This window comes from Hyalella azteca, unplaced genomic scaffold (genome assembly GCF_000764305.2).
Source record: "Hyalella azteca isolate HAZT.00-mixed unplaced genomic scaffold, Hazt_2.0.2 contig400, whole genome shotgun sequence".
In the NCBI taxonomy this organism is placed as follows: Eukaryota; Metazoa; Arthropoda; class Malacostraca; order Amphipoda; family Hyalellidae; genus Hyalella; species Hyalella azteca.
In genome coordinates this window covers 1-72,089 of record NW_025930752.1, presented here as the reverse complement: position 1 = coordinate 72,089, position 72,089 = coordinate 1, and the positions used below count along the sequence as shown (strand labels likewise).

Sequence of the window (72,089 nt, the reverse complement as noted above, 5' to 3'; positions counted from 1 at the left end):
CTTTGCAAGAGCTGCCCAAACCACAGGAATAAGCAGTTGTTTGAAAACAAAATAAGTATGAAGTATTTTTTTGTGCCGTTATGAAGCCCTTCATAAAATATATGTTGCGTTGTCAAAAACAAGGTTAATTGTTTCGAGACCAACGCCCTCAGGCAAAACTGTCAAGAAAACGGAAAACCACGTCCCTCTTCCGCGATACATAAATTCTTACTTGTACCCTATTTCATTGAGAATGAAATAAAAAAATTGCATTATTCAGCCGCCTAATCTAGAAAGAGTTTCATTTCGAGGTAATCTGGTAAACTGCCCGAGCTGATCATTTATGTGTGATGATTTAGTTTAATTAACAGAAAAACATAGGCGAGCCTGCGCCTGGAAATCAAACCCAGTTTTTATACAGAACTGCTACCGATTTGAGGTCAATGTCACTATTGCCCTGAACTTGATCAACTCTCCATGATCTCTCAGAACGGGTTTTTATGCCAGAAGGGAAGTTAGCGGAACTTTGAAAAATATTACCGGATAATAGCAGACAAATCCGTGACGATCGACAATAATCGTATGGTGATTTGGCCACTGATATTTCGACCATCTTGTTGTTTGAGATTTCCGGAATTGTAATAGCAAGTTAGTAAAAATAAAAAAAAATGCAGTCTGGTCGACGATATTCAATTAAATAAGTTTTTTATTTACTGCCCATTTTCATGGCTACCAGAGATGAACTACTGGTGTAATTTAATTGCACCAAATTGATATGTCGACAAAAAATTACGTTTGAAATGGAAAAAAAATTTGCCACATACATGTCACTTTCTTTAGTTAATATCTGGCTTGTTTTGGTGTAAATGAAAATATACAGATGAAATGTTCGAGGATGCACTTATCGAAGCAACAGCTTCCGTTGATTGATAAAATTTTTTCAATATTTTTAACCCTGCTCTTACCTTCAGCTGCGGCCTTTGAGTATCAATGGAAAAAAAAAGTGGCCAAAAGTGCTTTATATGAGAGCACTAGATTGGTTCCCGCACATGTCAATTAGAGAATAGAAGATATCTTATTCGAATTAAAATTAGTTCAGTTATTTATTGAGGTCGAGGTGTTTTTATGGCAAGGGCCATATAAATTAGCGATAACCTACTATTAGCGTCTCCGATAAATCCGATATAAATTAGCGATAACCTACTTGACAGGTAAAACTTTTCGCCATTTTCAATCACGATTTCAGTATTCAAACCACGTAGCTGGAATTGATCAAGCATGAGAAAGCTGGCTGCTTACTCTCATTAATAACCCATGCACAAATACCGCAAATTTCCTCTTAAATCTTAATCGAGTTTATCATTTAAACGCGGTAATATTAACCCACCGGGAAAATTATCAATGTAAAGTAAATTTTTAATTAAGTTCATAACTCTAATATCGTTAAATGCATCATAATTAAAGTTCAATTTTTTGCTGTTTCCTCTTCATTTTTAACTATTTTCCATGCCTTTTTAAACGAATTTGTGAGAGCAAGATCAAGATATGCATTCATGAGTTACTAACAGAAAATCATTGTATAAAGTGTAATAAAATGTTAAAATTATTCGTTTTTCACATCTTTTTATTTTGCATGATTAATTTTTAATGCCTACGAAGAAACAATGCTCGAATTCCATTAGTAATGTATTAGCGGTTCTTCCTACAACCTTTGTTTTTTCTTGAACGATTTTTCATTAAAAAAATTGTATTTAGATATATTACTATTATATGCATGATAAATGGAGCTTGATGGAAACTCAATATATTACTCTAACAATGAATATTACTGTAGAAATAAAGTTATGGAGAAAGAAGTCATTCATTCTCAAGCGAAAGGGTTAGAGAAGGAAAGAAATTCCTTTGACCAGCAATTTTCTGACTAGAGCTTTACGAAGAACGCTTTTTAGTCATTCCTGGGGTTCGGTAATTGGCAGATCAGATAAAATAAGAAATATTGTAATTGTTGAGCAAGGTTCGTGGAATTTATAATTTAACTTAAAATATAAAGAGTGAACTGTGAAATGTTAAAGCCATTCAAGTGAGACTAAAATGCTATCGATGATTCCTATAACTTAAAAGCGTTTACTTGGATTGTAAAAAAAACTCGCTTAAACTTGGGTTTTTATTATTTGATGCTGTGAAATTTTTAAGGACGGAATCTTAATATATATGAGTTTAAGTTCTTCTGATTTTGAGATTATATGTTCATAATCGAAAATATTCTGCAGATAGATACTGGAAAGCATTTTCACAACGCCAAATGTTCTAGAATTTGTATTATACCCATTTATCGGACATCATTCTTATTCCGAAATTCTTACTTCTCCCGTTTTAAGAATATAATTAGTAGGTTTAAGAATTGTAAACCTCACATTCGCAATGCTACCGTGCATTTTAAGTAAAGCAACCATTTGTACTGGCGTTACCGATGATATTTCTACCTCGGGAATGCATCAGTTGATCATTTCATTCCAGATAAGCTAGATGGAATGCATAAGTTTGCTTATACAGTCGAGCCAGCTCAACTGTAGACCCAACATTCAAGTTTGAATAACACTCATCGATCATGCATTGCATGTCACATGGATTATTTACTTTAATTTTATGCATAATCTGCGGACTTTTACTTGAGTAAATAAATAATTTGCATCGCATAGATCTTCATATACCCTCGTGGTTTGATGAGTTTTGTGAACAGTAATAAACTTTGTTATATTTGAGGACAAGCAGCTACTTGCTCCCACTGAATAGCGGGTAGTCTAAATATTTGAAATTTTATCTCGATATAAAAAAATAAATGAAAAAATCTAAAATTGATAGTAGGAAAGGAATTGCAATAAAAGGCATAGTATAGTGACAAAGGCTTGTATTTGTAAGAGGCCTACATGAACATGCAACAAAGCCTCTTAAATAATTTAAATTATGATCCTTAGTCATCATGACTAGGTAATTCGTTCGGTTCGACAAGTTATAGAGAAATAGTTTCAGGGTTTACTTCTCATCAGAGTCGCCATCGAAGTCTCCCCCGAATCCACCGCCGATTTCACCGCTGCTTCCGCTGAATCCACCACCGACTCCGCCAACTCCACCACCGATTCGACTGACTCCACCACCAACTCCACCGAATCCTCCTCCGACTCCACCAAGTCCACCTCCGATTCCACCAAGTCCGCCTCCGACTCCACCGAATCCACCTCCGACTCCACCAAGTCCACCTCCGACTCCACCGAATCCTCCTCCGACTCCACCAAGTCCACCTCCGACTCCACCAAGTCCACCTCCGACTCCACCAAGTCCACCTCCGACTCCACCGAATCCTCCTCCGACTCCACCAAGTCCACCTCCGATTCCACCGAATCCTCCTCCGACTCCACCAAGTCCACCTCCGACTCCACCGAATCCACCTCCAACTCCTCCGAATCCACCTCCAACTCTAACAGGGATTTGTACTGGGACCTGAATGGTCCTAACGACTGGCACGGGGACTGTCCTGACCACCTGGAAGGGAACCTTGACGGTCTTGACAGTCTTGATGGTCTTGGGAACGGGGATGTGCTTCACGATGGGGACTTTGACGGGGACTTGGACTGGGAAAGGCTTGGACACGAGCTGCACCCCGGTGGTGATGCTGGGATGCACCACGCGGCCAGAGACCGACTCGGAGGTCACGCCGACTCCAGCGAGACCGCCGCCGAAACCTGAGCCGATGGCACCACCGCCAAAACCGACATTGCTGAAACCACCGCGGAAGGAACCAAGGCCGCCGCCGAGGCCGCCGCCGATTCCGCTTTCCCAGCGGTGGGGACGAGCGGCACTGAGGGCGATGAGCCCGGCGAAAATGGTGAGGGTGATCTAGGGGACAACAATTTTCAATTTACTACGAAATCGTTCAAAAATACCCAAAATATCTTTTTACATCCAATGCCTCGTGCATAGGACATATGAGAGCTCACTAAAATTCCAGCTCGAAAAATATTCTGAAAAATATGAAACATTTTCAAATAACATCAGACTAAAATTTGTAAATTGCTGAAAATTTTCTTTGAGAAATGCACTGCTGTTCAAAAATACCCACTGAATATTATTTCAATTAATTGTTTTCCCAGGTACTCATCAGCAGGAGTTTCAGTATTTTTTCATTGTATTGTAACTAGTAAGAAGGAACAATTAATATGATTCGAAGAATTTTCGAAAATTCTGATATTTTAGGAAATCCCAAACTCCTGAATGATTGCTTTGTGTTTGCAGTTTATAACAAATCGAAAAAAGTACGACCGCATCGTACATGGGGCTTAATTTATTTGTCCCTATCATGAGGCTTTGAATGCAAGCTTACAGAGTTCATTTTGAAGAAGTTGCTACAGCAGAAGCAACAGATCAGATGATGCTTGTGTTCGCTTACGGGAATCTTTTATACGAAAGCGCCCAAGGTCAACGAGCTCTCTGCAGTTAGGAACTCACCCCGTTCGCCCTGCCCTCTATGAGCTAGGGTTCCATTATCGCCCTCAAACTTCTTAGGGTCCCGAGAAACTATGTCAGGCGTAGAAAGCGCGTTTACCTCCGTGATGACTTAGCAACTCAGGTTTCGCTCCCCACCCTAGCTTGTACCCTCAGACCTTTTACAGTATACGCACTTCGATCATTAAATGATATGAAAAAAAGGGGCTGGGCGTACTAAGATACTGATAATATTTTAATACAGTGGCGTGTTTGCCATCTCGTCCAGAATAGAGATCAGCGTGAAATTGCTTTTACTGACGTGAAGTTTTTCTACGTCTGGGTGCTAAATAAGGAACTCACCTCTGGTGAATATCTATTATGTTCATGTTTTATTCCGTGCTTACCTATCAGCTTAACACATTTTGGCTCTGGAACAAGTGCATTCTGTTAGTCATACTTAACTATGTAAAGAATGATAATCGTTGAAAGAAAATCACCCTGCAATATTTTTTAACATAATTATGTTTTGTTCGTACATCTGGATTCGGATTCAAGTGAAAATGATTTAAATTAAATAAAAGACTTCTTCAAACATTTTTCGCTGGAAAATAACTTTATCCACATTTTTCGGAAATCTCCTCTACGAGCTTTCAACCAAGCATTACAAAATAAATAGAAATGTCTTATACTCGATTTCTAATGTGTTTCAAGGTACTGTATCTCTGAGCCAAGTAATTAAAATTTGTGTTACCAGGTTGTTTAGAATTCATATGCCAATGTTAATTAGCTTGTATATAGGATACACACAAACACTTCCTAATGAAACTTGCAAAAAATTATCTTTTGTAAACAACTGCTATTTCATCAACACTTCCCCCACCATTTAAAACATATTTAACCTGTGAAAAACTTGAAAACTTTGCAGGTATATCGGAAGCGTTATATTTAACTGATTCATCTCTGAACTATATAAATAATTATTGCGTTAATTCGTCTCTAGATGTTTTTTTTAAAATTCATGGTTTTTAATCTGTTTTCATATCTATGCGCATCCATGAAAATATTAATTTGCATAAGATCAGTTAAATTAAGTTATTTATTTAAGTTATTTCCACTCGAACCACCTTCATTCGGTTTCTAATAACGCATTAAGAAAATGTGGTATAGGTTCTGATCAGAATATATTGGTCTCCTTATGTCTCTTTGTTCCACATCACGTCGTGGATGACAATTATAATTTACATGTCGGGGGCCATACTTTCAAAACTCGCTAAGTGAACGTAAGTACTTACGCTCTATTTTCTTGTCTATGATTGGTGGATTTTGCTTGAAAGGCCGTCAACGATTGGCTGAAGAACTTACGATCTCTTAACTTTTTTTTAAAGTATAGGCCCAGGAAGTTTAGCATCCGCTACAATTATACGATACTTTTATACGATACGATTTCACGGAAGTTACAATGCCTACACGATACTCGATGATGATCAGTGAGAAATTCTATATTCCTCACCATTAATTTTTACATAAGTTCAAGGTTGTCTTCATTTATTCCATGTTTCTGATTTCACTTGTAGAATAAGTGTATTTTGTAAGTCCGGGGACTAGAATCAGTGAGAGTAGGGGTTAAAAAGTGTGCCTCTAGGCACGTTATTAGGTCAAGTCTCAGCGATTTCTTATTTAGTGTTTGCGATTTGGTGAAAGTTAATGAAATGATTCACCATTTGAGTAACATTAAGCATCTGCTTAGATTTCGATGGAACATCTACAACGCGGCAACTGTTCAGTGCACTGAAGTCAATTAAGTATCTCTAAAGACTCTAACTTGCTATTATCTTTTTCCCGTATATTTTTTTAGAATGACTGGCGTTTACACTTCCTTTTACTAAGTTTTTTACGCATTTTCTAAGAAATTTCTATATCTGTGGGAAGTTGGAGATGGTTTTAGGATTAAAATTTCAACGTAGTTTAAAATGCCAATTCAAATCTTAACTTGCCAATTTAATGTCTTGTCATTTGTCAAGATTTATTATTTAAATCGATTACAGTTTTCACACATCTAGCGCGGCAACCCCTTACCGTGCTCGCGAATGTCACTTGTTCAAATTTAATATCAATTCTATTTCTTCATTTCCAAATAAATAAAACCTCAAATTATTTAGCGCATTTTATCATTTATGTAAAGAAAAGGCGCTATTGTGCTCGTCATGTCCGTCCGTCCGTCTGTCCGTCCGTCCGTGACTTCACGTTTTCGCCGACGAGAAAACACGCTCTCTGTCACTCACTTCATGCAGTGAGTACTGAGTTATATTTTTTCTATCTTTCCATCGAACTTCCAACCCCTCCTACTAAATATCCGCTAATTTCTTGAATTATTCTTTTCGCGAATAGTGTTTATCACACTGGGCTATAGAAACTCAGGTCGGTGGTTTTGCGTAAAATCATTTAATAATTGCTGAATACCATTGATTTCCTGCCCTGGTCATTAGAACCGTCAGTAATGTTAACTGATTTCCTTTCCATTATACAGTAATCCTGTGCAACATCACACAGCATTTTTCTACGGTAAGATTGCGTCACTATTTCTATCAACCATCAAATTACCAGACCTGAACTCAAGCTACAAGATAAATTAATGCCTTTCATATCTGGAACCCCTTCTTTATCCAATTTATTATTTATTTTGATTCAGCAGTCTAACACTGATCAACTTTGTCTAATGAAAATCCAAGTTTCGCGCTGGGATTAATAGTTGAGTGTGAATTTTCACGTAGAACCTGTTTCTTGTACCTGCAAACGGATTGAATTGAACGTTAAACATTCTATGATTATTTTGATTGTAACTTGCTGATTGTGTGAAAACCTCCCAAATAGTGGCTTGATGACAATGAAACTGAAACGAACAGATTACTAAAATTTAAATACTGATTTAAACATGTTGAGCGGCAGCCCTCATTTTTACAAAAATATTATGAGCTTTGTAACAATTGAAAACAATTGTGATTGTTCCCTGACATTATTTGAGTGCCACTGATTTAGGAAAAATTGTGAGCTCTAGGTTTGAGCAAAATATGAATTCAAAAGTAGATTCTTTGAGTTTGTTGTACTAATAAGGATTCTTATACATACAGGGAAGCTAATTATTTATCTTCCGATAATTATTGATGGAATTATTCGCAATTTGCATTCAGTATAATGTAATCAATTTGAAGCAATTACAAAGTATAATGGATCGCCGAAAAATATAGGGCACATTGATAATGACGTTATAGACCACTAATTTATCCTGCATCCTCGTTTCGAGGATCAATATCGTGAGTCGTAATTAAGTAGCTTCCAGCACTGATTTTAACTGAAGGATTTGAATTCCATCACAATCTGGAGGGAGTTTAACTAAAAGCCTTCAATATTACAATTTTTACTGAAATGCGGAAAGTTTGAGGTTTTCCTCCAAATGCGTATACCTCCATCGAGGGAAACCATTACTCAGAGACGAGCTGTCCATTAAACGTGTGCACCGAATGGTTATCCTTGGATTAGGTTCAGTGCCAAATTCGAGTGCCAAAACATGAGATCAGTGGTAGGGGTTGTTAAAAGCAATAAAATTACGATTGCATAGTTAGAAATGGAAAATTTTGTAATTTTTACGAGAATTTAACAGCCAAATTCGAGCAATGAAAAACTGCTCTGATGATCATCATGGAAAAATGAAAAAAGGATATACGTATTTGAACAAATACAAGTACCCCATATAGAGATCCCAGTAATGATATAAATTGAATTGTGTAAATGCTATTTATCAACAGTTTACATGGCGTTTGCAGTGTAGTTTTCTTTCTCCAAATTTTTAACTAATTCAGATTTATTATGATTGACCCAGTGCATCAAAGCCCTCTGTTTTTTAAAGATTTTCATCATCGTTATCACAGCAATAATAGGAATCTGACAACTAACTGCCCATAACCTTTCCGCAATATTGCTATCATGACAGTCGTATTTTGGCAGATGAGTTGCACGACGCGATTTTTTGCCAGTTCGAACAAGCTGGTCATCGATCGTGAACTAGACGCTTCCATGCACGGCCCTGGTGAAACTAACAGCCTAATGTCAAGGCTCGATGTGACAGGAATGAATTCACAGCGCTTCAATTTGCGGATTTTTTTCAGACTGACTTATCAATCGGTACTAGAAGCTCGGTTTTCCCAAACATTATCTCAAATTACGAAAGATTTTAGTTGGTAGGTGATTTAATAGAAGGATTAATAATTTTAACTTCCAAAGAAATGCCATGAAAATAATATTCTGCTCATTTAGCAACAAAAGGTATACATTTGTTGCGCAATAGCGGCTCATCCAATTTCTCAGATAACTGATTCCAAATTCAGCTGATTCTACAGTGACTTGTAATTAGGCTGGAAAACAGTTCACGGCTGCCTGGTACTTTATTTGACATTGACAGTGAGAAATATTTTATTACTCTCATTCTTGTCATTAGAACAGTGATATCATATTAATGTCGGTAAAGCCATTGTAAGCACGTAATTTTGAAATTCTTAATGGACACATTCCACCATATATTTCTCGAGATGTATTAAACCGCTTTTTCGACGTTTTCCGCTAAGCAAGGCCGTGAAGGAATAAATTCTTCGTTGTTCGAGGTGCAGGGGCTGTTTTTCGGCAGTCACTGCCGAAGTCATTGTGATACTCTTGTGAGGAAGCAGTTGACATGGCTTGTTCCCGCCATTTGCGCAGGAACAAGCCAAAGGACATGAGCCAAAGGACACAGGAACAAGCCAAAGGACATGAGCCAAAGGACACAGGAACAAGCCAAAAGACATGAGCCAAAGGACACAGGAACAAGCCAAAGGACATGAGCCAAAGGACACAGGAACAAGCCAAAGGACACAGGAACAAGCCAAAGGACATGAGCCAAAGGACACAGGAACAAGCCAAAGGACATGAGCCAAAGGACACAGGAACAAACCAAAGGACATGAGCCAAAGGACACAGGAACAAGCCAAAGGACACAGCTGATTCGTACAATTTCAGTCTTCTACACAGCCTCCCTGAGAATATCGACTGATTTATTGTCCCTTAATGGCGAGCCGTTTAGTGATGGTTTCATCGAGGATCTTGCGTCGATGCATGGCGCCAAAATTAGAGTAAACAATTATCAGGACCTTTTTGTCTGCAAGTGAGCAATAACTCAGGTGTGTTTATTGTAGGGAATACAAGTGGACTTTGAGATCTCCCCTACTGGTATTGCCTTATGTGAAAAATTGTTCGTTATCACAATATTCCAATATCCGGATACCTGTTAAACGTTTGTAAGAGAGATAACACTGACCGTGTTTATTATAACTAATATCTATTCTGCAAAGAAACTGAATACGATAATATCAAATGACCAATGCAGCCTGATAACCATTTTAGCCGAAAATTTCACAGTCTAGTGTACCAAATTTTAATATAACAATAAAAACAATCATGGCCTCTGGTCATGGTTGTCTTCTATCCTCGCCATCGTGTCCGCCATCTTAGAAATCCTGGGCCTCCTGCTTCAATGACTTGCAAAATTCTGTGTAGGCAGTAATGTTGAAGGCTATGGTTTTTGTCTGCATTTAAACAGTTGATGGGTACCCAGATATTATTTAAATTTAAATTTTGGTCTTAGACTAAATAAGAAGGATTTTTACATTAATATATTAAGGTATGTTTTTTATATATGAAGTAAAATTAGTGAAAATATTCGAATATAGTTTTTGTATCTTAATAATGATACTGAATGGTCGAGAGAGACGTGAACAGCAAGGGTAGATAGATTCTTTAGGATCCCAGTTTGTATGGAACATAGTTTGAGGGTGAACTGTAACCTAAGTTATGAATCTCATTAAAATTTAGGTTGTAGGTATTGCGAATACTGAGAATGAAGATTCACGCGATGATCGTGAGTGTGTGACGCGATTGTTTCGAGACCATAGACCGAGTATTTTTACCACATTCGCAGGCTTACCTCAAGAATGTTTTAACACTCGAGGAATTCGACGTCTACTCCGAGGGTTGGGGATAAATGGTTGGTTCTTGAGAGATAACAGTCGCGTCGGTTAGCTTATCGCGACGGCCGTAGCTGTCAGGCCGGCGGCCTATATAAAAAGCCGTGAAAAATTTAACTCCTAGCTACAGCTAAAATTCTTGTAAAAAAATTCTGACATCTGCAAGTGTCGACTAAGATTTTTCTAACCTTTTTCACGACCACAACCATTCCGAAAAACGGTCAATAAAAATTCTATGGCCATGCAGAACTTGAGAAATAATTCAAAGAGACAACATTAAAGCTACAGAAGGACAACCGTTGTACGACTATTCGAAACTGTACGACCGTCATAACGACAGAGGACGTGAGCGAGCGATAAGGTCGCGACATAGCTCCTGTGTAACTCTATATAAGAGATGGCTTTACGTTTAAAATTTTCCTTTAAGGAAGAAATTTTTGAATAGGAATTAAGAAGATGTATTAGTTGTGAAACGATCGGTTAAGCTCACTGTTTAAAGATTAAGTATTAAAATTACTAGATTGCTTAAACCGCAAGTTTATCAGGAATTTAAAAACAGAGAAAACTGCTGCTGCTTTTCTTATAGGTTTTGAACTTTTGAACTGACGATGGAGCTGGACTCCAAAACGTTTTCATTCTTAAGAAATGGTTAATATTCTGCCTGTTTTCTTTGCTTTCAAATTCCTTTTAAAAATTAAGGGTTAGGTTTCGAAAGGAATAAACATCAAATTATGAATTTATTCATATGTAGTATTTTAGTAACAGTGATTTTCTTAACTTACGATGTGCACTTTATTTACCCAGTATAATTAAAAATGTCGAAGTTTTTTATTTTACCCTAATGTACTCCATATGCCAACATAAATTTCGAGAGGGTTTTTAACAAAACTATTTCATATTTACCGACTAGGCTAGCCGCACGATACCGAAATTTAACTATATATTTAACATACTAGGATAAGGTAGAATACTGAATGTGAAGATAAGTATAATAATATTCAATAAAAACGACAAACTAGTCTAATTTCTTGTGATAATCAGATGCAACATCAAAAAATTATTCAATCAATATCATTTCCACATCACAAAAATAAATACTGGGTTGCAAATAATAGCATTTCAACACGAACATTCAACCAAGTTTTGCCTTCGATAAGAAATTGAAATTTGTACTTCCGTCTCATATATTATTATTATTTCTCTCGGTGCCGGCCGCAAAATTAGGCTCGAAACAAGCAATATTGCGTGTCATTGTGGTACGATTCCCCTTTAACCACCAGTTAACAAACCCCACTCATCGCCTAACAAGTTTTTGCACCTTAGCCGTCAAATGCATCTCCTAATTCTGCACTCCGCACCAACCTAGATAACTGCACCACCTGTATTAATTTCACACCTATCTAGAATATGTGCTAAATTACCTCGTGCATTTGAGCAAATCTATTTTATTAGGGTGATGGAACTAATTGAAAAAGTGGTTCACACTCTGCATGAGCACAAATCAAGCACGCCAATGAGATTCATTTTTCCTTTCGCGGAGCCAGCTGAGCCCACCAGCTGTGGTGAATTCAGGATTAATCATTAATTTTAATTTACATTAATTAATTTTACGACGAAAACATGGCAATCAATACCAGGTTTGACTCATCAATACTCTTTGTATGAAAGACTGAATAAACCCAAAAAGATTTAATCGTTTTTTCTCATAATTTAACTGTCATCAGAAGTCTCGTCCCTCGTTGAAAATAATAAAATTATGTTGATCACAGTATTTTGTTTAACGCTAACAATCAACTTGAATGTTGATGATTTGTTCAACTTGATGTTGACGACTTGCTCAACTTGATGTTGACGACTTGCTCAAATTGATGTTGATGATTTGTTCAACTTGATGTTGACGACTTGCTCAACTTGATGTTGACGACTTGCTCAAATTGATGTTGATGACTTGTTCAACTTGATGTTGATGACTTGCTCAACTTGATGTTGACGATTTGCTCAACTTTATGTTGACGACTTGTTCAACGTGTATGATGTCGACTTGCTCAACTTGATGTTGACGACTTGAATAACCTGTACTTGGGTGGCAAAATATTCGTTTCCCACGCATCGAATCAAAGGTTTGCAGAACCGAAGGATTTTTTGAGATCAGAATCGCGTTCATCGGCGCGCTATTGAAGGCCAAAGCCGGCTGCTGGTCGCCCGCTTATGAACGAGCCTGATCTGATAATCTTGCAATTTTCTGCTTGTAAATACATGGCAACTATACCAATAGTTCTGATATTCATAATTTTATTACATTTGGTTTTCTTTTATACATTGTATTTTATTACGTGGCAACTATATCAGTACGTTCTATTATTGATAATATCGTTGCTATGGTTACATTCTGTTATTCATAATTTTGTAACCCCGGACTGTTTCCAACAATGGATGTGTTTTATAAGAATGATTACAGCTTGATTTAAAATTTTATTGAAATGCTTGCTATGAGTTTTTCACTATGCCTTAACGTATCCTTTTACGAAACGCATATAATCTTACTTCTCACTTATTATTATACGATCTATTCAACTTTCCATACTTTTTCGGGTTATGCAATAAAACCGATAATGAATACTCAAAGCTGTTCCCTTGTTCCATTTAGTTCTCGGAAACAATTCTAGTGTTAAAACCTTGCATCTTGGCTTTGGAAATTAATACCATGGAACAATTTCTCAATTTAAATAAGTTTTTCAAGCTCCGAAAGGTACAAAGATCATATAAGTGCATAGAGATGATAATCTTTATTCTGTTAATATATTGAGTCTCACTCGTCACACGTTTGTTCAAAATTAACTCGAAAAGTCGTCGAACGTTAGCTGTAACTAATTAGCGCATTGAAATATTTTTGTGTTGAATCGCAAAAGCATGATTTTGTTTCATTTTGCATTATTTTCAGCACTTTCGTTTGAAAAAGTTTTTTGGCTTGAAATAAATTTTTGCTTGAACTTGATTTAAAAAAAATTAGCGATCATGATCAAATCAACATCACGTAACCATCACAATAATATGTTTTTGTCTTAGTTGCTACTTATTGCATATTTTTATGAAGAGTGCGTGATAATTAAATTACGGAATACTTATATGTGAATCATACTGTGTTGAACTATTCAAAAGTTAGTATGCTTCTCAAGATGCACGTAACTATTATAACACACGTTTTTTTGCGAAACATGTTGCAAGCGAACATTTAAAACAAAAAAAAAAGGTTCCTTAGTATACTGTTATATTTCATTTATTTATGCATCGTACTTAATTTTTCCCTGATTTTTATAGAGCTATTTAATAATGGAGGCTAAGCGGTTTCATGAAGAGAGAATAATACGTATTATTCCGAATTAATATTTTGACCTCGCTCATCTTTCTTGACCGATTGATTACGTTGCAATGAATAAACTAGCATATGGAGGATTAACAAAAAGCAAGTAGACGATGAAGATAACTTTATTCTTCATCAAAGTAAGATGTTATAAATAATGACTTGCATTGCCCAGCTTTCCTTAAGAAAGCTGTGAGATACAGCGGTAGATGTGGACCCGGTGAGGTACCGAAAACACTCTGAGGCATTGGAAAATTTCAGTCGATCAAACATGGCCAACATTTTCGGCGCAAATTGCAGCTTTTTGTGTTATTTTCACCATTTGTGCTCGAAGATGGGGACCTTCACTGGAACCTGGACCTTCTTGACGACTTCGATGGGGACTTTCTTGACGACCTCAACGGGCACGCTAACCTTCCTGAGGATGGTCACGAAATGGGGCACGACGAAGGGCTTGGTCACGACGAAAGGCTCTGGCACGTAATTAGCAACCGGGGAGGGGATCACAATGGGCACGTTGGTCTGGACATTTCCTCCCACGACGGCGTCGATACCACCGCCTCCGAAACCGCCACCAAGACCGCCACCGAGGCCAACACCACCTAAACCACCACCGAAGCCGCCACCTAGGCCAACACCACCGAGACCGCCACCTAGGCCAACACCACCGAGACCGCCACCGAGGCCGACACCACCATGACCATGCCCGTCAGCGGCGACCGTGGCGATGACGACGGCGAATATGATGCTGGAGATCTGAAGAAGTCAAAAGCTTACATTAAATCTCCATCGAATTACAAAATTTCCTGAAATGCACTGTAAAATCTTAACGGTTAATCACACCCAAAATGCTTGCAAGCGGCGAATTTTTAACATTTTCCTTACCCAAAAATATAATGCATAGATATTTTACCTCCCGTTTCAATTAAAAATGTAAAGACATTTCTTTCATCCATGACTAAACATTAAATTTGATTAAATTTACACATTAAATTTAGATTCCAACCAAATGAACCTCAGCAGCAATCTTTACTCACCGCGTTCATTTTGGTTGTTTTGTATAGGAGCGTAAGCGACAGAATGCTCTTCCTGGGCAGACCCGCAACTTATATACAAAATAGCGCGCGCCTGAAAAACGCTCAGCGTGCCAGGGTCTCCTAACCTTGCTGAGTCGCGCTGTTCCTTTGACCTTCCAAGGGTGGAAAAAAACTCAACTCTCCCCGACTCGGCACGCGGACAAGCACTAGGCGAACCCAGTCTGCACTGAATACCCCATACCTGCGGGCGCTAGTTCCTTCACATCATGGTGCTGCCAAAGTCACTGGTGTTGATAACGTATTAAAACATTTTCATAACGTATTAAAACATTAAAAACATTTTCTTTGTATTTTTTATATATTCTTGCTTTTGAAGTGCAAGAAATGTGTTCATAAATTGTATCATTTGGTCGATTTTATTTTACAGCATTTTTGAAAACATATAAGGGGCTTGTTTGACCATATGGGTTCGTTGAGGGTCATTAAAAAATTCTTTTCAGGGCACTTACTGCATTCGGGCGAGATTACATTTATTATTATTATTATTATTCTGTTAACTGTTTAAAAATTATTACAGTAGAACTGGAACAAACCAAATGGGAATATTGGATATGAGAGTTGAATATTAAATTTCAAAACATTAAATTCATTACGGTCACTTTCGATGAAAAGTACCTAGCATGGAGTTTGACAATACACGCTAATAAACTGAAGATAAGAGCTGAAGTGAAAACTAATGCATTTAAATTATTTTATTTTGCATTTTTCAGCGAACTCTCAATGCACTCGATACATACTTCAATTCACTCAGTGTACCAAGCTAATCTTGGTCCCGTCTTAGGCAACCTTTTAAAGTTGCTGCGCAATATGCTACTCGCCTGATTATTCCTGGCTATCCTGGCAGTTATCCCGAATAATCCAAGAACTTGACTAAATTATCCATAGAATTTTAGAAAATTTATTTGAATTTCCTGGGGCACTCAAGTGCAAGTTTAAGAGGTCTCCTTCATTCGAAGAAAATAACGCACCCAGGTAGAAAACCTGACTCAAATTCTGAATTGTCTCCCTCTACATTTCATCCAATTGGATGACAAAAAAAATTGATGCAAGCTAGATATTTAGAAATTTAGCTTTGATATCCTACCAGTAATAATTATATACAATCTACCCATTGCAAAACTATGCAGCTTGTGGGCATTGAGGCAGAAGTGACTAACTTGAATTGGCAGTTAAACACAAGAATTGTGTAGGACAACTAGTGGGGTTTCTCGTTAAAGATCAGTTCAAAAAATGTGTTAACAGACGCTATATTACATCGTATTCGAATTTACTATAATAAACCAATGGGGAATTAATGGGATGTTTCAAATACGTTGCACCATCACAGCAGAAACCGAGGCAAAACCGTTCCGCTTTTTTATACCTAAAATATAACAGACATGCAGCTGCGCAAGTAGTACTGAATTTCACCCAGAAATTAAAAAAAAAAATTAGTTTTGTGGTTCACGTTCCAATACGGTTAACTCTTAACCATACCGTCCATACGTTATATTAAGTCTGATTTTTGAGTAGAGATAAGTTTTCCATGGTGAGAACTACTCTGTCTCTTTAAATTCATTGAAGAAGAAAGCATCTGCGCTAAAAACTCATCCAGTTTTGTTTCATGACGAGCAAGCCGTCATGCCTCAGCTGGCCAAGCTGTGGTTCAAGGTCGCGTATAATTGGCAAAGTTTCGGATGCCTGATACAAAATTCCGGTCATAGAGTTCAATAGATAGCTCAGTCTCCCCGCCTGCATGATAGCTTAGTTAAATTTGAAAGAATTCGATTTACATGCAGGCCCTTGTATTATGTATTTAGGTCATCAAACGGTCGTTTACGTTGAACAATGGGCAGTTCGATCAGAGGCTGTCGTTTGTCCGTTGCCGAACGGGCTGTTTGAAAGCTGCTAAATTTGTTAGGCTCTCAGTTAATAAACTGCAATGGCAGGAGTGGAGTCTGTTTATAAAAAAAATTCTAGAAAACAGCGGTTTTTTCAGTGATCGAGATTTAAACTGAAGTCAATCGGTTTCTGTACAAGGTATTATGAAAGAAATTCCGTCGACCAGACCAAATAATATTCAGCTTAGTTGAACATTAGACAATTAAATGAAACCAAAATTTGAATAGAACCAAGGTTTTCGTCATATTTAACTTGCCTAAATCTTTTAAATGTTTTAATAATTCGTCAAAATTAAATTCAAAATCTAATCAAAGTTTTTTAGTTACGTGATTGTGCAAAGTGCACGACCGTAAGACCTTATATATTCTCCATGAAAAAAAACTCTTCTATAGGTCCGTGAAAACATTGCTAAGATTGTTTCAAACTTACGATAGCGACCGGAACGCTCTAGCCATGAAGCGTTCTAACAGGTCAGCGCATATCTAGTGAGTGCAGCAAAAAGACTATCGAATTCTATCAGAATTATTAATCGGGTGGAGAAACGGTCTTTGAACCACCCTAGTAAATACTACTCTCGAAAGCACTTGCTAAATTATTCTTCGTAATTCTGAAGATGCTTGAATCTGCGTTAGGGATGAGAAATGAATGAAAATTTCGATATTTTTTTTTTTGTCGAACCCAGATAAAGAAAACAGCGGCAATCATTATATAAGAAACTTTCTGATATGAATTTTTATGTATCCGAATGTCATTTCGATAAAATTTGAGTACTGTAACAAATTAAAGAAACTCCATTAAATTGATTTCACTAATTCTTGACGTGACGCAAATACCAAACATAACTTTTAGCGAATTTTTTTCTGCATAATACGTGGGTTAAAAAAATTAAATCGTAGAGTATTTATTAAACTCAGGATATCAATAATCAGTTTGTGATGTGAAGTAATACAGTAACAATATCAATTGCCTTATTCACCATACAAATAATACTCTCCATGAAACCGAAGTTTTGTCGTCTCTCTTTTCAAATCAAAATTTGGACTAAAACTCGCCCTATATAAATACTGTTGAAATCATCCAGTCACTAATTATTGATAAATTTATCTTAAATTAAATGGTAAATTTCTTGGATATATGTAATACGCTTCTCAGAGGCAAATTCATGAAAATATCTAAATTTTATATAATTGTTAGCAATTGTTGCCAGTGACGAACGTGGAACTTGAAGTTGCAGTGCAGACACCAATCGGAAGACAATTTTTTCTGCATTCGAATTAATATAATGGCTCTATATAAAATTGCAGCCTCTGAACAGGGTTGAGTAATGTAGACTTCTGTAAAAATATAAATACTATATATTAATCAATTGGTGGTTAATAAATAATTACTTAATAATAATTACTTAATAATTAATAATGAACTATTATATCCATTAAAACTCAATCAAAATAATATTTGTGTCAGACTTACAAATTTGTAACATTTTTGTCGGGCTCGAGTACAAATTTAAAATTAATCCGAATATCTAATCAGTCTTTCATAATTTTACGAAACGACAATAATTTATATATAATCAATATTCCCAATTGGCAACCCTCGTCAACTTTCTATGTTGACATATTTTGCCACCTGCAACCTTAGGAGTGAACACCACGATGACTCGGCTGAAAACTGTCGAGTTATTGGCCATGTGTTCTGGCAATTTACAGGTCAAGTTCAATGAGAGCCGTTGAACTTTTTGCGGGTCCGTCAAGTTCAATGAGAATCGAGGAGCTTTTTTGGCATGACATGCGAATGTGCCTTAGAAAAGAACAGTCTGCTACTTGGTCGTGTTGTAAAATTTTTGGGTATAAAATTATTCTATAATAACCATGGCATGTCAGAAGTAGCCCATTGCCTCAAAAATGGAAGAAATGCACTAGTTAAAACTGATTCAGTATAAAATTACCATATAAGGGATATCTTCTCTTTTTGAGGACTATTCAAACAAAATTTATCAATCCGGTCAACGTGCATATAGGAATCTAATGAATTGCTGAATTTGTAAAATTGTGTAGATTGAATTTAATATCTCTATACGTGTTGAACATTCAATTCAAATTTTCTTTCGTGAGCGAACAAAGATTTTAACAATTTATCAAAAATAATTAATTACAATTTATTTATCAATCTCAACTAGCTGAAATTTAAATTAATATATAAAATTTTATCGAATGCTAATTATCTCTACGTCGCCACTAAAACCAACAGCAGATAATTCAATGTCAGGTCATTCAATATGCACACCCATGACACGACCTGCCACCTCACTCGCTCGGTCTCTCCTGACCTTGACTTCCCAAATCTAACGAACCCTACAGTTGCTATTCCTAACATGATCGTAGCGTGACACTGATGCCCGCTGCACAGTGACCAAAGTATGTCATAAACATGCTCATTTCCTGAACATGTTCCATGGTTCGCTAGCTATTAGCAATTTAAACCCATTATACCATGTTGCAACTATCGAACATTTTCTGCTATAAATGTTACCACCTAACACACTGTCTTCCTCCATAAAAATAGCTAGTTCATGCCGTTTTCTTGGTACCAAAAGAGCAATAATTTGCATTTCCTGCTATAGCTATAATTAGACCTAGTCATACCGTTTCCTGCTATCATCAGCCCTTATCATAGGTCGTCCTGACTCCGTCATCTCTCATTCATCTTGAGTCAACGGCCACCTAATCATCAGCCACCTAATTCTATGATATTGTTATCATCATTCATCAGGCCACGTCGTCAGGCCATTTGAAATATTCAGGGGCATGTTCTTGTGGGGTAGCTGCCAGTCATTACCCGCACAGTGAAACATTGGAAATGAAAGAGACTGAAACCGAGATTTTAATTCAATGTAGATTTATAACAAGGAGCTATGAACATAATTATCAAGCTATGGAAAAATAGTGTAAATTATACTCTTGGCAACGTGAGCATCTTTCAAGTTATTTTAATAAATAATCGTAGTTGAAGATAAATAAATAAAATATAACAATTATTCAGATAATAAAAATGAATCTTTTGGAGCTTAAACTAACCTACAGCGGGATCAGCCGAAGGATAATGACTAAAGAGAAAATTGTGAGAGCAACGTCAACTTCCTAAACGGTGCTACCAAGGTAGAGGGAAAGTCATAATTCATTACATAATACCACTCGCAAAATGTGCAACACTACAGTAGTACCCCGCCAGATGTCGGAGACATCATGATCAATAAGATTTATGAAGAATATGGCTCTTTGTTCGGGGGAATGTTCGGAATGAAAACTCATTGTGGATTGTAACGGTTTCTGAAAAAAAAGAATGAACAATTTGAACAAATATTGAGTTTATTTGAGATTATAAACATAGAGAAAATAGCCAAGGTTAACAAGCAATAAAAGGATCATAACATAAGTAAATGATAACATACCAAATAACGGAACATTCTCGGTCAAGTTTGGTTCAAAATGAATTTTGTCTGAGCTCATCAACTCTGGCCCTACCAGAAAGGTCCCAACCTTATGTATACGGGAGAAGTATGTTCAGTAAAATCCTTTACAATATATAAAATCTGCTTTAGGGTGGAAATTGACTCTTGGCCTGAGCGAGTTGTTCGTTGTGGTGGGTCAGCTGCAGTGGTCCCTCAGGGTTTGGTTGCTCCTGGTTTTCTGGTACTGAAGCTGCATCGGTCACTGGCGGGTGATAGGCTGATATTTGTTCAGTTTTCTTCGGCGTGTCTATGAAAGGGCTCTGTTTTAGCTTGGAATCCCGAGGTGCTTGACTATACGCTGGTTTCAGTCTGTCTATGGATACAGTTTGTTAAGCGAGCAAGTTTTAATTATAAATATTTGGGAGCTCTCTTCATTACCAGGTAAGGTCCGGTGGATCGTGCTCCTAATGGCTTCCTTACTCGATCACTGCGCAGCCACACGTGTGTGCAGGTTTGCAGATGTTTGAGGATGTATGATTTTGTAGAAATGCGACTACCACCTTCAGATGAACTCTGAAAATCTCTAAGTTATGATTTCCTGGAGCTTGGTTGTCGTTTCTTTGGAGCATTTTTCGTTGCTATCTTTTATTACTGGACGTGGTAGCAGAAGGTTATCCCCTGTAACTGCGGTAAAAGGAGAGAATCCAGACTCGTTCGGCAAGCTGCGTATTCCCAGCAAGAAGATTGGTAGTGCTTGAAGCTAAGCTTCTTTACGGGTTATCATTGCCGTTTTAATGATTCGGTGTGCCTGTTCGATCATCACATTTGCCAGAGGGTGATAAGCGGTTGTTCCGAGACGATTGAAACGTACAAGCTTCCCCAATTCAGAGATATGCTCTGCTTCGAACTGGGTACTCTTCTTCGTGACTACACGGAGAGGTACTCCAAAACAGGAAATCCAAGTTAGGATGACGGCTGAAGCAATGGTTGTGGCAGTGATGTCAGGTAGAGGAGTGGCCTCTAACAATCTGGTAGATCTGTCGATACAGGAGAGTAAATATTGATGTGGTTTGAAATACGGATCTCCGGCAACTTTGACCATCGGCAGCAAACCTACAAAATCTAGGTGCACTGTCTCAAATCTGTCTTATTCGAAGTTAAAATCCAGAATTTCCATTTCCATTCTCTTACGTTTTCATACATTTCAGGCCAGAAATATCGCTCTTTCACCATGTTCACTGCGCCATAACGCTGGGGTGGGCGCAGGCATTAGGTTGAATAGTCACAATAGAGTACAACTTCTTTATCCAATGGAAACGTTTTTCGGCGATCGAGGAGTCTTTATTTCTCCGTCTGTCGACTGGTGACGTGCTAGTGCAGGCAGATCAAAAGCGTCGAGCAGAACTGCGTGGGCTGGTCTTTAAAACTAATCTGCGACACTTGTCAGATCCTTAAAGGCACTCTGCATCATTGTATTCGGCGAGTACATACAGGCGTCTTTGTTGAACGTCCGTATTTTGCTGGCTATGAACTTTTGAATGCGGATCGTAGGTTTGTGGTCTTACTTACCTTCCTTCGATTAGTGGGCGAAAATGTAACGTTACCAAGTATGCGGCCAGCAGCTATCTGACGTATGTTGCCAATCTTCTTTCATATTCAGAGAGTTTTACAGACAAAAAAATCAGAATACGAGTTCCGTCTTTATTCAGGTAGTGTACCGCAGCTCCAGTAGCAAAATTGCATGCATGATTCTGGTGGCCGGAAAGCCGGAGCCGTGTGCAGCTAGTGGAAAGCCGGAGCGGAGTTTAGTAACCTTGTCATGGCTTTGGGGAGGCCAGGAACCTCTACCACCAGAAAATTTTCCAGAATTTTTTCTTCCTGCTGAAGGTGGAGGGTCGTCAGGTGGCAACGGTGGTGGCAATGACACCAAGACAAGAGATGGGGCCGTGGAGGCTTATAGATTCGACTCTTCCGCTTTAGAAAGGGCTGCTGAGGCTGCAAATGCTCTGGAAAATAGTGCCAATGCCAAGGATTGCCTGGAATTATTTCGACAGAAGAAATTACGAAACAAAACAGATTCATTAATCAGAGCAAAGTAATTGAAGTCCATGCCAGACAGATGGAGCTTCAAGTCGAGAAAACAAGATCAGAATGGCGAAGGAAGCAGCTCAGACAGCAGGCCAACCTAGACAAACAGAAAGTGCAGTATCAGGACCAGCTTGCAAGAAGCAGGTACGATGACCAGCTTGAGAACAGCGCAGGCTAAATGAGGAGAACCTGAGAAGGCAGGAGGAGTCCATCCAAAAACAAGAAGCCATGCGCCGTGCCACACTGGAGCACGAACTACAGAAACGAGCTGAGCTTGATCTGAAGCGCATCGAGCGTGAGGTGCTATCCAAGGGCAAGGTGGAGAGAGACAACCAGGACCTCACACTTGAGCAGATCAGACTCAAAGCCAAAAAGAAGACAGAGAAACTCGGCTGGAGTCGATCAAGTCTACAGGGTCTCTCGTAGGTCAGGGTTTGCACACGTTCCTGGGAGACGAGCAGCAGGTGAGGATGGCAGTCGCTGGGCCTTTTGCAGTCTTGACAGGATACTTCGCTGCCCAAGGATCCCTTACCATGGCCTCTTCGGGTCCTTGGTAGCTAGGCTAGTGAAGCAATCGCTGGTACGAGAGACGTCACGCCTCAGCCTCACCGACCGACACGCTCAAGCATCCTATTGACACCTACAAGAAAATCGTGTGGCGCTTCAGAGGCGTCGAAGATACGCTCAAAGGCGACATATCGCAGTCCAGTGTTGAGGCTGCTATCAGAGATATTGCATTGAAGACCAAAGACTGCAGGAAAGCTTAAGGCATCTATCGGAACGTTCTCCTGCACGGTCCTCCTGGTACGGGAAAAACCATGTTTGCCAAGAAGCTTGCCCGTAACTCAGGCATGGATGTCGCAATCATGACTGGAGGCGATGTGCAGTTCATGGGTTTCAAATCTGGCGAGGCCATACAAAAGTAGTTTAAATGGGCGCGTGCATAACGTCGAGGTTTATTTATCTTCATTGACGAGGCTGAGAGTTTCCACACAATACGTCACGTCGCGACCGCCTTTTGTGGGGTACTTGCCAGTCTTTACCCACAAAGTAAAACAAGATTAGAATTGAAAAGAAGGAGACTGGAAATTAGATTTTAATGCAAAGTAAATGAATATCAAGGTGCTATGAACATACATATTGAGCTATGGAAAAATAGTGTAAATAGTACCCTAGACAACGTGATCATCTGTTTAGGAGTACATCTAATAAATTTCCGTCGTTCGAAATAAATAAAGAAATACAATATAACAATTGATCAGATAAACAGTAACCTATTAGAGATTAACTAACCTGCAGCGCTGACCAGCTGAACGATAATGGCTACAAAGAAAATTGTGAGAGCTACTTTAACTTCCTAAACGGTGTTGCCAAGGTAGTGGGAAAGTTATAATTTACTATAGAAGAAAACTCGCAAAATATGTAACACTGCATTCTCTTCAAACTTCTGGCCCTGAAAAAGTGTGCTCCACCTTGCGGCTGCGCTACAATCACCGAGTATGTGCAACGGAGACTTACTATTTACCTGTCATTTTCCAGCTGTAACTGTTTAAACCTGCTCAGCACAAACACAGAGCGGCTTTTGCTGTCGACGGTCGTCAGTGGGATTTGGTCTCTGCTTGAATCAGAATTAATAAAAAATGATGTTGTCGATGTTGTGTCCCAGCCGCACAACGAGTTAAGAGCACATTTTATTTATTTCCCCTGCATTGGCCCCTTTGTCGCAAATGAAATGAGAATAGGAGATTTACAACTTAGACTTACAACTTAGAATATGTACTTAATCGTACGGCTTCTGCATAAAAAAACATGCCTCATCCGTGTTGACAAAAAGACGCATATAAGCATGTAGTTCTCTATCAATATTCAACGACAAGCAACATTCGTCATTTAAATATATTCTTAAAAAAGGCAGCGAGTCAGGTAATGCTCTCCTGAGCTCATATGTTGGTTACTTCAAACCATGGAACCTTCAAACGGCTAACTTCCAAATTCTTAACTAAAAAATTAATTATTTATAAGATTAATGAACGATGCTCTATGTCTATGGTCATCCAGCAGTAATATACAGCAACAGCGATGCAACAATTTTTTTTATGTAATAATGTTTATCTCAAAATGGTTAAATTGATTTTTTCGTTTTTTTCGCACACTGGCGTAAATAAATTATTATAAAAGTACGAGAGCATTGAGACGCTCTGATTTTTTCGTTTTTTTTTCGCACACTAGGAGTGAATAAATTATTTGTAAAGTATGAGAGCATTTAGACGACCATCTCATTCAGTAGTGGAGTTTGAGCGCTACTCTTAGTGAAGGAATGGTAAGAGACAGGGACGAGTCTATAGTGGGTAATGGGCTCTTGAACGGAGCATGTTTTTTTTTTTTTCTCGTGCAAATGATCTTTCTCTTTGCTGAATAACACAAGTATAAACCGGATTAGATCGCAAGGAACTAAATATAATTATATAATTTATTATTTAAGCTTAGAAAATTCGTTTTACATCCCCTTGATTTACTAAAAGTTTTTTTTAATTATTTTAATTATTATTGAAAAACAATAGTGCAACTGATAAATCGAGTGACGTCAAAATCGAGTAAAAAAACGCATATCTTAAATAAATTCATTTATTTTTCAACTTTCCTCTGACTAGCTTCATCAATCACGGAACGGATTTCCGAATAATTCACCAAAATCATTGTCAAGCTGTAGACATTTTATCGGTTATAACACACGTTCATTTTTGGTTACGAGAAACTGGTAATTTAAATTAACAATAAATGTTTGAGTTAAAAATTAACTCGCGACAAGTTTTCTAATCGGGTGAGGCTTAACAATTTAGTTCAAGACCAACTGCTTCATTCATAGCACTTAAAACTTATCTGTTTCTGAGCATGAACGAGTTAAAGAGGCAGATTAAAACAACATCATTTCTTAACTAATTAATCTGTAATGTATATCTTATAGTGATCGGTTCTTATTGCAAAGGTTCTGTTTTGCTTAACTTTCTCGTGGCCATTGAATATCCCTGCTTCAAATTTTTGGTCGTTACAACTGTCATCGTCAGGCCCCGCCGTGTTCCTGCCATCGTCAGACCCAGTCATGCCAAGTCCCTAATATCATCAGACCCAATATGATGTCCCTGTCTTCGCCAGGCCCTGCCACGCTGTGCTGTGTCCGTGCTGTAGTTAGACCCTGTCATACCGTGTAGTTTAGACCCTGTCATACCGTAATAAAACCCTGTCATATGGTATTTAGACCCTGCCATATGGTATTTAGACCCTGTCATATGGTATTTATAACCTGTCATACCGTATTTACACCCTGTCATACCGCATTTACACCTTCTCATACCGTATTTAGACCCTGTCATACCGTATTTATACCCTGTCATACCGTATTTAGACCCTGTCATACCGTATTTATACCCTGTCATACCGTATTTAGACCCTGTCATACCGTATTTAGACCCTGTCATACCTTATTTATACCCTGTCATACCGTATTTAGACCCTGTCATACCGTATTTATACCCTGTCATACCGTAATTAAACCCTGTCATACCGTATTTATACCCTGTCATACCGTATTTGTAACCTGTCATACCGTATTTATACCGTCATACCGTATTTAGGCCCCATCATACCATATTTATACTCTGTCATACCGTATGTAGACCCTGTCACACCGTAGTTAGACCCTGTTATACCGTATTTATACCCTGTCATACCGTATTTAGACCCTGTCACCGTATTTATACCCTGGCATACCGTATTTAGACCTTGTCATACCGTATTTATGCCCTGTCATATCGTATATAGACCCTGTCATACCGTATTTATACCGTCATACCGTATTTAGGCCCCATCATACCATATTTATACTCTGTCATACCGTATTTAGACCCTGTCACACCGTATTTAGACCCTGTTATACCGTATTTATACCCTGTCATACCGTATTTATACCCTGTCATACCGTATTTAGACCCTGTCACCGTATTTATACCCTGTCATACCGTATTTAGACTAACATATCCCTCCGATGTTTAGACCCTGTTATGTCATGTCCCTCCCATCTTCAGACCCTGTCATGCCATGAACAATGAACATGCAATCAGTGAACACAGTCATGTGCTATTCCGATCGTTGTCAGACCTTGTCAGACCATATACTGTTAAGACCATCACTCTTCTCGCTCCTGAAAGAGTCGAAACTGCGAGCTGAAGATAACATAAAGAGTTGTCAGTGCGAGGCCACTGACCATACAGAGACTATGAAATCAAAGGCACAGTTACATGACGTTAAGTCCACATCAAATGTCCCGAGCATTTTACGCTCCTGCATTTCTATCAATTGATTCCATAGATTTTAATTCTGATTGAGCAGATCCGAATCTGTTTCGTAGACCTGAAATTATCTTCCCTGGTATAACAAAAGAAACTATCCATTCTTAATTTAAATTATTCAAAATATTCAGACTCGACTCATCAAATTTCATCGTTTTAGGTGTTTTAAAGTAACTTATCTCTTTACTCACAAATGTCTCTCATTGGCCTTGTATAACTGTCGTACATTCCTAAATATCGCGAATAGCAATTAATATGCTTGACAAAATCCGCTGCTATAGGGCGCAAGTCAGACCGTAAAGCCTTTTTTCTACCAAGTTTAAAGTAATCGTCATGAAATGAGTGGTTCCTAAATAGTCGTCGGCTGAGAATGTTTCAATATTCAACAATTATTACTTAACAGAAATAGTAGCGTTGAGTTGATACCTCATCCAACTAAATATTGCATGTGTAATTTATTCATCCCAAATTCACCTGATTGAAGATGGTTTTACCGCAATTAAATTAATTATATTTTCTGAAGTTGGGTCATTATATATACAGGTACATGTATATTCTCTATAATTTCTATGTATTTTAGAAATTGTGCCCAAATCTTTTATAAAACTTTTTTCATTTTCTCTTAATACGAGTTTATTATCATGGGACACAGCTTGAAACACTTTACTCCACTGTTATAGTAACTGAAATCCTGTTTAGCTGAGGTCATTATAGTTTATTACGATCAAAAATCAGGAAATAAGGACTCGAAAATTGTTCATAATTCACGAAAATAATAAAATACCATGAGTCATGTGAACTGTGGAGAATTTTAATTGAAAATAGTAATGCGGCTTTGATGTCGAACCTTTGTTTATTAAACTGTGTCAGTGTACAGGAAAAGTTATAACGTATTAAATTCTGAGTTGGATCAATCATGACCCAAATGTAACCATCCAGTGTTCAGTTTATAAGTCGTAATAAACTATTGTTGCATGTGAATAGTGTGGCTTACCTATGGGTGCTGTGCATAGAACTTTGTTTAATAGTCATCCCAAAAGATTTTATTGCTATCGTATAATTTTGCCAACCCATTATATATGAATGACACTTAATTATTCCTTGTGTAGAAAATAACATGCTATCAACATAGAATATGCAGATGACGGCATTCGCCTGACCGGCTGAAGATAATTCGCTGTATTGTTTTCAGATTAATTTCAGACAACAAACAAGTTCGACCTGCGGTGACCATACTGAAATAAAAACGTTCGATTTCCCAAAAATTCATAAAGACTTTAAATAAATGCAGTCACTGAGCGAAAAAGTTAAATTGTTTGTTTGTGGCAGAGAAAACTGTAAGAATCGAAAGTTATAACTAATACCATCAAATATGAGAGATTGAAGTTAGGGCGTAAAGATCTAATGGTAAACTGAGAGTAGGAATCCACAAATAAAAACTGCAGGGTAAAGGAGATATCAAATGATTGAAAATGAATGAAAGACTAAAAGGAGCGAAATGTAAGGTAGAATTGAGGGATGGGGGAAGGAGAATTAGGGCCGGAAGCGCATCAGTTTAACGGCCTGCATAACGGGCTCGACAGCAGTCCGCCTTTTAGTGGTTGGACGAAGGGGTCGAAAACCCATGAAATCAACTTTAAAAGCTGCCATGAGCTGCGTCTAGATACTGCAAGAGATTTTAGGAGTAGTATGAAATATCATGGCTATTTCGGATTTGAAATAATTCACGTAAGATTTTAGAACAATAGATTGCCACTAGGATTGTCAGATTGCTAGGATTGATACTAGGATTGTCAGATTGCCTAAAAAATGTCCAAGTCCGCGGACACAAAAGGCCTGGAATTCAATATTTATTAGTGAATTTTTAGGTTCCGGTGCAAAATTAAATTTTCCTTGTTTTTCACGTTCATTAAAATTTATTAAGGAAGTACCGCCATCACGAATTTAGCCGGCCAACGCAATTCAATAAAAAAACAAATCGCGGAATTTGTCCGGAAACCTGCCTTCTGGCAACCCTGATAAATATTTATTGACTTTTGATCGTGATCGACAATATTTCAATGAAAATTTTCTTTTACTTGCAAGGGGATGAGTCTTCTTGTGATACTTTATCGGTAAACAAAAACCGGTTATTAAAAATGAAATCCAATTAGGGACGATGATGTTACTGACAAGCGTACAGAAAAATCAGCATGACGACAAAATCTGACATTTTTCTAGCGCTGAAATGGTGTACAAAACTACAATAATGAATGTTTTTTCGCAATACTTATTCCTAATTGAAGAACGTGGAGACACAAAAGGACGCAGTCATTTCTGTTAATGAACAATATAGTTTTTTTCAAAAGGAAGCAAGATACATCAGTCTAATGAGAAGAGAGCTAGAGGCTTCTAGATACGTGAATTATACATGACATAAATATAGAAAAATAGTAAACTTTTTCACATGAACTCGTCAAAATATAGTGTAACTGGAGCCATTTGATTTGAATGAACATTGCTTACATTTTTAAGTACATGCACCACTGCAGAAATATCGACCCATATTTTGTTCCTATAAGATTATATATTTAATTTACCGTCAACACATAGAACGCGTTTAGTTTCTTATTGCTTCTTCCTTTATTAATGTTATATAGCGCTTCTGTCTCGGTTCATTGGTCTTCGTAAAAAAATGTTTTAATACTTTGATTGCTCATGCTACTCTTCATCCTGGTACACTCGCTTGTTTTCTCTAATATTTTCCCTTTCGAGGGACGACCCTCGGGGTGAAATATAATTAATAGTATAGTAAATATTCATAACAGTTTTTTCCTTATTCGTACAGAGTATGAGTAAAGAATTTTGATCAACTTCTAGCTCACTACTACAACCAATTTAGCTTTTCAGTAGTCGCTTACAGTTTTCGAGAGTACGAATAAATAATTTTGATCAATTTCTAGCTCCAATCTTCAACCAATTTACCTTTTCAGCAGTCGCGTACACTCCTCCATCCTCCCCACAAACGTCTCCTTCAAACCACTCGCCCCAACGCACCTGCTGAGGGTTGTCGTGTCGCAGCGAGGTTTCCCCTCAATTCCCCTCCATCGAGGAAATGTCTACAGCCTCGAGCATCCCTCCTGTGCTCCTGATAAACGACCAATGAAAAAAAGACCATTTCCTTTTATTTTCTCGCCGGTGAACACTCTTGAATAACATAATTTCCTGTGGCGCTGCATACCTGAGAATTTATTGCGTTATTTTACACCCTCCTCGGCTGTTTGGAAGACGAGATGTGTAATACGAGAAATTTATGATTCACTGTTGTGATGTAACCCTTAGAGCATCCGTGAATTTATCATACATAAAATTTGCTGTCGTAGCAACTGTATTAGCGATCCAACATCATGAATATATCATGCATAAAATTTACTGCCATTGAAACTGTACTAGCGATCCAACTTATCCAACTTACGTAAACAGCTTTACTTCAATTTAATATTAACAATTTGTGCCCGTAGCTTCATATCCGACAGCTTTTCTTTATGCTGCGGCTTCATTCACATGCAGCAGCTGTTCAGTTTGCAACAGCTGTTCCATCCACAACAGCTGTTTCATCTGCAGTTTAGGCGACCGGCATGCACCTGCATAATCAACTGCTACACGCAACTGCAGCTGCTATCGCTGGACGCTCTGCCACAAATTCCAGCTCGAAAATTTTGGCTCACAGTATGGAACTCAAAAAACAATTTAAATTGGCGAGGGAAAATGACCCGCTCTGGCAAAATATTCAATTTAGAAAGCAACGAAAAGATTAATGTTTCGAAATAAATTTGATGGGAATTGACCGTAAAATTGGATTTACAAATTTCAAATTTTAGACTACATAAAAGAGGGACCAACGAACATGACTGCCTATATACGAATATGATAATGACGGATAAACAATGCCCAGGAATTACAATTAATCCTCAAAACCGAAATGTAATTTAATAAAGAATGTACATTTTGTAGCTTCAAACATGGCATGGATTATATTGCATCAATTTTATATGCAAAGTTCGAGAATAATTTGCTATGCCAGTTGCCATTTACGAATAAATCATCATTAGCCTATTAAAATTGAATGACAGCTGATACTTACGTGTTAAATAAATCATAATAAATCTACTGATATATACGTGGATTGTTTAGTCAGAGTTTTCAGTTCGTGTATTTTATGTTCTTCGTGTTAACATGACCAGTAATATTTAAATAAAATCTATTTACATTAATTTTACACGACCATGAACGAGATTTATATATTGTTGAACATGCCAATATATACAGAATTTATGTGCTATGAATTACTTGGATATTCTATATTTTTGTTCATTTTGTCCAGCCGTAGCTCATTGCTTGACTTATAATTGTAGACAATAATGATTTAGAACATGTAATTCAGCCATGTAGCCGAAATGCTTCTTAATTATTAAAAAACAGATTGCAAACCTGTCGAACGGATAGAACTTTGAATCATGTTAACATAAAAATTTGAAGTAAAGACGAACTCGAAACTTATTCGCAGACAACTACCATTCTTATTCAATGGCATTAACGATTTCATGATCAGCCCTATATGGATAATATTTCGATGGATTTCAAATTTTACCCTCTAACATAATGGCCAATTCTGTAGATCTGGTTCATTCATAGCCAATGTCTTAGACATGATTGAGACGTTTTGTATCAAAAAAGTATTCCTGTGCGTTTTTTGGTTCAATTTGTTATATCAGATATCCAATGTTTTTTAGTCAACAATTGAAGACATTCATTATTAGACTTTTTTTGCCAGTGCTTTTTTTTCAATATCAAAACACTAAATATTTTTTCTCTCGACGCGACTTTCTCTGATCTATTCAAGTTCATCCCACTATGCTGAAATTAAATATTCATGTTTCAACATTACTGATTCAAAATTCCCCCAACGTAATTGTTTCTCTCTTTCGCATAACGCATGATCTGTCGCAATTATTTTGGTCAATTTCGTTGATCAATATTTTGATCAACGATCAATTTTTTTTCCTATCAGAAAATGAATTGATCGTTATATTTATGTTTTTTACATCCAGACGTATCGACATATTCGTACATATATTTCTTACAAGCCTTTTTTCGTTACCTAACCTAATACTGTCTTTTTTCATTCAAATTTCGCTCAATTTCAACCGGTAAATTTACAGAACATATTTCTTCGAAGAGAAAATTTGTGGACGACAATGCAGGGTCGGAGAACGTGAGAACTGAAAGGAGATCGCCTCGCTGAGAATGGCTGTCACAGACAGACCCTCGAAGGACAGGGTCGACCGAGTGTCCTCTTCAGAGGACAACAACAATGCCCACCTTCCAACGACAACAATAATGCCAAGTATTCCAGACCAAAGAATTTCTTCACGGTCTTGTTCGCCATGTTTGTCATACCTGGCAAAGGAGTTATTTCAATCCTGAAAACGAATGGGCTTACCAGTCTCAACTGTAAGAGGGTGTATTGAGATCGCAATACGAATAGGCGAAGTATCAGTAATGACTTATCTACATCAAACAACTGTCAGTATGTTCGGAAATGGAAATTACAGGGTTTGAATTATCTAAAATCCGAGGTACAGAATCAGGTTAGAACTTGCGAATGCGTAATTTGATATTAACGGCAAATGCTCGCGCTACTCTATAAAAATAGGGCATCGGAAATACAATTAATTCAACATAGACTTCACCATATACCATATTTTTAATTATCCGCTTTCCTCTGTTACTAAAGACTGTAGAATAATATGTGTTTTAAAATTACTTTTTAAAGACAACCCTTCTGAAGAATCTGGTGTCTTGGATGTTACACAAGTACAATGAATTTCAAAATTTGGTAAATTTTCAAAATGATTTTTTCTGTCAACTGATTCATGCATTGTCTCCAACTTTATGCACGTGTGCCAAATTTTAGATCGATTGGACAGGGGACAGGTAGAAGTGTGTTAAATATCGATTATAAGATTTGTAGCAGACAGACAGACAGACAAACAAACAACAAGAAGTGAAGTTAAGGAGAAGTGTTGTAAAGTGTTGTAAAAAGGAAAAAATACCGTGAAGACTAAAGACTTGAGCAAAATTAATGTGAATGGTTTTAATCAAGCAATAATTTCGAACTAATGTCAATTCATCACCTAAAACTGGAGAACAAGACTTAAGCATCTATGATTACACCGGAAAGAAGAAGCCCATGCTTTCTGTTTTGATAACTGGCACAATATTAGATGGAAATACCAAATATTCCGCGACTGCCTTTCTAAAACACTTCAAGAAGAACATGCAAGAATCAAAACTCAATGAGTGGCTCGATGATTCAAAACTAAATTAATTTTCGAATTTAACAAATTTTAGAGAATTTCGTCACCTGAGCGTGTTCTGTTTAAATGCTGAGATCCGAAGTCTGTTAACAGGCAGGCTAGAATCCGTATTCTGGCACGGCATAATTATTAATCATAATTCACGGCATACTTATTAATCATAATTATTAATTAATAATTTTGATCCGATTATAATTTGACTGTCCATGCACTGTCGAGTCAGCCTATCTCGAGAATGAGAAGTCGTTTATCGGACTAGAATCTTGATTTTGAGTAACTAGCTGATATTCTGACTTTCTCGCTCCAGTTTTGAGCCAGCGCGTGATGATTCAGTGTCATTTTCCGACAATCCTGCTTCGTATTCTAAAGATTCTGTGCCGTATTCCGACGATCCTGCGTCGGATACTGCCATCGGGGTGTTTGGCGGCCATTAAAAGTTAATTGCGTTCAAGAGACGCGCGCTTTAGCGTAGAATTCCATTAGGGTTTTTCCACGCTATCAAACTTGACGATGTTAACATCAATAAAGTCTCATGCCTTTTACTTGTGAATATTTTGTCAGAGGCGCTTTAATCTTCCAGCTTCGCAAGCCACAATGCTCGAGCGATCGTGTGGTGAACCTAGGACGGTTTACCGATGGCCAGCGAATGGCCATCGAGCGGCCGTTGATGAACACGATATTTTTTTCGTGGTGGAGTGTCATTTTAATCTGTTTCGATCTTCAAAGAAGCGATGACATGTTTACGGAACAACGAGGAACTTGTTCACGTCCCAGGCGCTACATATCTTTTTTTTTTTTTTTGCCACGATGTGCTGGGGGAATTTTTCAATTCAGACTTTTAGAATTGATGTTATGCATGGACGTAGAACAAAATTGTAATAAAAATATGGACTGTCATCATTTTTGAAGTATATCCCACTGACTATTCCTGAATTATTTAATAGTTGCTGGCAGATAAATAAATTACGCAATTAAAATTTCTGAATAATCAAGTAAATAAAAAATCAATATCCATGTAACATGGCTACGTCAGTTAGTAAAAAATTATCTATAAACTGAGAAAGAGATGATGTCATCTTGTTCGCATAAATTTTCGTTCTGTACTTTTTCTGTGGAAGTTGAAGAATAAAGGGATTGAAATTTTACTTGGTTGAAGAGAGCTGTGCCAAAATAATTTACAGGATTATCATACAATCTAACATTATTTAACCAAAACCTTCACACTTTGATTAATCTGAAGCTGAGAGTGACTTTTGACGGACACGAATTAAAATTTTATTGGTATTTTTTTCAAGTTTTGGAGTTCAGGAATAGCAACAATTGTTCTTTCCAACAACCCGTGCGTCGTTTCATTTCAGATACCAGCACCCGAGGAGAAATATTATAGAATTCTAAAAAACTTCCAAAAATACGAGCCATAAAATCGTCATTTTGCTCTAGGTTTCTCCGCACATTTGGCGAATTCCGACGAGTCCTTGAAAGAAAATGAGATATTTTCCGAGTCATTGGGCAAGCCTTCACAAAACTGCGCCCAACCGGAGAACTGCTTACGCCTCACCCTCGCCCCATCTTCGCTGCACCGACACCCTTTACATCCCACCGACGAGGCCCGACGCAACCACCACCCCAATGTTACCCCACCGACGAGGACCGACGCTACCACCACCCCAATGTCACCCCACCGACGAGGACCGACGCTACCACCACCCCAATGTCACCCCACCGACGAGGCCCGACGCTACCTACGTCCCAATGTCACCCCACCGACGAGGCCCGACGCTACGTACGCCCCAATGTCACCCCACCGACGAGGCCCGACGCTACCTGCGCCCCAATGTCACCCCACCGACGAGGCCCGACTCTACCACCTCCCCAATGCCACCCCTCCGAAAGGCCCGACGCTGCCACCACCCCAATGTCACCCCACCGACGAGTCCCGACGCTACCACCACCCCAATGTCACCCCACCGATGAGGCCCGACGCTGCCACCACCCCAATGTCACCCCACCGACGAGGCCCGACGCTACGCGTGCCCCATGTCACCCCACTTGCGGGGCCCGCCGCTGTGAGGACCCCAATATGTCACCCCACCGACGCCCACAGACGCTGCGTCCCCCACTTGACGCGAGTTGACGGAACAACAGAAATGAGGACGAGAGTTTGCTCATGGAATGGAAGGTGGGCTGAATAATGGAGCTGGAAGCAAGAGCACGACACAGGGTGGCCGAGAAAGTAAGAAAGAATTTAACTGTATTAAATAAATTAAATAAAAAACTAGAGGGCGACTGAGAAATGACGGGGTGGAAGAGACGAATTAACTCATCATCCATGAATCAACTCATCATTCACTCTGGCAAGAAAATAGTATCAAGGTTATGAATTGGTACTTGACACTTCTAACAAGTGACCTATTACATTCACATACTCTTTGTTAACAAATAAGGAAACATGATGTTGTATAAGGCAAACGCACTCAATATACGGAACGTGACATAATTGTGGATGGGAGCTGAAGTCTGGACTGCTCTTAGTCTGGTCCAGTATGATAATGCAGTGAGACAAGACAAAGATTATTCAAGTCCGTATATTGAAGAAAAATCCTTCCTTAATTTGCAATTGCACATTACGGTGGTTATTCTTTTTACGTACCTAGAGACCAAAATTTAGCACAAAAAATTGGGACTTACGCGAGGAGATCCTAATTGAACGATGATGGAAGAAAAATAGGAAGATGAGCGAGTCAGAAAGACGCTACTGTCTTAAAGCTGTTGCCATTCCAGAGCCCTAAATCGAATTGCGCTCGAATTTTTATCAGAAGTGAATAACAATAATTCCAAAGTTTGCAGTGGCCAACGAGTATTTATTTACAAATCAATCGCTAAGGACATATATAAACAACTTTTTTTATGAATACGAGCGGAATTTATTTGCTTTCTGTGCATCCTAATCGGTACCAAATTTCGTATATAATTTTGACTTCGTATTTTTTTTCGTTCGAACTCAAATGATCACAAAAAAACTTGTCTTGGAAATAGGCTGTTTGTTGTTGCATGTGTTGTAAAAAGGTTCCTGATGAATGATGATGAAGTGAGAAATTTTTAAATTACTCGTTTGATCTCCCCGGTACCGAAAAGAATTTCCTGTTTTTTTATTATTTCGAGATAAAAAAAATAGTATCAAGCCAACTTGGCCTATTCTTCAAGTCGATGATGGCAGGCAGTTTCAGGTTTTTATCAGTCATCACTCTGGTGATCGTTTCTCATAGTATACCCTCTTAAAATTATCGTTTTCTAAGTATACTCCAACAAAGAATATTTTGTCATATACAATAATAATTTGACTCTGAACTCAACTGTAGTCATTTTTATTCAGGAGCATTAATGGTCAGTGAATCTCGATACAATTAAGTGATTTTAGCAGAATTTTATTATATCAAAATATGGGACAACGCAATCCCCTAAACTACATTCGTCATCCATGTTTGACTCCTAACTTGCGGCAAAACGGAAAACATGTCATCGTTGACGCTCCGAGTAAGAACGCCTTCATGAACAGACTAGACGAAGCTATGCAGGAGCATATGTTCAGTCTTAATTAAAATACCTAGCACCTTACGGACCAGGCAATAAGTCCAGCAGCTATCTCAATCAATCGTCAGCTATGGAAAGATCGGGTTCCAATTGCCGGATCCCTTGTGAATCAAGTCACGAAAAATTCAAGAATCGGCAACAGGCCATGGGCCTATTTCTTCAACGCCGACACTTCTATTCTATGAGAAAAATAAAGGTAAACTAAGTAGGGAATACACAATTCTGTCCAAATTCAGAGAAAGTTTTTTGACAGCATTACCCGAAAAGAGGTAATTAAAAAATTAAAGTTGGATGTTAAGACATTATTGTTCTTACAGCATTGTGCAGAATACAATGGCAGGCAGGCAGAATACAATGGAATGATTGAAAACTCACCAGGAAATTCAAATGACCATCCACACCAAATAAAGATATTAATATGTCTTTATGTAAATTGGCATTACCTATTCGGCAGACATTTAGGATTTATGCAAATTCAGATGCCATTAATTGAAGGTAATGTACTCAAATGGATCAGAGATTTTCTAGTAGGGAGGCGACAACGTGTCAGTATTAATGGGTCCGTATCAGACTGGGCTTCAGTGCGCAGCGGCGTGCCATAAGGAAGTGTTCTCGGGCCTATTCTATTCGTTGCGTTTATAAACGATCTGCCAGAAGCTGTGTCTAGCGTTTGCTCGATGTATGCTGACGACACAAAAATTTATAATACAGTGAATACGTCGCAAAGAATACAGTTGCAAGGTGATCTTGACAGGCTGGTTGACTGGGCTGATAAGTGGCAGCTGCGTTTTAACGCTGACAAATGTAAAGTTATCCACCTTGGCATTAATAATGAACAGCAAGATTACAGTATGAGAAGACACGGTTGCAACGACAGAGTGATGATGTCGAAGTCGACAACGGAAAAGGATTTACGAGTTAATATCGACAATGAGTTGAAATTTTCTAAGCATATTTAAGGTCAAGTTAATAAAGCCAATAAACGACTTGGACTGATCAGACGCTCTTTCGAGTTCATAGATGCAGAAACAATGAAGCAGTTGTTTGTTGCTGTCGTGCGCCCGAACCTAGAGTTTGGAAACGTCGTGTAGTCACCGAAATTTGAAAAGGACAAAAATTTAGTAGAGAGTGTTCAAAGACGCGCAACAAGGATAGTTCCGGGCTTGAAAGGCAAGTCCTATGAGGAAAGATTAAAGATTATGAAGCTTCCAAGCCTCCTGGAGCATATGTTCAGTCTTAAAATGCCTAGCAAATTACGGACCAGGCAATAAGTCCAGCAGCTATCTCAATCAATCGTCAGCTATGGAAAGATCGGGTTCCAAAGGCCGGATCCCTTGTGAATCAAGTCATGAAAAGTTCAAGAATCGGCAACAGGCCATGGGCCTATTTCTTCAACGCCGACAATTCTATTCTATTAAAAAGGCTTCTTGCGAAGAAACTGATCGTTCAATTTAACACATGTAGGCTTGGTACTAATCATTACATTTCTTCCTTCTTCATTGCATTGATTGGCTTCAGCTCACAGACCGTGAAGCTTGCAGCGGATGTAGCACTATGGCGTGGAATTTGCTTACTCAGATATCAACTTATACGTAACGTACGTCTGGTTGCTGCAGTTCGTCTGGTGGCTGACGATCCTATAGACGTTCGTAGCAACACTTGACTTACTCATAGACGAGAAAGCATAGGTATGCTGTTGGTACTGAACGATTTAATATGTGCTCACTCACACGCATTAGAATTAATTTGCAGGTTTAATATTAAAACGATATCACGCATCGAAAGAAATTCCACGGAAACCCATAATTTAACCGATATCTTTACTGGACGATATTCACTCCGTGGGAGCCCTTAATTATCAATCACATGATTTGCCCTTAGAGTGCTTGCTCAATTGATGCCTATTCAATTAACTATAGACATCATGAAAAATCGAGCATTTCTCATCGTTGAGGATTATCCAGTTTGTACCGGCAAGTCTCAGGAAACAGATTCACAATACTTGAATATAGTGGTCAAGATTCGTCTTAGAATTAGCAAATAGAAAAAGGAAGCGATGTAACGTTTCAAATTAACTGTTAAGAAAGCGGTTAGTTCCTGTAGCTGCGTTCATGTAGAAGCGTGCAGAAATCAAACAGATTTGTATTGGAGTAGCTGCATATATTAAAAAAACGTGTGCAAGCAGCTACAGACTACAGAGGTATATCTATCAGTAGGAACTATTATAATGTTGGTGTTATTTGAGAATAGAACCGAAAATTAATTGTTATTGATCCCGGCGTTATGATGATTATTTATTTATTTGTGGGGAACTTTTGGCCTACAAAGTTATTATGCCTTTCCTGCAGCTCAATTGTTTACATTTTTCTATATTAGAATTCTTAAATTAGTGTCATTATTCCTCTACCGCCTGACATGAGTAACCGGAGCAATATTGTCACTATAGCTTACTTCCCTAAAAGGATACGTTCTAGTGAGCGCAAAATGACTTGCACTGATGGTTGCCGCCACGTACGACAACTTTAAAATGTTCTCTGTTGCGTACAAACGTCCTCAGGTTGCTACTGTACAGAGGTGGGCAGTAGCGCGCTACATGCAGCGGCCGCTACATTTTTAGTAGCGGTAGCGGCGCTACATTTAAGGCAATGTAGCGGTAGCGGTAGCGCCCGCTACATATTTAAGTAGCGATACGAGGTTTTGCCGCTACAGCGCTACCGCTATATTTATAGATAAAGCCTTTAGATTTTGCTTAATAGTATTAAATATTATTTAAAAACCAGCATGATACATACATAATTCAAATTACAGAATAAAACTGTACGACAGATTTCGGTGTAATGTTGTCAACCTCAGCCTGTTACTAGTGTCAACATGTTTGTTGTTACTTGTTAAGTTGTTACCAGTTACCACTTACAGGTATTTTTTCATGTTTCAATTTGCTTATAGTTATTTTTACACGGTTATTTTTATGTTTCACCTTCCCTACATGGATGTCTACTTTAATCTACCAATCTCAAAAATAACCCACATATATACAGTATATACAAATAAAAGACTGATTTTTATATGTATATGTGGATAATTTTTTAGATTGGTAGATTAAAGTACACATCCATGTAGGGAAGGTAAAACATAAAAATAACTGTAACTTTTATTGACTGTGTCTAACCCGCACTAGTTCGGTTAGGTTAGTTGCAATAAAGTTGCATTGATATGTTTTGAAAATGTTTTTTACCATTAAATGTTTATGAGTAAATCCCAATAGCAGAACAATAAATATTTAGAGATTTCCAATAATTTTGGCCATTGTAGCGGCGCTACATTTTACTGTAGCGGTAGCGGTAGCGCTCGCTACAATCTAGTGGGTGTAGCGGTAGCGGTAGCGCCCGCTACATTTAGAGCATGTAGCGGTAGCGGTAACGCCGCTACATTTCAAAGTAGCGCTGCCCAGCTCTGCCTACACTCAATTGTTTACGTATAATTTAAGTTCAAAGTTATGTTCCCGGTGAGTTAAATACGGCAGTAGAGGCCGGGTTAAGATTACTATCGTTTATCGTTAGTATTCACTGTTCGTATTTATCATCCACGAATACAAACATTTCACAAGGGTTAATTATTCAAACCGTGCACGCAAGATTGCCAGTGAAACGCACTGTTGGTAATTAAACGATTGAATGAAATTCCCGAGGAGCTTATAGGTGAGGTTATTTAACAGTTGTAGTGCAGACGAGAAACCCTGCATTTCATGATAAAAACAATATTTTTAGTCAATTGCACATTTCAAAATCGTAGGGGTTAGGGCTAGCCATAAAATTTTTAGTATCCTTTAATTATTATTTAAAAACTAATTATTTAAAAACTAATAAGGTCCGAAACTAATTCAATGCCGACCTATTAACCAGTGAGGTTAGTTGTTCACTAACGTAAAATAAAATCATTGAATTTTTATTCATATAAAATTACTGCTAAAAACCTCGATGATATCAATAAAATCATCCATTCAAGCATTTAATTACATCGTTGTTTTAAAAAATATCGTTCATCGATCTTTTCATCATCGTGTTCCGTTTTTAATACTCGTATTTTTATACAAAATTTAAACAGAACATGAATAAAAGACGCTGAAAAATAAATACCGTGAAACGGTTAGTGTTGGTAAATTCAGAAAAACCTTTGTGTAATTATCAATTTGTTTAAACATCCTTAATAAACAATGACTAAACTCAAATAACTTTAAATGTACAAGTTCACCAGATTCATGTTGAGCGTTTCTACTGTTTCTAACCTGGAGATAACTTCCTATTGCGTCATTCTATGAAACCAGATAAGATGCTAAGAATCCCGTCGCGGTTATCCTGTGCGATTGGCTTAACACGTTGACTACGATTGCTTCATCTTGTACTATTATTTCATTTTTGTACTGTTTTTAAACAGGGTTGCCAGACGGTCATTATTTCCGGACAAATTCCGTTATTTAGTTTTTCTCAATTGCGTTGGCCAGCTAAAATTTATGATAAGGGTGCTTCCTAATTAAATTTTATATACTGCAAAAAGAAAATAAATAGAATTTTTATAACGGAACCTACAAATAAACTAGTATATATTGAGTCATTGGCTTTTTTTGGCCTTTTTTGTTCTCGGATTTAGCCGATTTCAGGCAACCTGAATTATGTACCACTACCTCCTGAAGAAATACATTTCGTGGTACGCATATGTACCACTTCGGAGTCAACTTGTTAAGGTTTTCCGAGAATATCCGCCGACAAAGCATAGCTTAAAATCTCCAGTACAGAGGAATCTATTTCAGGTCGGCGCAAACGTTTCCCAGAATATTGCAGAGTTCGTATCTGTGGCCCAGCTGTGGCTGCCGGTCCCGACGAGAACAAGTGCGTCTATAAGTGCAAGCGGCATGATGGCATCCAACCTCAGTTGCCAGCTGACCTTGTGGCAGAGTGCGTCGCTGTAAACGTCGGTAAACAATTCTGCTATCCCTGCATATTTTGTAGTGTCACTTGAGTTTGTCGCAACAAAGTTTTAAAATTTGAGCTGACGATGTGTAACACTGCGATATCTATTGGTTATTGTCCGTTATTTTATGAACTAAATGAACATTTGCCTGTAAAAAACTGCGCTTCTGTGATGAGAGTTGAGCCACTCGTTTGGTCAGGACAAGTTGTTACATCAGGATCTGTGGTTGGTTCATTACTCTATCGTATCATTCATATCATTCCTTTATTAAGAATATGATTGAATTTTACCTCGACTTCAACCAGCAACTTGGTTGTTTCAAATAGGTTCGCATTGATCTCAGTTTATCAACTTCATTTCTTCAGTGCATCTTACCGCTCACGCACCATCGTAAGGCGTTGGTGCGTGCCACACATAGGAATGATTCATGGTTTCATGAATCATTCCTATGGTTCATATCTTGAACCGTAGGAATGATTTCGGTTCATGTCAGGACTTATAGTAATTCACGTAACCATTGGGTCAGTTCAGACCGGTGCATTCTGCGCTTCCACCTCGACCGTTCCGATGCAATTCTTTGTAGTGAGTCATCATTAATTAAAACATCGGGCGTACTGTAGGTACCGTGTCGGTAAGCAGGTTGGCACAAACCACAATGCAAACTAACTCGTGTAATAGATCACTGCCACCTCTGTTTAATAATGTGGAAATTATCACTTGATCAGTTGATTAATTACTTGAATTCCATTAGGTGAAATCAAAATTCTTAGTTATAATAATGTCTCATGTTACATAAAAGTAAGGGTGTACCGCAATATCACTATATTTGGTCTTATCTCTAAATATTATTAGTTCAGTGTTATTTCTAAAGATCTGAATGTTGATCCGGTGACATAACTTCCCTGCGACAGAAACCAAGAGTCTTTTAGCGCTCCAGCTAAGTTGCCAAGGCCTTTGATGCTGTCTCAGGCAATTTTTTTCTATTTTTTCTTTTCCCGGCGTGAAGGCAATGAGATCAATTAGCATTTTTTATCACTTGTGATAACGAAAAAATTTTAAATGATATCGTGTCTGGAATATATTTCGTCTATGAAGATAATTTTGTTTATTTTGAATGGATCGTATTTTTTTTTGGGGATCGGAAAGCGTACGGGCTTGAAAATATTTCACACCAAATCAAAACTAAACAAACAAGGACTGATGCCTAAACTTTGTGTCATTGGACAGTTTTGATGTTCAAAGATGTAAAATGTAATGAGATATTATATATCATCTAAATCATAACATGTTCCTCAAATTCAGTCGTTGAACTGGCAATAACCATCCGAATTTTGCAAGGTTTCTGTCGTACTCACAGTGTTTTGTCACTATGGTCAACCATAAAGCAGCCCTATCGCTTTCTGCATATTATTTTATACATTATCGAAATCGAAATCTACAAAATGGTTGTTGGTTGGAGAAGTATTTCGAAGTGTGTAAATGGTAAGTAGATATTAGCTCAAAAATTATTCCATGTGCCGAAAATCGAACAATCCATGATCGGTATGATAAGGTGAAGATTTGGTCATTCCGAATCCAAGTTGTTCTCATATAATGGCGTTTAGTCGACACACAGAATAAACGTTGGAAGAAAACAAGGTTTTTCTCCTCAAAGATTTGTTGTGCGCATTACGGAACCGAAAAATTCGTGAGAAAGCAACACCGATGCAAAGTTATCCTGTGAAAATGTTAGTTTGCAATGTTCCTGTGTAAAATATCTGTAAATCTGCATGGCACTCAATATACGTATGTCCTGCGCGGCTAAATCATTATACTCAGTCATAGGTAGTGACTCATTTGTAAATATTACAAAAAATAGCACTACAAATTGCAGTAATATTCTTCGTGTACGTTCCTCGAGATAAATCAAGTTCATGTTGGTGCGATCAAAACGTTCCGCAGCCAAAGAATGCATATGGTGGCAACCACATGTCGCTATATAGAGGCGCCAGCGACGTTACGTCATTCTTATAGGCGCCAGGATATCGCGAGATGCTGAAACGCATTAGTACAACAGGCACGGCGCGTTCTTAGCAAATACGTTTTATTTGCTTTCCTGCCTGCACGCACTTAAAAAAAATTAGTTTTCTCTTGCTGTAAAAGGAACTGCCATAACAGAAATAGCTTCGTATCAGTTGTTAGTCTCATTTAAATCCAGAAATGGTATTCTGAAAAAGGCGAAATTTTTCCACTGTTATGAGCTCGTTGTGAACTTAGAGTTTGAATAATTAACCAACTGGCTGAAGTAGTTTCAGTAGTGAATCACCAGTTCACTTTATTGCCTGAGTATCAAATCATTGCGATAAGAAAGTATTATAAGTAATTTCACTGTCGTAGTCCATATCCATATCGATAATACATTTAAAATATTTAAAAAAGCATAAAGTATGAAAAGCATATAGCATATATTAAATAAACATAGAGCATTTTCAAATCCACAGCAAAAATATACTTAAACACGATGTTATGATTGCCCATGTTATGTTTGGCTGCTTAGTTATAATTTTATTTGCTCGAAGCAAATTTTCCGTCCGATCTTTTTCTAACTTCTTTTTACTGCGTCCGCTCGTCTGCTGGCTGACGTCACCGGAAATACCGTCTACATATGGATGGTCAGAGCTGAACGCAGTGTTGTGAAGGCAGATCAATTGTCTCAATAGCTGTTACTATTGGGACAATTTTTGTAAGCTGTAAGTCACTTTTGTTTATACACGATTCGGCAAAACTCGGTCAAATATATTAATTTATCTTATCGTAGAAATCAGTGTGGTTAACGTTGATTAATGAAGGAACGATGTTTCGTTCCAACGCTAATGGGATGAGTTTGTTATATATTGTACACCATTTTCAGGAATGATAGATTCGGCCTACAATATGAGAAATAGTCTACTTGCTAAGAAACAGTGGTTTTTATACCCATTATTTTCTTATCGATACCATTTAAGTATTAAAATCACTTGTTTGCTTGAATCGCAAGTTAACCAGGAATTTAAAAGCAAAGAAAATACCACAAAAATTCACCATATCTTTATAAGAGAAAACGTTTCGGAGTCCAGCTCCATCGTCAGTTCAAACCACAAAATTCTGTTCAGAAAAAGTTCAGTCCTAGAAACACAAATAAATCAATTAGTAAAGTAAATGCACTAAAAATAAATAGATAAAACATGAAAATAATGCTAGTAAACGTAAACGGCCTATCTATTTACTATTTCAAGAGGAAAGGAGCTAAAAGCAGCATTCAGACTAGGCTTCTGTTTGAATATATACAGGGATTCTTATCCACCTCATTCTGCTGTACGTGTTCATGCCGAGCAGTGCAACACCTCTGTATCTGATAGTGATTTCAAAATTCTAGCTTCCGCATCCGGTGTTTGTGATCTACGAATTTTAGAATCCCTGTATATATTCAAACAGAAGCCTAGTCTGAATGCTGCTTTTAGCTCCTTTCCTCTTGAAATAGTAAATAGATAGGCCGTTTACGTTTACTAGCATTATTTTCATGTTTTATCTATTTATTTTAGTGCATTTACTTTACTAATTGATTTATTTGTGTTTCTAGGACTGAACTTTTTCTGAACAGAATTTTGTGGTTTGAACTGACGATGGAGCTGGACTCCGAAACGTTTTCTCTTATAAAGATATGGTGAATTTTTGTGGTATTTTCTTTGCTTTTAAATTCCTGGATACCATTTAATTGATGCCAAAAACAAAAATTATTTCGCGCATGTTTTTACTTATAATTTTTTGAGCGGTTTCGATATTGAACCAATTCCCGGTACGATTTTGAAAATTTATTAACATTAATTAATGGATTACTCGACAAATTTGATTTCCACAGAAGTTTCTTTTCGGACAGGTTTGGTTTCAAAAACCTTTGATGTTGATTTATTTCAATAACCACTTCTAGTTTTGCGAAAAAAGCTCCTATCGAGCAGGAAGAATGGGCTTGCTGAGGAGATCGCCCAGTGGGGGTAAGGATACTATACGTGATATAATAATAGAGTATGACTATTGTTGAATCATAACTTACCGCCTCCTTTTCCATGCGCACCGGTATTTTTAAAATAAATACGTGTATTTTTTAAGCGAGTTTCTAAGTGATGAACTAGGTTTTGTCAAACCCACCTTCAGTTTAATTGAACGTATAAAATAACAGGCTCCGCTGCAAAAGCTAGTTAGTTCTTACATATTTTTTATGTGAATATCAGGCTCCACCGCAGGAGCCATTTGATTTGTATATTTTTATGTAAATTATATGCTCCACTACAAGAAAAAATTTTAATTCGTGACATTTTTTAATGTAAATAACAGGCGCCACTATGATAGCCATACCGTCAACTGACAGCGACGGAGGGACAGAAATGACAGCGCTCACAGGCAATAGACATTCTTCGTATCTTCGATTTGGCAGGTGAGAAATTTTTTTCGTTGGTGATGATTTTATAAATCAACAAGCCTCATTTGTTAATTAATTGTTAATTGGTATTAATTAACAATTCATCCAATCCATTCCAATTTGTTAATTGGCATCGGAATGAATCGTACTTCTTGTGTTACTTCGATTGTCTGGATTGGAGGAGACTTGATGTTACTTTAAACTAATCTGGAACTACACATTAGAAAACAATAAAAAGTTTCATTTTGAAATTGTCTTACAATTAACGTATATACGAGCATGACCCTTGATGCTGACGTTTGTTTATTATCTAACAATTATTTTTCACTTTGGATTTGCAAGAAACAAAATTAATAAAATTGGCTTTTGATTCATTTTGTTGGCATGGAATTCAAAGTTTTGTGAGATGATCGGATCAGATATAAAGAAATGAGGTTTTAAAGCATTTAGAACGGTATATTGCTTGTTGGTCTTTGTACATACAAATTAACTTCAAAATTTTTTTGCCTCAATGATACCATTCATACGAACGTTAATCAAAATTTGTGTTGCAAATCTTTTTGCCTCAATGATACCATTCATACGAACGTTAATCAGAATTTGTGTTACTTCTAAAAAGGCAAATTTTTTAGTTATTTTAGTTATTTCGGACAACAATTCGGTCCCTGATGTCGTTTATAAAATCAATACCTTTGCATGAATTGCAATAGGCGGTTGAAACACGAGAAAAAAAGAAGAACTAAAGAAAAATTTACGACACGTTCAATCTAAAAATGTTTATCATTCAATTAATTTAATTTAATTTATTCATGTTCAAATTTGTTGGTTACTTTCTATTTGATCTGTTATTAATTGGGTTATTCTAAATGTTGGACCCAATTTTATGAATTTGTATTTATTTAAGTATGAATTCAAAAAGAATAATTGATACACCAGTGGAAAGAGAAATATTAATTTTTTACATGTTCATAAATGTTCAATATCTCCCCCTTGTGCTGCACGGCAAACATCTAAACGGTAGCCAAACTCGTCCCACACACTAGAAAGCATATCTTCTGTCACTGAGTGCACCGTAGCTGTGATACGGTTAAGTTGCTGGTAGAGGCGGGACGTAAACAGAGTTGCTGGTAGAGGCGGGACGTAAAGAGTTGCTGGTAGAGGCGGGACGTAAACAGAGTTGCTGGTAGAGGCGGGACGTAAACAGAGTTGCTGGTAGAGGCGGGACGTAAAGAGTTGCTGGCAGAGGCGGGACGTAAACAGAGTTGCTGGTAGAGGCGGGACGTAAACAGAGTTGCTGGTAGAGGCGGGACGTAAACAGAGTTGCTAGTAAAGGCGGGACGTGAACAGAGTTGCTGGTAAAGGCGGGACGTAAACAGAGTTTCTGGTAGATGCGTGATGTAAACAGCTTCATTGACGTAACCCAATAAGAAATAGTCACATGGGCCTGAAGTGTAGAGCCAGATCTTCATTTACGAGTCCTACGCCAGATCTACGAGTCCTATCAAACGCTCAGGAAGTGACTGGTTCAAAAAGTTTCGGGCATCAAGATGCCAATAGGGCCGTCCAATTCCGCGTTTGAGTCGGTTTAAAAAAATGAAATCTTTCTCTTTCCATTGGTTTTTTTTAATTATACACATTAAATTTATGCCTAAATAAATACGAATTTATTAAAATGGGTCCATCATTTAGAATAACCCTGGATTACTTTTGGATATAAAAAGGAGGATTCCGAAATTTCTACGAAGGCTGATACCTGAATACGTTGGAAACGAATCCGTGTCCAGCACTTTTTTTGTTTCAACTCTAATTGATGAATTAAAAGTTATGAACAAACTTACCTTGGGTATAACTTGAACAAATTTTTTTCACGAATATTTTGGTGAACGATAATCTAAAAAGGATTCACCATAGATTATCATTCACCAAATATAATTTGGTGAATGATAATCTAAAACAATGCTTTTGCCGAATGAAGTATTTCTTTAACCTTCATTGGTATGCTTTGCAATGATGTTCATGCAGTAAATCTTATTCATATGAAAAACCTCGCCTGGCCTTTCGATTCTCTGACTATTATTTTTTATCTTCTTATGCTCAAACTTATCCTCTATTTCTTGTCCTCAACCTAGAAGGGGATCCATCAATTAAATGAAGCAATCTCGAACACATTTAACGATTTTCCTTCATAATAAACTTACATACATACGTTTTTTACTTGATTTGAGCATTTGGGTAATAATTATTTCTCATGTTTAAAATGCGCTTTCTTGGTCTCAGAATCGCTGCTGAATTACCAAAACTTTCTCTCGCGGACGACGTGGAGAAGGGCAACATCGAAGGAGTGCGCAACATTTTGAATTCTTCTTTGGCAAGCGATATCAACGCCGAAATTAAAAGGAAATTACTCCTGCATCAAGCAGTGACAAACAAAAATTTGCCCATATTAAATATTATTCTTAAATTCATTGATGAGAAAACTCTTTTCCTGAAGAACAGTGAAGGGAAGACTGCGCTGCATCTGGCTGTAGCAATAAAAAATCTACCTTGTTCATCTGTTATTATGAACGCCAATCACCAGACCTTGATCCAAAAAGACAGTGATGGTAACACTCCACTTCACTGCATGGTCAAGAGTCATCAATACGATATCTGTGCACGGGCAATGGATATAATCTCTTCGCAGCCACGTCAGTGGCGAGAATCATTAATCAACAGAACAAACGCCCAACATCAAACCGCCGTTCATTTGGCCGCACGGGAAAAAACATGTGAAATCTTGCAGCTATTGCTAGAGAACGGAGGTAAGGCGAACGTCACCACTCACAAATTTTTCACACCTCTGCACTTGGCGGCTGATAGTGGGTCAGAACAATGCGTACAACTTTTGCTGAGTTACATTCCTGAGGACGAGAAAGAATCTTATCTGAACTACACCGCAGGAAGGAATATGACTGCTCTCATGTATGCTGCAATGAAAGGATATTCTGCCTGCTGTCGAGCACTGATAGGCACCAACCCAAACCAACGAGACACTGATCAATGCACCGCGTTGCATTTGGCTGCCAAGAGGGGCTACTTTTCGCTTGTTAAACACCTTATTGAAGAACAAAAGGCAAATCCATTAATGGTCGCCAAGAATGGACAGACTCCGTTGCACTGTTCAATTTTAAGCAACAATGATGAGTGTTTTGTCTATCTGCTCAATCAATCGCTCGAGTCCCTCCCTCCAGGAACGGTGCCTGATTTGCTCAAATTAGCCGTTAAGAAAAATTCAAACAGGTGCCTTAAAATCATGCTGGACCGTGATAGTTTTGCCAGCTACATCAATCATCAATTTAAAGATGAATGCAATAACACTTTGCTTCATCTTTCTACGGCGAAAGGAAGCTTTCGAACAACCGAAATGCTCCTAGAGAAAAAAGCCAGGAAAGACATTAGGAACAACGACGATGAATACCCACTACATCTCATGGCGTCGCAGGTGAACTCTAATTCTCGGTTAGGGGAAGAAGAAAAAGCTGCTGTCGCTAAGGAAATGTTGCACGATTCTCACGAATTGGTGGACTCCCCGAACAAACGAGGCGATACCCCACTCCACTTGGCCGCAAAATCTGGAAATGTAGAAATGGTCAGGCTGCTACTTTTGAAAGGTCCCAAGATTCTCAAGGAGAATAATGATGGTCTCACAGCTGTGCACCTGGCAGCGGATGCCGGACACGGAGATTGCCTGAAGAAACTTCTTCGAGCGCTGAAGACAAGTGAAATGAAGGATCTAAATAAGACACTACCGCATCCCGTTCATATGGCAGCCGAAAAAGGACGCTATGAATGTTGCCAAATTTTGTACTTGGAGTTGAAGGTTAGTTGTGTTTGCTTTTGTTAATTAATATAGCAATCGGGACCGAAATGTCCACTGTCAACAAATATGTTCGGTGGCTTTAATTTGCGTATCTTTACTTGTATTACTATCCTAATTACCTCACCAAACTTGAAATTATTGATGAATCTTATGAAATATTTACTGTTTGATTGAATTTTTGAATGAATGGCATGTATTAATGAAAGAGATTGTAAGGCCTGTAGTATTTTCCCCACATGTTTGACAGTAGAGCCCATTAGGAACATGATAAAAGTTTATAGTGATGCAAATAACGGGATTTTAAACATTATAAGCGCGTTAGGTGGACGTTGATTGTCCCAAAACTTTTATTTTAAGAGATTATTGCTTCAGGTGTTGCAAATCATTTTAAAGAATACTTTGTAAAATTGGTGAAGAGTTTCTTAAGAAACTTTGTTAAGAATTTCACGTGTTTCTATTCTTCTTATACTTTTGTATTTCTGAAATTTTTGGGAAAAATACTGATTACATTCATTCAAAAAGTAATGCAAATCCCAGTAAATTGACGTCACTCAAAAGGTCAATGGTGATTTTAAATTGATATCTTGTAATTATTGATATGCTCGAAGACGCTGAGAATAATTATATAATTATTATTAAAGAGAATTGCTAGCTCGAAATTTACTAAAGAGATTAATTGCTCGCTCGAAATTTACTTTCTTATGTAAATCCAAAAATATTATGGGTTTATAATTCAGCAATGCTTAAAAAGAACGTTTCCTTTTTATTTAGAACCTCTTTTTCTCTTCAGCCGCATCTTTATGGGGCAAAGACGCGAACATTTTACTTTTAGCGCATTTTCTCATTTATGGAAAAAAGGCGCTATTGTGCTCGTCATGTCCGTCTGTCTGTCCGTGACTTCACGTTTTCGTCGACGAGAAAATGCGCGTTTTTTCACTCATTGCAGTGAGTACTGAGTTATATTTATTACAGATTGACTTTACTTTTGAAGTAAATCCGAAAAATGACCATTTTATAATTTGTCAATGCTTAAAAAAAAACGTGTCCTTTTTATTAAGAGCCTCTTGTTCTCTTCAGCCGCATCTTTATGGGGCAAAGACGCGAACATTTTAATTTTTAGCGCATTTTCTCATTTATGAAAAAAATGTGCTATTGTGCTGGTCGTGTCCGTCTGGCTGTCCGTGACTTCACGTTTTCGTCGACGAGAAAATGCGCGCTCTTTCACTCACTGCAGTGAGTACTGAGTTATATTTTTTACAGCTTGCCTTTACTTATGAAGTAAATCCGAAAAATGACCAGTTTATAATTTGCCAATGCTTAAAAAGAACGTGTCCTTTTTATTAAGAGCCTCTTGTTCTCTCCAGCCGCATCTTTATGGGGTAAAAAAGCGAACATTTTACTTTTTTTACAGGTTGACGGCGGTCCAAAGAAATGTCTTACCATCAGTGACGATGACCTCTACCCCATCGACAAAGCGCTAGCTGGCGATCATCACGAGCTCTTCAAATATTTTTTGAGCCACATGAGCTTCAACGCATCAGACGAACTCTTCGCCTGTCGCTTGCATCGCTACTTTAAAAAGAGTTTACAGGACGGCGTCATGTACGTACCATCCGTTAAACTTTATTCTATTTAAAGGAGTAGTAGACACAGAGTGTTTTCTTCTATTAATGGTAGTTTCATATAATTTTTCTTCCCCTTTGTTAGAAATCTGATACTTTGTTTAATATTACTATTATTATATTTTTATTATATCATTGATCTGCTCAAACTGCAAGTTTACCGAAAATTTAAAAGTAAATAAAACATCAAGCAAATTCAACATTTCTTCGTGAAACCCCTCCCTCATCAGTTCAAGTAAAAATATCCTCTGAGTTTAAAGCATTAAAGCATGTCAATCAACTGTCAAAATCCAAATTTACACAAAAAATGTCAAAACTTTGGTAACGAAATTTTAATATTATAAGAAGAGATTATCGTGGCATCACGTACAACAGAACTTCAAGGGCACGCTATATACCGAGTGGAACTAAGAATAAGTTTGCATTGCAAATGAACAAAAAGAAAAAGGAGACACAAAAAATAAGGGACAAATATGAATTGGATAGACAACGGATAAGAACGGCTATATTCAACATTCAAAGGCTCTCCGAAATAGTTCCGTCTCCAGGTGACTTTTTTGTTTCATTCTATATTCACGAATTTTTCATCATCATTCTGAGTCGGCTTGGGAATTCATTTAGTAACAACAGGTGTTGTTGGGTCGCCCTGCGGTGCATGCAATACTGAGGTTTAATACCTCGGAGAGGTTCAATTCGGTTTATCATACTGAATATGTTCCGTATTTTGATTCAGAGAAGTGGTAGTAGCGGTGATGGAGAGCGAGTGGTACGAGGTTGAACCACCTTCGGAAAGATTTAATTTGTGTTTATCATTCTAAATACTTTCTGTATTTTAATTCAGAGAAGAGGTAGTGGCTGTGATCGAGAGCGAGTGGTGCGAGGTTGAACTAGGTACCCTCGGAAACATTTAATTCGGTTTATCATTCTAAATATTTTCTGTATTTCGATTCAGAGATGTGGTAGTGGCGGTGATCGAGAGCGAGTGGTGCGAGGTTGCACTGGACGGGCGCTACTGCGACAACATTCACCAGCCGCTCAGCAACAGCCCAACAGAGGCCGAGCTGCACGAAAATGTCAAGCCCTGCAAATCCTTTATGCTGCTTATCCAAAAATATCCCGACCTGGCGTGTCAAGCGATGGATAAGCACATCACCTTCATGCCAAACTCTGTCGATGAAATCCATAATTTTACGCCGTTCGAGTACATATACTACAGCGTTGAAGGTAATAATGAGAAGACTGCATGTACTGGGGGTTTGGTAGATAGTTGACGTGGATAATATTTCTGAGGACTGCTTGAGTGTTTGCCCAAAATTTGACGTCTAAAATTAAAAAAATGTATGTTCATTGTTCTTTTCAGTCTATCCTTCATTTTGTGAAGGAAATGCTGCGAGATCAGATATGTGAAAGTTGCCGCCTTGGGCTTGCCTCTTGAGATGTAGTATGTTCGTGCTGGGGCAGTCAGCCCCATTTCTGAGCGAGACGTTGTTTTTGGGCGATGAATATATGCGCATCACCTACATTATTATATATTATTCCTTTATTTTTTCTTCAACAAATGCACAATTAACGTCGAAGATTCGATGGAATGGATCATTCGCAGTATCGTCACTGATACAATGGAATGGGGCTCATACAGTTGAAATTGGATTGGACTTGTTTTTTATCAAGTTTCTTTTCCAACAGATGGCAAGGTGGCATCCCCGTTCATTCTGCCTAAAATCTCCACAACCCCCTGCCCGGGGACTCCTGTTGCCCAAGGACGTTCCCCGACCGCGGTTTCCCCCAACACTTCGCTCCCTAAAGAACCTTTAACTTTGGATAGCGTTCGCCGGGGCACGGACCCCGCAATGGGGATACAGATAAAGCCATGTGAAGGGGAGTTGTATGCCGTCAAGCCCCACGCAAGGGTGTTCCGTGGCACGGCTTGGGGCAGAGACCACCCCCTGCGTGCTGCAGTGGCCGGTGGCAGCTACGATGTACTCAACCATAAACTCACGAGGTGATTCAAAACTCACGCGTGATTTAGTTTCGGCTCATGAATGTAGATGTCGTTTCGAAATCGCGGAACTGCCGATTTTATGGAATCGTCAGCCAGTTTGCCGATTCTGTTGAAACAGTATTTCTATGCTATACAAATCTGGGTCAGTCAGCCAAGTCCTATTTTAGTATTTAAATATAAAGGAATTTTACCTTTTTAATATTTAAATATAAGGGAACTTGACCTTTTTTACTTGACCTAACCTTTTCTAACTTTAACTGTCGATATATGTTCTAACTCTAACTCTAACGTCCGATTTTCTGAATCAGCAACGAAATGCTGGTTCTACAGAATTCGTAAACTGGTCATTCCGCGATTTCGGCACGACTTTTGCCAATTCCATATAATCGGCAATTCCGCGATTTCAGCACGACATATACGCACTCATGAAGTGTTTTATCCCTTGTCGCGAGGTTGATATCTGCGTGACGACTTGATTTATTCGACTTGAATAAGTTACTAACGTAAATTACAGTGGACAGACCAGCCGGTAAAGCGGGACGCAGACACGAGTCTAGTCCGGAGTACACAAGGAAGAAGGCTGGTCAATTTAAGAATTTTTTTTGCTTTTTTAAGGCCCATATATTTACCCTCTCATATGGGATCTCCCTATTTGTGGTTTGTCTGCTTTTCGCCATAAATTTTGATGAACGTTAATTATTAATTTGATAATTTAACATATAAATAATAATTTAACATTTAATATTACCATGATTCACGAATTATATCGACCATTATGTTGTGGTCCGCAAAACTCAGGGCATATACCATGGGTAAATGCAGTTCATGAATTGCGTCCAAGAAGAGTCAGTTTTCAATGAATATTTCAAACGGTAAAAAATTTTCAGTAATAAATTCATTGGAGCAGGTACAAAAATGTGATATTTGTCTAAAAAGTTTTTATAAATATTGTGAATAATCTATTGTTTATTTGTGTCAAATTGATTATTATTATAGCCATGATATTATGTGTTCATTTTTTTGTTTCGGGAAAAAAATTATCACTTGAATGTTATTTTAAATCCTTGAGTACAGAACATTGCTCCAAACTAGGTATTTCTCCACTAAAACTGAGCTCAGAATTGAGGAGCGTCCAGCTATTGTATTTGGTAGGATGCTTCTTTGATAATTTCCTATGAATGACTGACGATGTCATGTGCAGGACGTGGCTACACAACAAGTACCATTCGTACGCGCGTTATCTGCTGTACTTATACGTCTTCATCGATGTCATCACTGTGCTCGCGATGTCGGCTCTGCAAGCAAATCTTTGGTACGAGCATCCTACCTGCACTGTGCCTTCTGTCCAAAAATGAAATTGTAATTCAAACATGAATTTTATGAGGAAACTCCATGTATAATATTTTATTCAAGCGTCTTAACGAATACAATCTAGGCTTGTTTATGAGGGGACTCCATGCATAATATTTTATTCAAGCGTCTTTACGAATACAATCGAGGCTTGTGGGAAACGATATTTTAGATTAAGGTAAATAAGTTACTCCGAATCCTTCAAATAATTCACGTTGCTCTGAAATCGAGAGTGTAAGTTTGCATTAATTTTTACTTAATTATTTATAGCAGTGAATATAGTTTGGCTGTTATTCCATCTTAATTTTCGAATTCACTGAAATTCATTTTAATGATTATGCACTCATCAATGTACGAAATAATGACTTATCATTATGATCTGATATAGCCGTTGTAAAAATTTAATGGATTACAAATCCATTATATCTTTGCCTTAATGTTGCTGGTAATAACTTGAACGTTAATTACGGTATTTGTCATGTTATTTCCATGCCTCTTCCGGAATTTCAACGGTAAGCATGTGAACACCTACCTCTACCTTCTTGCTAGAGATTAACATTATCGAGAAACTATTTTCATTAAGTGAGAAATGTAAGCAGTAAATAAGTGAATCAATTTCCATATATTGCAGAAATTAAATGAATATTTTTTCAACTAAACTTTCATTTGTTAAGCATGCTTCTAACATAAGAGTTAGTCATAACTGTTCACTCATTCTGATGTCTTTTCAAAATTCACTCATTTTGATGTCTTAATATAATTGTGTACTGTTAAATTAGATGGCTCCTTCCTAGTTATTCGGCCGGCTAAACATATTTTATCACATATCCCATGTTAAGTTCTTCCTGGTTAAATTCTCCCAGGTCGTATCAAAATTCAACCTGTGAATAATTTAAGTTGGCCACCCTCAAAAGCTATTCATGATTAAGAAGGCGCTGATTTTTAGCGAATTTTCTCATTTATGGAAAAAATGCCCTATTGTGCTCGTCATGTACGTCCGTCTGTCCGTCCGTCCGTGACTTCATGTTTTCGTCAACGAGAAAATGCGCTCTCTGTCACCCACTACAATGAGTACTGAGTTATATTTTTTAATTGAACGCAACAACAATGATGATTAACCGCGCAGGACGACGCACCACCTGGAACGTCGCTTCTCCGGCACCACGCGCGCCCAGGTGGAGAGTGTGTACGCCTCAGACGCCAAGAAAGACGCCCGCCTCGCTATGATTATAAATATTTCCGCCACAGACCAGAACTGCTCGTCTTGGGGCAGCGTGAGCAGCGTAAACACGGGTGAGTGTTAGTAGCTGGGTTGCTGCCGAGCGTAGGTAGCCTGAACAATTGTGGGCGTCTGCAGGGGCAACGTAAACTCGGGTGAGTGTTGGTAGCTGGGTTGCTGCCGAGCGTAGGTAGCCTGACCACTTGTGGGCGTTTGCAACATGGGATGCCAGGGGTTGTATGCAATTGGGCATCTTACGTTTGTCAACACCTTGATGTTATTCTTATTGGCTTAGATCAATGTTCTAGCTGCTCTTTGAGGTGTAGTAGTAACTATATTTTGCGTGGTACGAAAGATATGTTGCGATTTCACTATTTTCAAACTGATTGGAATCCTTATACAATAGAAAAAGTAATAATTCATTTTAATTCGTTAATTTTTTCATCCATGTTAGGATTTATTTGCGTAGCAACAGTAAACTCTTTAAGCATTGGGTAACTGATTAAAAATAGAAATCAGCGGGATTCTTCAGTAGGTTTTAAAAAATAGGATGCCCAAAGACAGATTCAGAACCTGTGAGTATTAAACTGTTCCTATGTGTTCAGACAATACGGCAAGCGACGGAAGATCAAATGATTCACCAGCCCTCGTTATGAAAATAAAGTATTTAAATGGGACCTATTGCTTTTCTATGCGTTCAGACGATCCAGTAGAGGGTGGAGCGGCGTGGAACAAATCTTCCTGCGTCATCTGGCACCTGGAGGCTGGGTCACCGCTAGTGGTCGGCCTAGAGTGCTGGGTGCTGCTGATGCTGCTCGTACACTGCATCCTCGAGATTATCTTCTACATCCGCGTGAGATAATATATCACTGTACTTGATAATTTATCCGTTGAACTTTCAGCCTTACATCTCGCACGATACGAATGGAAATTTGTTCTTTATCTTTTAATGCGAAAGTAAATTATCACGATCGTGTGCCCGTTAGCGAGATGATTACTTTTTTCGGCTAAATCAACTGCTAAGTAATCAATTAGTGTATGTTAGACTAATTGGCCGGCCAATTGCTTGAATGAGTCAAGTTATTGCCCAGCAAATGATTGTAGTTCATAATCATCGCAAGATTCGCAAATCGACTGGTTGTATTCAATTTTTAATTTCATTCGATGGAGTTGAATACAATATAACTACATTTAAAGGTGATTGAAGTTAATCTAGAATTTTTTAATGAAAATCAAAACCATCTAGTCATGCTCGATTTTACTCGATGTTTTCGAGTTGATCGCAAAAAGTCTAAGCTGACTCGCTAAACAGCTGCATCGCGTGCCATTCTACTACAATTCTAGTCAGTCTGCTGACACGCTATCGACACATGATTAAAATCAGTTTTATGTTTCCACATTTTGTTCGTCGATAGCTTAATTCATTCAGAGGGGTCATTTAAGCATTTTTGTAAAGGTAATTATCAAACTGCATTTAATGAAGTATCCACATGAACTTTCATAGACTTCATGTGCATTAAACCTGAAGAAAACCTAGTTGCGGAAAGTCCCAACGACAATTGACTGATGGCATGCACAGAAGATATCAATCATGTATGAGCGAGCTCAGCCCATCATTGCACTTCATGGTTATATAGATATTATTATGTTCACACAGCTACCATGGAGGTACTGCAGTTCCTTCTGCGTAACGCGCCACCTGAGGATCATCTCTCTGTTCATTATGCTTCTCCCTCTTTCATCGTGCGACTTCATATTAGGATGCCGTCACGTAAGTACATCAATTACGGCGGACTCACTACAGAACTCAGTAGCCGACTTGCAGCATGCACAATTAGCTTAAAACTCAAGTTTTGATGTCATAAAGGACATAAATTATTTGTATTTTTGCAATAGTATTATTTGTATATAATAGTATTTTTGCAATAGTATTATTTGTATATAATAGTATTTTTGCAATAATATTATTTGTATTATGCAATCAAGGGAAATTCTTTAATTCTTCAAGTTAAATAATTCGAACATTTTTCAAGAAACTACTACAGTATAAAATATTTAACAATGCAATTTAAATTAAATACAGCGTTTCATTTCGTTTTCACATATTTTAGAAGCAAACCATACTAAATTAAAACTTTTAATGAAGAAACAGTTGTTTTTCCAAGATCGACACAATGCTCATATTGCATGAAGAGCTTCACGTAGTAGACTAAATTATCACCTGCTATAAAATTCTTATTTGTGCAGGAAATCATCTGGCAATTCGGCGTGATGGCGGTGCTTTTCGGTTGGCTGAATTTGATTGGAACTGTTAACCAAGTACCTAGCTTTTGTGTGTTCATGCCAGTGTCAGCGAAGTTTTTCATGAGCTACCTACTAGTTGTTTTTCATATTTTTCTATTCATTCTAGCATTTGCATTATCTTTCAACTTTTTGTTAATGGACAACGCTGCGTTCTGTTCGATTCCTCGTTCATTAATCAAAACCTTGGTGTGGATGCTCGGCGATTTAGGTTACGATGACACTTTTCTCGATGAGAAATCTCCAATAGTATTCGAAATTCAAGCCAACGTGTTGTTTGTGCTCTTCGTCACGGTGATCGGAGGACTTGCTTTCAACTTAGTCATGAGGAATCCAACTGATCAGCTACAAGACATGAAAGACAAAGCGGATTTCCACAAAGCCGAGTCCAGTCTTAACCTCCACCTCCTTATAGACGACTGTCTTCCTGATACTCGACGCTCACGCACGCGATCGCATCGCGTACGGTTGAGTTGCCGCTCTAAGCACGCTGTCTTCTACACGGACCGACGCAGGGATGAACTAAAGTCTCACAGAGAAGCCGAGACTGGAGAAGATGACCAGGAAAATCTTGTTTCTGGTATCAGAGATGATCTCAAGACCATTCTTGAAAGGATGGAAACACAAAGGGAAGAAATTTGCGATCTATCGCGCAAAGTTTCTTCCTTGACGAAAATGCTCCCTACAAACTCATGAGTTGAATCCTCCCCCATGAGTTTGCGTTTTAAATTGGCTATATAACTATCCGCATTCTCAGTTTGTCGATTAATGATCCATCAAAACCACTAATGATTATAATGATCGAATGTGCCATATTCGATCGAATTCCTATCTTTACATATACAGTATAGAGAAACTTCCCTGTCTATGGAAGCAAGATAATGTTGGTCTTAGAAACCCCAATGAAGAAAGTTTTCTAGTTATGCAAAATTATATGGCTGCGCAACGGGCTGTTATAAAGCCTCGAGAAATTCCAGTCATATCTGAGTACGATACATTTGCCACTCCCCGAAGATACATAAATTTTCCAAATCCTAGTCAATAAGTTCGCAGATTTATGCTGATAAAAACTTGGCATTCTTATTTATTAAAGTCAATATTGAAAAATGAATTACTAACTGTCGAATAAGAGAATCTCCAACCTTGCGGTAATTAATTTAATCTATAAAATGGTAGTCTGCGATAATTCAATCTTGCGAATTTGGTCTTGAACTAGTGTAATTTATTAATGTATTTATTAATATAGTGACAATAGCGGGACATTTGTACATGAACCGCGCTGTTTAAATATTTTTGTAGCATTGTTCAAGTATGCGTTATTGGTTACTTTTTAAATTGTTCGCTATTAATTTAAGCTCATCATTATAAAGTTTGATGTAAAAACCAAACGTTCTTCAGCATTATTAATTTTTTTAAGGCCTCGAGTGCTTGCACTTTCAATATAACAAATATGCGAGTGAATATTACATTTTAAGATAAAGTGAACCTTGTTATCATGTGCCAGTTTGTAAGATATATTCCGAATTCTGATAGTCAAGATCCTTATTACTTTCATTGTTATTATCACAAAGGAATAAAACCTTATTTTACATCACAACCATTCGGTAAGTCATGTGCTTCAACTAGGAACTATGATATTTTTCATGGTTTGAATGCTGTATATATAAGTGAATGTATATCATGTTTTGAATACTGTATGCTACTTAATATTAAATCAAGTTTACCGAAAAGTTCACTCGCCTCATAAGTGTTCTTTATGCATGTTGCATTATTTTTTTTTTTTGCCATATATTTCACTCTGTATTTTTATTACTTATTATTGTTATCATTTGTCATAATATTTCACTCTAACGCTTATCTTATTGCTTAATCACTATGATATATTTTATTATTAGACTAACGGTTAAACCACTTACGTAACTCTAACCCGAAAATTTGAAGTTGAGCATTTGCCAGTGATGGCAACCAAGTGTTGTGTTGATAAAGATCTTATGTACATATTTTTCTTAATTTGAATTGTTTCTTAGTCAAAGGATATTGTAAACATAATTAAATGTGATTGACAAATAAATTACTTCAACATTATTGCGTCCTTTTAATTATCGCTATCTAAAGAAAATATTCTAACTTAATAGCGGGATAAAATCACGAATTTTCGAGAATCAGGGTGCAATTGTATTTATTTCACTAGTTTAAAAAAAGTTATTTTAATCGAGTTTTCCACTTTGCATTGTTGGGACAAAATTGTCGCTACGTAAGAGTTGGGCACGAGGCACGTGACGTGCTAGGGATTGGCGCTCCCTCCCATTTCCATGCCAAGAATTTATTATTTTGCTTTGAATGTCGCAGCGTTTCTGTAACATTGCCTGAAATAATATTCACGAAACAATTACTCTGTTTTATTATTATTATTATATTATTATTATTATATTATATTATTCACGAAACAATTACTGGGCTCCTCTGCCGGGTGCTGGTGATTCCTGCTGCCGCATTACAACTTGAAGGTCCAAGAGGACACTCAAACAAACCTTGGGTGGTTTATTCCAGTAATTATTAATTATTATTGACTTCTTAATTATTTCATTGATACACTATCATATCACCTAGTGATTACAGTTCAGAATACCAAGATTGATGCAGTGAGTTGCGTGTTCGTGACCCGCATCGAGCTGTGAATGTTCTGCGATGTAAAGAATCGGCAACAGTTTTTATGGCACAATCAACACTAACACCGCTATACTACACTATTTGGCATTATATTCAATTATGACTTAATGTATTAATTCATCACCTCATAGCGATGGAAGTTATTCTAGAAACGTATCGAAAAAATTTATTCCCATAGGTGATAAATATGTAAGTAATTGTTAGGAAACTATACAACTTGTGATCGATATCTAAAATAAAGCTGGGTTCTTGAAGCAAAACTGGAGCAATTCTTGGGTGCCCTTAATTGAATATAATTAGTTGACATTAAAAATTTGAAATTCAATACAAAAATTTCTTCATGGAAGAATGAGTCGTGCAAAACTATTTGTTCAACATCATTTTTCTAAAAGCTTTACCGATAACACCTCATCAATTGGCTATTTGCCATATGATACTTGAAATTGCGATATATATCGTTTACTGCATCGTGTACCAATTCCCCTCAGGGGGGACTTCTGACGGGTGTCTGTGCCCGTCAGAAGTCCTATGGGATTTCGCGTTCCTAGGGGGATTGTTCCTGAGCGCCCCACCGCTGAGCTCGCGGTGTCTGACTGCAGGTCTCAGTTGTGGGGTTAAGTTATTATGTAGGTAGGATTCCTTACATTTCCCTTCTCTGTCTCTCTCGTGCGGGCGGCCGACGTCCCGTGTAAGCGACCTCTTGTTCGAGTGTCTTCGTTTCTATTGCTTTTTACCTGTCCCTCCTTGTCACTTCGTCTCTTTTGAGATGCTAACGCTGCTTCCTTCGAGCCAGCTTCAGCGGGTTGGACATCTGAGACCTTCCGCCCCCTGTGGGTGATGAATAATTGAGACCTTCCACCTTTATGGTGATGTTCATCTTGACTTTCGGTGCGAGATAGCTTAATAGCTGAAGCGCTAGTAAACATTTGGCCACTAAACTAACTAACTAACTCGTGTACCAATTATTTACCGACTATGATGAAATCACTGCAAATAAAATGTAAATTATTAACTCTTCATGAGTACATTTTGCCGGTTCTGTTGCAGACCGTCAAGTAATTCTTATTGAAAATTATTTTTATGTTCTCAATTTGGCGAATGAAACTTTTAGACTCTTGGTCTACTTTGCTGTACTGAAAAGAGCGATGAGAAAATGTTAAATAAGAATTGCCAACAAAACGAGCGTTAAAGTATAACTTCTACCGACTTTATCAATATTTAGTAAAAGTAGCTGCAAATATTGGTAGTATACATAAGCCCAGACATCGACAGTTCAACTATGTTTTGAAGATGCCATTCATGATTTGTATTCCTAGGCTTGACCGGTAAATTTTACCTCATTCAGCACTCACTTCTTTCGAGAAATCAGAGACATAAATAATAAAGCCGCCGATCATTTCGCACCCATATCTGTTTAAATTCAAAAACTATTCAAATTCAAATGGACTTTCACTCAAGAAATTTATACCTTACCATAATGTAGCTAGAGCTAATGTACTGTACATGGCCTCAGTATACTTTTATCCTTTCAATTATTCATTCTCATGAATGTTTGATTTTATCAGTCCTTTTAATTCATCACATTTTGCAGACATTTCGCCATGTCGGAGAGAACGCCACTAACATCAAATGACGCAGAGGAAGATGAGTCAGTATAATTTATCATGTTATATATATTATCTTGCGTATTAGACATGCGTGATTTTGGAATATTAAGGCCTGAAAATTCGCGTGAATGAAATTCCACCATTTTATTGTGACTGCTGATGCATATTAAGGTTTAAAATGTGTTCTTTTTTTGGTTTAATTTCAGAGCTCAACGCGGTAACGAAATGGATATCGATAAAGCCATTGTAAGCGGCAACGTGGAGGAAGTGGAAAGACTTATTACTGAAAGCTCCGACCCAGACTCAATGATCAGAGACAAAAAATTGCTTCACAAAACTTTATCGTTTGGGAAGCGAAAGCTTTTCGTAGTCCTGAATGTTCTGTTAAAGCATGCTTCGCTGGAAACTCTCAAACAGATATACGAAAACGATAAAACAGTTCTTCACATTGCTGTAGAAAAAGGCCACGATCGCTGCTGCGAATCAATTCTCAAGAAAAACAAGGCCATGCTTACTTCTGTAGATAAAGAAGGTGATACACCTCTCCATTACGCTGCTAAACTTGGTCAGACGAAGGTATGTATGAAAATACGTGCATATTTAACTCCAGAAGTCATCAACCAACAAAATGCAAAGAACTTTACCTCACTACACTTTGCAGCGCGAGAAAAAAGGCATGATATTATGAAGATCTTATTGGAAAAAGGGGGAGATCCGAGAATGACCACTGAGCAAGGCTATACCCCACTTCATTTTGCCGCTCGTTGCGGATCACTGGACTGCGTCACTCAGCTGCTCGCGACTCAAACCTGTTCCGAAGACGAAAAGGAATACGTAAACATGCAGACTGAACAACTAAAGACTGCTTTGATGTTCGCTGCGCAGTCCGGCTTCGCAACGATATGCAAGAAACTTTCTGCTACAGATGTCACAATTTCCGACGTTGGCGGAAAAACAGCTCTTCATTTTGCGGCAACCAAAGATTGCATTCCTGTGGTACAGTTTCTCGTTGATGAGCTAGGTGCTGATTGTTGCCAAGAAGACGACAAAAAGCAATGGCCCCTGGAGATTTCAGTGACCAAAAAAAATGATAAATGTTTCAATTTTTTCCTGCAAAAGATTCCTGCTGAAAAATTAGTTGACAATGTCATCGAGAAACTTCTTAAATTGGCTGCTGGCAGTTCACTAAAGTGTCTCCGACATATGGCTGAGCGGCAAAAATTTCATAGACATTTAGAAAATTTCAAAGATGACAAAAAAAATAACTTGTTACACCTCACAATTGCAAACAAGAGCTACGCTACAGCAAAGCAATTGCTGGAAAATGTTCCATTTGATAGGCTTGCGATTAATGAAGATGAAGAGACACCACTACACTTGTTGGCGAAGCAGTCCACAGCCTGCTTGAACTGCCACGAAGAAGATATACAGTGGGTAACTCGATATCTGTTGCGGAACGCACATGAAATAGTCAACTTGCCTAATAAAAAGGGGGAAACTCCTCTGCACTTGGCAGCTCAATCTGGAAATTTAGAAATTCTCAAATCGCTTCATCACAAAGACCCAGAAATCCTCAAAGCTTCTAAGCAAGGCCTAACCGCTCTCCATTACGCAGCCCAACAAGGTCACGCTGATTGTCTTAAATTGCTCCTCCGTTCTCTGAAAGCCGCCGATTTTGCGAAGCTACGTGAAATTCACATACACCCGTTGCATTTGGCATCAAAAAATGGACACTTAGAGTGTTGTAAACTGCTTACTAATTACACAGGGGTGAGTTTTGATCTGTAAATGTAAATAATCAAAAAGTTGTGTTCCTCTACTAATTGTGGATAATATGTGCATGTATCGTTTTTTTAATTACATGATTAGTTAGAAAACTCGCCTCTAAATCTCTTCCCTTCATAAGTCCATTATCTAGGGCAGGTTCCTGAAGGTTCATATTCTTATTTTTGTATTCATTGTTCAACAGAGTGAAGACGGCACAGATAAAACGCTATTTTCCCTCGACCAAGGCGGCAATTATCCCTTGGACCATGCGTTCAAAGGCAAGCATGCTGAGCTCTTCCATTTTATGCTCTGCAAAATGAAATTCAATAAGAAGCATGAAAAACTATCCGGCCGTTTGCACCACTACTTTGAAAAATGTTTACGAGCATCAGATAGGTGAGAAAACATAGTTCTGGTGATAAAAATTATTACATTTTTTTCCTCGAGGCTAAAGTTGAAAAATTGCTCGCCTCTTCCACAGGAAAATTTTAGAATGAAGGTGAGTAACAAGAATTTTGAACTTTCGTCGAGGACATCACTGCGTGTTCGAGGATATCACTGCCCCTCCCGATAATTAGTTCGTATTAATTTCCCTGGGAAATCAGGCTAAAAGCTATGGTAGTTTCTTATCAAAATTGAGCTGAAGACAAACTCTTCATAGTATTGAAGTAGCGTGCTAAAAAGCGGCAAGCCATCGAAACAATAGCCAAAATCTATTCGCCCAAAAGCAGCACTGAACTAACCCCTGCAGCCGTGTACCGTCACAATATTCACGAGCGACAGCCTTAAACTTCTTTCTATACAACAGTCACTCCTCACCTGGTGCTCTGCTCCGACCCCACATAACCTAACCTTAAACCAAACTCGAATAACCTAACCAAGGAGCCAACTCGAATAACCTAACCTAAGCAAAAGGGCCAACTCGCATACTTTGCGAGAATTTCACTCATCACTTTTTATTGATTAAATTGCACTTATTTTATCTAAATTCTTTGTAGTCTTTCTTCATTTTTATCGGTTTAGATTTTCATCATTTAAGCTTTAGGTACCTGCGTCTCGGAATCATTTACTCGGAATTAATCGGATCAACGGCTAAAAAAAATATCCCGAAAAAATGCTCATGAGACAAGAAAAAACCTGGAATAAAGATAAAAATAAGAAAGACTAAAGCTTATCGGAATAAAAATAAAGATCTATCTGTATCGGAATAAAAAAGGATTTCAATTCAATGAATTGTTACTGTTTGATACTCCGACTCTGTGTAGCCTCACTGGTGGAATGCAGTAGAAAGAAACCCTCATCATATCATCCTTTGTAAGATATGAAAAAATTCAGATGTAAAAAATGCCTGTAAAAAGTGCATATAACGTTTGATTTTCACAGAACTTGAACATCGAACACTTCGCTCTCCATTTTCATGCAACTCTCGGAGCACTGATGGGTTAATCCTTCCTCTTTCTCAAACCCAAGCAAGCCCCACGCATCTTCAACCAACCCAATCATGCGCTATACACTTTTGTCATCTCCAACTGTCTTTTCCATTTCTCATTTCCCATTATGGCCACTCAGTACCACCTAATGTTCTTCTTCACACTTTCCTAGTAGCACCGCATGCAACACCGGAAAGAAATTCTCATCCAGACTCGTGAGCGTGCATTTTCGTGCATGATATTCTGGAGTCTATATTCTAGACGTACTGCACCTAGAATGTTGACAATGATAATCTAAAACACCAAGCATCAAGAAGTATTGCTTCATTTTCAGGACCAAAGAGGATATGAAGAGAATAATTTCCTTTCGGAACATTTTCTAAACCACATCTAATGAGAATAAATCTTCGACATATATTGTATATCCATCCGATTTATGCTCATGGATTCTACGTCACGAATAAAGATTGCTTCCAACTTCACTATTGAAATAAAAACATCGTTAATCACGTTATTTTTATATGATCCAAATCCTTTAGAAGATGACTCTTATAAGTTTGAATTAATGAGTGTCATTTTTATACATGAGATCAAATAGCAACGTACAGCAACAAAAAATACATACTAGTTCATGCCTCGAATGGATATCTGTACAGGAACTAGTCAGGCTCGTGCTCAAATTTCCAGCTAACTTCCACAGGCTAAAACATTTACTACGAGTGCCGAAAAGCTGGATGGCGAAAGCTGGCCGGCTCGACACTGGACTTGAATACACAGTGAAATCTGATCAGCATTCTCACGTCTCAGATAAAACCCCAGCTCATACTAAAAATTACACTATATATATATATATATATATATATATATATATATATATATATATATATATATATATATATATATATATATATATATATATATATATATATATATATAAATCACAATCAATATCTATATATACATAGGCTAAACATCGCACGGTTGCAAGTATGGTGTTCTGCAATGAATGGGTTGGGAATTGTTATTGGCTTGGTGGCTCGCTGCCGAAAGAAATTTGTGCCTGTGGCTTATCCAAGATAATCACAGACTACGTTCATTGCTAATATGCCTTCCACGGAAAGGAATTTTCGGTTATTGTTTAGTTGGGCAGCCCGGGTCCAATCAAAAGTTCACTCAGATTTATCACGTCGAAAGTCACTAAATTAGATTTTTAACATTTTGAGTTTGCAACTTGTCTAAATGAAAAGATTTTTTCATTGTCTACAATGTATTATAATTTATATAGACGAAGAGATTCAGGTGAAATTATTCAAAATTGTGATTTTTAAACACGAAATATTTTGTATACAGGAATAGTCAATAAAATCTTAATTTACGTAACTATACCGTACAGAATAAGTAGTTCCGCCTTCATGCTCCCTTAATCATTGAAGTAGCTGAAAGGTATATGGAAAGATTGAAACTTGATATTTACTATTCTTACTAAGCTTATGCTTTTCATGATGAAAGTTCATACTTAATGTTGTGTTTCCTTTCGCGTTTTTCTCATCAGGCGGCCTTGGCGCGAAGCAGTGTCACCCGAGACAGACTCTTCCTTCAACGTTGCCGTGTTGACGGCAGTGATCGAGAGCGAGTGGTGTGAGGTTGCGCTGGATGGGAGCTACTGCAGTAACATTCGTCAGCCACACGGCGACGGCAAAAAAAGAGACAGAACTGCAAGACAAAATCATGCCCTGCAAGTCCTTTGCGCTGCTTATCAAAAATTATCCTGAACTGGCGTGTCGTGCAATGGATAAGCACATCACCGTCATGCCAAACTCCGACCAAGAAATCCATAATTATACACCGTTGGAGTTTATTTACTATTGCATTGAAGGTTTGTGTATTATACTAAGAATGTGCAAATTAAAATAACATAACTTATTTAAGCGAACAACTTATTCTTAACTAGGAAATAACAACCTTCGGACGCGCGTTGCATCGCATATACTCCTCTTGCAGCTTCTTGCCAGTCCCACACAACCTATTACTCTCCTATTGCTCTAACCTTCAGTACATGAAGAACGTACTAAGCCTCCTCTCTGCTTTCTTTTAAAATATAGCATTTAGAGATTTGATAACTGATATGGAACCTCCATTAACAACAAAACATTTTTAAAGTAAAGGGCTTGTTTTTGGAGTGAGTAAATTTTAATTACGCCACATTGGCTGCGCATAGGTGTGTGCCATTTGGCTTCATCTGTCGGGAAGCCACAGACATCTTTACGGAACCATCCGATCAAATCTTTATATTTTTATGTGATTTTGAAATGCCTCCATCTATTGAGAATCCCTCCAACTCCTAAGTGCGTGCGCTTTTCTTTACTCAAAGCTTCGAATCGCCAAATCTATAAAGTGTATGGTGAAAACGTTACGAGTGATGTAATGGGTTATGGCCTCCGACGATGAATGAGCAAACTTTTATGATGATCGAAATGGGAGACTTTCAGTCATTACCAATGATGCGAATAAAAATTGTACTGTAAATTGTACTCTAGAGAAAAGACCATTAACGAGCTTTTTAGTATTGGATGACAGGACTTCCAATCTTTTGTGATTGCGTAACCACTTGGAGGTCACATGCATTCTCCGCGTGATACAAGTTAACACAGCGTACACAATGATACTGAATTTTATTCGATAACATATATTTTTAGTTGCATTTTATATTATTTAATGGGCTACTAATTATTGCAATATTTCTCTCAATGGCTAAGATTCTTATTCTCATTCTTTTCAGATGGAAAGAGGGTGTCTCCATTTCAGCAAGTAGCACCGAGTGTCGACCTGCTAGCGAACAACCGCCCTTCCTCAAAATCCAATAACAGAAAAGTCTCTGTACGCTCAAACGCTGCAAATTCTGCTTCATCTGACAAAAGAGATAATTCTCGTGGTAGCCAAATTACTGGATTGAACACTGCTGTTTCGAGTGCTGCTCAGCCGAATAAGGCTGATGAAAACCTAAAAAAACGCCTAAACCTGCTAAAAGCGCCTAAACCTGCTACTTCAAAAACTTCTGGGACCAACACCGCAGTGCACAGCGTTACACAAGAGAGTGCGAACATTACCAGCGGGTCGCCATCATGCAGCTCTAACATGCAACAACCTACATCGCACACCACTATCAACATTGAATCTCAAGCCACGACTTCTGCTGCTGTGAACTCTGCCTCAACCATAGGCATGAGTGGCCAACCTAATAAGTCTGGCCACTGGTGGCTATTTGGCTGGCGATTAGGCCAGCCTAATAAGGCTGGGCCTAAACCTGCTACTTCAAGCACTTCTGGGACCAACACCGCAGTGTACAGCGTTACACAAGGGAGTGCAACCATTACCAGCGGGTCGCCATCATGCAGCACTAACTTGCAACAAGCTCCAGCCACTGTCAACACTGAACCTCAAGCCACGACTTCTGCTGCTGTGAACTCTGCCCCAACCATAGGTACCAGTAACCACACAGAATCTTCATCGGTGAAGAGCAACGCTCAAGAGTTCAAGGACATATCTTGGTACAAAGATCATCCTTTTCAAGAAGCTGTTGCTGCTAAACATCGTCAAGTTCTGCATCACAAATACACCAAGTAAATAATTTCAACGTTGCAATATTATTTGTTGTTCGCATATTATCTAATTCCTTATTTAAATGGCACTGGAAAAAAATAGTTAAGAATGTATAAATAATATCTTCGTTGAAAGAAAATCTTACGAAGTACTTTATTTGAGCTCTTTTACATCTTATAGGCTGATGTTTGATGATAGTATAGTATCAATAATAGTATAGTAGTATATCAATGGTATGAATTTCCTGAAAAACCGAAACTAATCCCAAGGTATTTTTATTTAATTCAAGAAAGAAAAATTCGCTATCCCTCAGGACGCCAATTTTTGAACTTAGAATTACTAACTAAATTCGTGTACACTCCAAAATTTATCATTTTCATGCATCTAATAGATTGACTCTCAACAATGTTTTGTAATTGATTGTGTGGGCTCCAAAGGGGTTACTTCAACCAATAGTTGCAAACTTCCTTTGAAAGCGAATATAATAGGAAACTGTTGAACTAATATTTACCCATTTACGAGTATTCCGATTTTTTTCCATTCCAGATCTTGGCTGCTGTATAAATTCTCCTATGCTCGGTGGATCTTAATTCCATACCTCATCCTGGACCTGGTCACTGCCGTCTCTGTGTTCTTCCTTCAGTTGCTCCTCTGGTACGTGGTTGTTGTTGTAATAGCCCATCCTGGCAGTGGCGACCAGGGAGGGGAGGTGATAGGTCAGTTTTTCCGGGCACTCGGTGCCACTGGTAGTTCCACGACCATCACTGGCTCGCTGACCCGCCAGAACCATTTCGTTGCATTACACAACACCCTGGACAAGCCAGGTACTCATTTATCAACCAGAGTTGGATGAAATGGCTGAGTTGACCATGAGCTGAGCTTCCCGGTAGAACTTGTCCTCAGTGGGACTCGAACTCTGGTACGTAGTAGTATAGGGGAGTTGTTAAGCAGTGATAATAATGGTTGTCTAGTTGGAAGACTCTGTTCATGTATGTAGTTATATACGGTGACGGTAATGACATTTTTATCATAAGATTAGGTTGTGGAAGTTGTTACATGGTGATGACATTCTAGTCGTGTGAGTCGGTGGTAGGAGTAGTTATATGGTGGTAATGACATTCTGGCCGTGAAACTCGGTTGTGGAGGTAGGCGTACGGTGAAAATAATGATTTTCTGGCAAGTATCATGGCGTTGTTCAATTATATTTATACCAACCAACCAAAATTTCGCCGATGTCATCACACTTCCTTGAAAATTTTGAATACATTACAGGCCACATATATATCAAATCTGTTTAATAATTTCACGCTAACGTTGATGAACTTTCTGAGAATTACGAGTCGAATTATAATTTAATCCAGATATTCTGCATGAATTTGCTTTAATTGTATACCAAGCCTAGCTGGCATTAAATATTTCAGCAAAAGCAATTATTTTTACAGGAACACACATGATATCGAAGACGTTTTCAGCGGGGCTACGTGGGCCCAGGTGACTGAGGTCTACCCAAATCTCTGGTCTGAGAACAGCGACGTGCAGACTGTCATGGAAGACGTGCAAGCCATTGCCGCATCAGACCCTCACTGCTCTTCCTGGGGGTCTAGTAAGTCCCAAGCAATACTATTACAATGAGAAATAGTAAGTCCTATTGCCCCTTATAGGTATGTAGAGTGCATACAATTGATCTCCTGTTTTATGCAGTGCATGCAATTGATCTGTTTTATGCAGCGCATGCAATTGATCTCCTGTTTTATGCAGCGCATGCAATTGATCTCCTGTTTTATGCAGTGCATGCAATTGATCTCCTGCATGCAAATTATCCTGTTCCTGATTACCCACCGCTGAGTTGGCTTTATCTGTCTACGGGTTTCGGTTGCGGGGTCAAGTTGGTATGTAGGTAGGATTCCTTGCATTTCTCTGTCTCTCTCGTTCTTGCATTTCTCTGTCTCTTCGTCTCTTCGAGATGACAACGCTGCTTCACTTGAGACTTTCGGCTCATTGTGGGTGACAAACGATTTTTTATTTGAGAAACTTTCGATAACTGAGCCTTCCACCTCATTGGTGATGTTCATCTTGACTTCCGGTGCGAGATAGCTAAATAGCTTAAGCGCTAGTAAACTTGTATCCATTAAACCAACTACCGCTTTTAGCAGACGTCGCTGCTTTGAGAAATTACTCTTCCTGAATTCCACTTTCGCTCAGGGAAGTTTCGGTCGAAGTGTTTGCAAGACACTTCGGCCTAAATCTGAGTCGCAAATAGAGGCCTCGTTTATGATTTTAAATTTTAAAACAAACATCTATTAGTTTCACGCTTCTCGCGTGCATTTACTTCACAGCTTCATTCTTATTTGACTTGATAGCTTTTATGTTTATAGCTAAATTTCTGTTACGTTGTTTGATTATGTTGCAGAGAACGCATCTTCCGAAGACATCCTCATGGAGGTCGGGACGTCGTCCTGGAACCGTTCGGTTTGTGCCGTTTTCCACATGGAAAAAAAGTCCTCCGTAGTCGTAGGCATGAAAGTATGGATGGTCATCCTTTTTCTAGTTCATCTCTTCATAGAATTATTCTAC

General features: G+C 38.0%; 5 protein-coding genes across 5 annotated transcripts; 3 read left to right on the top strand and 2 right to left on the bottom strand.

Annotated features, from left to right (window-relative positions):
• Window positions 1-2,872: 2,872 nt before the first annotated feature.
• On the bottom strand, window positions 2,873-4,408 carry LOC108667368 (glycine-rich cell wall structural protein). The gene is made up of 2 exons (XM_018154388.2): window positions 4,358-4,408; window positions 2,873-3,873 (listed from the first exon to the last, which is right to left on the bottom strand). The coding sequence occupies exons 1-2, from the start codon at window positions 4,364-4,366 to the stop codon at window positions 3,013-3,015; spliced, it is 870 nt and encodes a 289-aa protein (XP_018009877.1). The 5' UTR covers window positions 4,367-4,408; the 3' UTR covers window positions 2,873-3,012.
• A 9,573-nt stretch (window positions 4,409-13,981) lies between these two features.
• LOC108667369 (cuticle protein 79) lies at window positions 13,982-14,960 on the bottom strand. The gene is made up of 2 exons (XM_018154389.2): window positions 14,910-14,960; window positions 13,982-14,628 (listed from the first exon to the last, which is right to left on the bottom strand). The coding sequence occupies exons 1-2, from the start codon at window positions 14,916-14,918 to the stop codon at window positions 14,188-14,190; spliced, it is 450 nt and encodes a 149-aa protein (XP_018009878.1). The 5' UTR covers window positions 14,919-14,960; the 3' UTR covers window positions 13,982-14,187.
• A 17,061-nt stretch (window positions 14,961-32,021) lies between these two features.
• Window positions 32,022-35,286, top strand: LOC108667364 (uncharacterized protein DKFZp434B061-like). Its single transcript, XM_018154383.1, has 2 exons — window positions 32,022-32,121; window positions 34,535-35,286. Exons 1-2 carry the CDS (start codon window positions 32,022-32,024, stop codon window positions 35,284-35,286), a joined length of 852 nt encoding a protein of 283 aa, XP_018009872.1.
• Window positions 35,287-45,535: 10,249 nt separating this feature from the next.
• LOC108667366 (transient receptor potential cation channel subfamily A member 1 homolog) lies at window positions 45,536-60,224 on the top strand. The gene is made up of 11 exons (XM_018154385.2): window positions 45,536-45,663; window positions 46,004-46,103; window positions 48,366-49,947; window positions 51,359-51,549; window positions 52,522-52,793; window positions 53,256-53,571; window positions 54,773-54,883; window positions 56,048-56,214; window positions 56,842-56,993; window positions 57,798-57,911; window positions 58,388-60,224. Exons 1-11 carry the CDS (start codon window positions 45,633-45,635, stop codon window positions 59,135-59,137), a joined length of 3,786 nt encoding a protein of 1,261 aa, XP_018009874.1. The 5' UTR covers window positions 45,536-45,632; the 3' UTR covers window positions 59,138-60,224.
• Window positions 60,225-61,043: 819 nt separating this feature from the next.
• On the top strand, window positions 61,044-72,083 carry LOC125177630 (the record flags this gene model as incomplete). The annotated part of the gene is given in 10 exon segments (XM_047879754.1): window positions 61,044-61,300; window positions 62,703-62,759; window positions 62,925-64,488; window positions 64,688-64,881; window positions 67,468-67,615; window positions 67,617-67,791; window positions 68,695-69,535; window positions 70,062-70,169; window positions 70,958-71,118; window positions 71,926-72,083. Coding segments are annotated over 9 exon segments (3,396 nt in total), but the record flags the coding sequence as incomplete, so codon positions are not given.
• Between the last annotated feature and the right edge of the window lie 6 nt (window positions 72,084-72,089).

Coding starts and splice junctions, on each gene's coding strand:
- LOC108667366 (XM_018154385.2), top strand. CDS start 45,633: ATGGGCTTGCTGAGGAGATCGCCCAGTGGGG. Junction 54,884..56,047: donor GCTCTGCAAGCAAATCTTTG/GTACGAGCATCC, acceptor TTAACCGCGCAG/GACGACGCACCACCTGGAAC. Junction 57,912..58,387: donor TCATATTAGGATGCCGTCAC/GTAAGTACATCA, acceptor TTATTTGTGCAG/GAAATCATCTGGCAATTCGG.
- LOC108667364 (XM_018154383.1), top strand. CDS start 32,022: ATGGCTGTCACAGACAGACCCTCGAAGGACAGGGTCGACCGAGTGTCC. Junction 32,122..34,534: donor AACGACAACAATAATGCCAA/GTATTCCAGACC, acceptor ATTTTGCTCTAG/GTTTCTCCGCACATTTGGCG.